We start from the raw sequence: 72089 nt of genomic DNA on the forward strand, positions 1-72089 counted from the left end.
CCTCCACTTTCCATTTTTCTTTGGAACCAGCACCAAAGGAGACACCCACTCATTGTCCAAGATAGGGTAGATGAATCCTGCATCCAGCAGCTTTTGCAACTCTTCTTTGACTATATCCTTGAGAGCTGGATTCATTCTCCTTTGGGGTTGTCGGACTGGTTTGCAACCTTCTTTGATATAAATGTGGTGAGTACACATCGAGGGGTGCACTCCCTTCATCTCTTTGTAATTCCAAGCAAAGGCATCCAAATGCTCTCTTAGCATATTACATAACTCTTCTTCCTAGTGTACAGAAAGAGAGGGGTTGATTTTCAGTGTTCTTTTAGGGCCGAATTCTATTGTCTTGACATGAGTAGGGTTTGAATCAACTAAGCATAGATCAATCTGATGGTTGTTCTTGGTTTCCTTCACTACTTCCTCTAGAGACAAGGTGTTGGGAGTTGGATTTTGGAGGATGTGTTCAATCAAATCATCTTCATCAGGTTGTCCTCCTCCCATGGCAGTTTCTAGGGTATAGGTTTGGGTGGATTAGACTTCATTTTCTTCTTCCTCTTCTAGTCATAAAGGTAAATCATGTTCTAAAGATGGATGAGCAGGAGGGTACATGATCAACCACTTGGATAGATGCCCATTTTTTATAGTCATGTTTCCAGCTCTGTAGCTGATGTAGGCATTGACAGTGGCCAACCAAGGCCTCCCAAGTATGAGAGGATAACCATTAAATTTGGTCTTAGGCTGGAGAACTAAGAAGTATGTAGGGTATTCCAAGGAGTCAATGGAGACCATCACATCCTCGATAATCCCCTTAGGGGCTACTGTGGATCGGTCTGCAAGCTGCAAGACTGTCGTGGTATTTCTTAATGAACCTTAGAGATTTAGCTTGAGCATGGTGTCCTTAGTCATTACATTAATGGTAGCCCCAAAATAAATTAAGGTATGTGTGACAATGGTGCCATTGATGTGTACATCTACTACAGGGCTTCTAGGGTCTAAATACTTTGGGAAAATTACCTGCCCCAACATTAAGCCGGACAACTTCCCAATGACATTAATGGTAGGGGTGTCTCTTTTTCACCTCCTTGGATGTTTGAAACACTTCTCTTTAATGAGTTTGCTGTAAATAGGTACATCCTTATTGGGTTGGAGAAGTGGGATTTTGACACATAGATTTTTCAATTCACCCAGAAGTTCATTCTATTCTAGGGTAGGCTAGACTGGATGAGTTAATATTTCAGGAAAGGGTGGTGGATTCACTCTAGGTATACTTTCCTCTCTTTCTCCCTCACTCTCCTTAGGTGGAGATGGAGGTTGGTTATCTGAGAGCACTCTCCTAGATCTAAGGTTGATCTCCTGAATTTCCACAACATAAGCAGGGTAGGTTGTATCTCCACTGTAGACTTGCTATGCCTATCTATTGTTCGGGTTCGGGTTTGGTTGGGCAAGTATCTAAGGCTGTTTAGGTGGAGCAGGGGGTAAAAGCTGTGGTTGAGTAGGAGGTGAAGGCAATAAAGTTGGAGCATTGTTGTATGGGGGCCTCTACCCTTGGGGTGGTGCATTCCATTGAGGTTGTGGAGCTGTATATGGCTGAAATGGCTAGTTGGTTGGTTGGGAATGGTACTGGGGTACAAAAGATCAGGGAGAAGGTGTAGACTAGGAGGGATGAGCAGGGGTCCCCCAAGAAGGAATGGATGTTTTTTGGGTAGGTTTGTAATATGCATAGGATGACCGTTACATGCGTTGTTGGTATGGTCAAGGCCCATGTGGCCTTCTTTGATTTATGTAGCAGAGTTGTTTAGTTACCCCTTCAGTTCCCTCATACACAGCTTCTAGTCTAGGTAGAGAAGGGCACTTGTTTGTGGAGTGGGTTTCTTCATAGACCGAGAAGATTTCTATCAGGTTTAATGGACATTCAATCCTAGGGTGCCTCCTTGTGCATCCTGGGCAGAAGATGGCTAATGCTCTCTCTACTTCCTCCCGCTTCCTCTTGATTTTCATAGTTTCCATCTGTAGGGCAAGGGTTTGAAACATTTCACTTTTAAAATCTGCCAACATGTTTCCAATTTCACTTTTTATAAATATGTTGGAAGAGGATGAGTTGGCCACTATTTGACTACCCCTGCCCTTTTTCCTAGCTGCCCTAGAATGGTTCTTAAAGATGGTCTTGATATATTCATAGGGTAGCTGGTAGATGTCCCCTCCTGATAGCAGGTTTAGGGTATCAAGGATATCTTCTATGATCCCCTTGAGTAGGAATAGATTAAGTGAATCAGGATCAAGTGTGCACCTAGCCCTTTTATAGCTAAGCTGGAATCTTTCCTCATAATCCTCTAAGGACTCATCATTCCCCAAGGTCATTCTAAAAATTTCCTCGTTAGTGTCTTTGGACCTACAGTAGTCCCTATACTTGTTGCTAAAAGCTTGTTGCATTTGATCCCAGGTGGTGATACTATCCCCAGGTAAACCCATGAACCAGCGCAGAGTTGCATCCTTGAGAGTGGATGTGAATAATTTCAACTTCTGATCATTAGCGGTGTAGTCATAAGTTCTGCATATGACAATAAATTCAAAAAAGAAAGTATCTGGATGTTCTGAGGTCAGACCATGGAAGTGAGGAAGAGCATAGGGGCTTATGTTCTTCATCTTGTCATCCCCATTGGTTTCTATTATGGGAAAATCACCCTCAATTCTTTCTCTATCTCCCCTTCCATTTCTATTTTTAGCCATTAGGTCAGTTGGAATGGGTTCTTATTCTTGTTCCCCTATAGGCTCTTCAAAAATCTCAGGTTGCTTGCCTAAGGGGACCTTTAATTGATAGCCACCGAAGAAGAGGGAAGGTTGGCTGTTGGAAGTGGTGGGGGTATTTGGTAAAATTTTCCTAAGTTATCCCTATTCCTACAAGACATGAAAGAAGTGTTTTGTTTTGTTCCTTTTCAAGCTTTAAGACGAATTGAAAAATAGAAAAGACAACTCAATTGAAACTAATTGTTGAATGAAATCACTTGCAGAATGGAAAGGAAAGAAAAACAACTTACAACTGTCTCTCAGAAATGAAACTAATAAATATCTTGTAGAAATGAAACTAATAGTAGAATGAAAGAGAAAAGAAATGGAAGAAAGAAAGCAGAAATCACTTCTACTCAGACACCTCCCTAGTAACGACATCAAAAAGTGATGAGCACCAGTATTGCAGCAAGAATGCTGCAACTCTTGGGGCTACCAACTTTACTTCATCAACCCAAGGTTCGTACAAACTTGGAGGTGACAGTGTTGTATACATAAAGAGATGCAATGGGTCCACTCTTTTGTCACTGCTAAGCTGGGCGATATACCACTAGGGTTTCTCAAACCATCCTTCTATTGATTTAGAAGAAGTTTGATTACCAATTGAGAAAGGATAATTATACCCTAATTGAGAGAATTGAAATGCTACCTACTGTGGTAAAGAAAGACTGAAATAGATGCTTAAAACACAAAAATAATCTGGTTATTTGTGAAGATACCTTGCTTCAGAAGAATTCTAAGTTAACACATGTGAAAACCTAACTAACCTAAGCATGAAATATGATCTAATCAAACACTTAACTACTGTGCATATGAATAAGCATAACAACCTTTTTCTTTTTGTCTTTTTGTAAAAACATGAATGCTAATTCTTCTTGATTTTATGGTAGGTGGGTTAGGTGTGGAGAGAGATGGTTGTGATGGGTCAGATGGCTTGGGAGGCAAGCAGGGGTCTTCTCCTATCTTTCGTGATGCATTTCTCACAAATTGGCCTCAAAATAGGCCACTACAGGTCGTCCTACAAGATGTCCTAATTCACCTACAGGATCCCCTGTATTCCTACAGGAACAGGCCGAAAGCATGAGGAGTGATTTGGGCAGTGGTATAAGGCTTAGGGAAGGTGAGTGATGGAAGGAATAAGGCAAGGAAGTGGTTAGGACTCCCTCAGAACTCAAACCAAAGTTTTTATGATGGTTGGATTTTCTCAACAAGTATGGAAAGTTGTCCTTATGAAATGATAAGTCAGATTATGGACTTAGTGGCTTTTGGCGATCATGGAGGGGTGAGTTTAGGCTGAGGTTGCTGATATGAGGTATTCATGTACTACTGAAACTCCTGCAATATACACATCATTGTTGGTATTTACCCATAAATCATGTCAAAACAAGGAAGGTTTCCAACAACATAAGAAAACAAAATTTCATCATTCATTTGCCTAGTTCATACATTGAAATACTTGCAGACTATTGTGAACACACCATGAAATCTAATACAAAGCCTAAGATATAAGAAATGACAACTGCAATCTATCTTTGAGAACTGAAAGATGCTGACCTAATTAACAGAAAAACCCAAAATTTCATAAGAAACCAGAATTCTGTCTTTTTGGGTTGAATGAGAGTTTTCCCTCATACCATGGTCCCTGAAGGGAGGAATGGGGCAAGATGCCCTTGTTATCAGCCTTTTTGGTATTTATTTATCTCTCTAAATCTACTGTTAAAGCTATGCACAAATGGAAGAAAACTAATCAAATTCAATAATACTTTTAATGTAACAATGCCAAAATCAATTCAACAAGTAATCTATGAAGTAACATAAGCATACAAGTACAGTAAGAGGAACATCCGCTGCTAGGGTGATTCATCGCTCTGAGTCAACTCAATGTTGGATCAAAGGAATGCTCATCTTCATTAACATATCAAAAAATACATAACAGTGTTTTGTCATAATCCTTCCACTTGAAAGTGCTTAGTTATCTTGCACAAAAAATATGAATCTTAATGAGGCTCTAGGCCTCCTTATTTATACAACTATAGTTGCAAACAACTTCCTTAAATATTGGGAGGCTTGGCTCCCAATCTCAAGATAGACTCATTCTTAACTATCACTCGCTCGACTGTCAATGATCCTCATGACTCGGTTGCTTGCAATTCCGAGTTAGTGTGATTTGATTGAGGGATGTTCGAATGAGTGAGGACCTAATGAGGAAGATCCATTTCCTATAATCTCTCATTCTTGTCTCATTCAAGTTCCTGCACCTTAATTAGCCATAATTTTCCACAATTTTCTCTCAAAAACCTGCAATCAATGCACATTAGACCACTAGACATAACATCTTACTTTTACTCATCTCATTAAGCAAAATATAATTAAAACATGTAAGGAATTATGAGAAGAGTTGATTTTAATAAGATTGGAGGTGTATTAAGGTCCATATATTTACCCAATGATGAGCCTCATTAGTTATTTTAGGATAGTTATTTGAGGGTTACTCTAAAATCGCACATTCAATCACTTCATTTGAAAATAAAGGAGTAAAGTTTGAATGGAATTTAAAATGTGAAGAGAGATTTCAGCACTTGAAGGATTTACATACTAGTGCATCTATCTTAAGGATCGTTGATCCAAATGAACAAATTGTGGTGTGTATAGATGTATGCAAGGAAGGACATGACATACTTCTTACAAAATATGGGAATGTTATTTTTTTTATCTATGCAGATAAAAAATCATCAAAAGAAACTGTGTGGGACATGAGTTAAAGCTTGTAGATATTACTTGTGCATTGAATATGTGGAGGCATTACCTCATAGGAAGAAAATTTGAGATGAAAATAGGTTGAAGTGGTCAAAAGTATTTTTTTGAAAAATGAAAATTAAATGTCAAACAAGTTGAACGGTCAGAATTTCTATATGATTTTGATGTAAAGCACATCAAAATCAAAGAGAACAAACTGGATGTTTCACTCAGTAGGAGGGTGCATGAGATGCATGCTATCGCGGTAAGCATGTATAGATAAAATATAAAAGATAAAATTTTAGAGGCTATAAAAGTGGATCAACATTATTTGCAAGTCAAAGAAAGTTTCTAGAAAGTTATTTTACACAAGTATAAATGTTATAGGATAAAAGAGGATGGGATTCTCTTCCATAGGGACAATGTGTATGCCCATGATTCTAATGATTTGAGAATTTCAATGTTAAAATAAATGCAAAATGTACCTTTTGTTGGGCACCTAGTGTAATAAAAAACTATTGTAGCTATAGGAGGCCAGTGTTGTTGGCCTAAAATGAAGAAATATGTGGTTGGTTACATAGTTGGGTGCACGAAATGTGAGAAGTGAATGGATAAGTTCAAAAATTCTATTGGATTCCTACAATCATTTCCCATTCCTAAATGGAAATGGGAGTTTTTTTACTATAGATTTCATCATTAAATTATCTAGAATAGTGAATTGGTGTGATTTAATCATGGAAATGATGAATAAGCTCATAAATGTTGCACATTTTGTTCCAAGGAAGTTGGCATGTAAGGAAACTAACATTGCAAATATTTACATGAAATAAATTTCTAGGATACATGGTGTGTTTGAGGAAATAGTTTCTAACATGGATCCCTATTTTTGTTCTATCTTTTGGAATGTTTAAAGGATTTCGGAAAATTTTGAATTTTAAGAAGCATATCAATGATTGTCATATGGGTAGATAGAGAAGACCAATCAAGTGATTGAAGATATCACGAGGATGTATGTTATTCATAAGCCTTCCAAGTGGGAAGAATATTTGTTGGTTTAATTTTCATATAATAACAAGTATCACGAATCTTTAAATATTATCCCATTCAAAACACTATATGGTTGAAAGTGTAACACAATAGTGAGTTGGGAAAACCTACTAGATAGATGAATTGTTGGGCTAGAGATGCTTAAGGAAATGGAAGAGTATTTCATAAAGATAAAGTAGAACTCAGATGCTACATAGGATAGGTAGAAAAGTATGCAAAATAGGATAGAGCATGAAATGGATTTTTAGTGGGTGACCATGTATTTTTGAAAAAATTAATGAAACTAGCATGCTACTATGGGTATTTTTAGATGCTAGAAAAAATTGGGCATATTGCATACATGTTAGTGTTACCAACATCTAAGTTTGTGCATAATGTATTTCATGTCCCTTTTCTTAAGAGGTATGTTCTCTATCATAGCCCCATAATTGATTGAGCTATGATTAAAGTGGTGCTGCTAAAATAGTTGTTACTAATGCAAAAGGTAGTCTCCATGAAAGGGAAAGTTACATAATAAACTAGCAATTTTGGAAACCCTTCTAGTGATATGTGGTACACTTTCTAACTTCTCACGATTGAGGAGAAATAATTTTTTAAATAAGTTATGTGTTTTACTTTTGTTGTTTTTGAAGGAGGTCAAGCCCTATGCCATAGGTCAAGTTCAATGTTTTTATCCTTGGTTATTACTGGATAAATCCATGCCCTAGTTTATCTAGGCCACAAGCCTATATGAAAACTTAAAGAGAAGTGATAATGATATCTAGGTTATCTTTGTGGAAAATTTCTCGTGTTTAAAGGTTTCCAATAGGCACGGCTATTTGATTGCAAAAGCATTGTGGTTACCCTGTTTTGTAGTAGGCCAAGTCTATAAAGGACTAGCTAGTAACCCCTATAAATATCGAACCCCAAGTGATCAAAACAATGACATTTCTATCACAAAAAAAATTAGAATTCATTATGGTTAAGATGGTTTAAAGAGAAAAATAGAAACGTATTATGAATGCATGTAGGGCATATTGAAAGGAGGAAACAAAATGAAATTTTATATTATTAGTAAATAGTGTCAAGATCTTGAGGTTAGAAACGAGGCCCATTCCTAGGTCACAAACAATAGTGTGTATTACTAAGAGGATAAGAGGCAATGCTTGTGAGAAGATTCAAGTGTTCTCAAGTACGAAATTTCTACAAAAGTCAGTAGATACAATGACCTAAGATGTGGAGTGAATCTTAAATGGATAGAGTCAATGACTAGGCCAAAGGAAAAAGATCAGGACAAGTGGATGTGATTAGGCTTGAAGGAGAAAATCTAAGAGTGGCATGGTTTGGTGACATCTATACTAAAGAAAATAAATTTGTGTGAACTAGGAAAATTTCGAAGAATATTTTTTATGTTGGTTCCTACAAATTTGATGAGTTGGTACTTAACCAAGGGATTGAAATATCTTGTAGGTTGGTGCCTACAAAAGTTATAAGTTGGTGCTTGCTTTGTACAAGGAGTTTACAAGATATCGGAGAAAAAAATTGTTTCTTATAATATATGTGTTTCATGATTTATGCCGATCAAATGTTTTTAAAAGATACAAATTGTTAATAGTAACAAAATATTGATTCAGCTCCCCTCTCAGTATTTCCAACAGGAGCATGATGGTGACTACTAGGTTTAGTTAGTGAAAATATTTGAAATGAAGATTAGGGTCCTCCAAATTCAAAGCAATGAATTTGTAAAGGTTAAATGGATTTGATACAATCATAAAGATGATACGTGGGAACATCAGAAAACCATGTTGGAGGAGTATTATTATGGTATAATCTACCTATGGATAAGTAGTCAAAATTACCATTGAATGGGTGCACTTCAATGATAGAGAGAGGGATAGAAATGTCTTACTTTCTCTTTAAATAACATGAATTTTTCCAAAGTTAATATGAGAAGGAAGAAGGGACATACCTGATTCTAGACGTTTTCCATCATACCCAGTAGCTCCTTCTTGACCTTTGTATGGATTGATTGATTGATCACCAACCTACACAATCATTTAATAAGAAATACCTTTCCCATTCTTCCATAAAAAAATAAAATAGAAAATTGCATGATTAAAATCTTAATATATTAATCTCAAGATAATTTATATCCCCAAAATACCATCAAAGATGTAAATTACATGCATAAAAATAAATCTTTGAGAAGGAAAAGAAGAATAGATCTATTATTGAAAGAGAGTTCCAAAATGATGATTACTTTGAGATTCACCATTTCACTCTTAGCCTCAAGACCCAAAGTCCTTCACCTTTGTCCTAATTACACCTTCATTGAATAAGAATGATATAAAACCATATCATAGTAATAAAACCAAGTAAATGACCAATTGTCCTCACCGAGGATTAGGTCAAAATAATGCTAATGCCTAACATTCAACAATGGTATCCATATTAAGACCAATGATACTTGATACAAATCACCAAAATAAGGGTAGTTCTAAATCCACCTTCTTCCCTTAGCTTTGGCTCTCATACTTATATATTCTTGAGGAGCTAATAATCTGCTAGAAGACATACACTAATATGAATATTTGATCCATGTATTTATTTCATACAAGAGTCCTACTTTTATAAACTAGTTTTCATTATATGTCATTATGAAGTCTTATATTTTTTAATCTTTGAGGGATAGTTACACACTTTATACTAAGAAAGTGGGACCAATTGCTCTAATTCCTAAGAAAAGTGCATCGAGTTTCTCCTTTTTAGGTGCCAAACAAACTAAGTAACACCACCCTCATTTTTTAGGCTTTTTTTTTTCTATTCATGTCTAGAAATCCTTACAAGCTTCTCACACTTTTATTTTTCACTTCAATTATTCTCATCTATCTCTAGTAGGATTGTCCTTCTAGCGCTCTATGAAAATGACTTTGTGCTCATAATAATAACTATCAAATAGAATAGCCAATATGGTACAAATGAGGACGTGGCCCTATGAGGTGGTGACGCATGGACAAGGACTCTTCCACGTGGCATGGTAGGATGTTTATGTGACACATGGAGGGCATTTTTCCAATTTGGCACTACTTTTTGTTCAACTCTCCAATTGAAATGAAATTTGTATTGTTGGAAATCTCTTGAAAAGTAGAAGACAATGGTGGTATCAACAATGAATTTAAAGGTGCTCAAAGAAAGCATAAATCTTCGAACCCCATTCCATAAATTAACCTTCAAGTCAGACATAAATACCCAACATCTTTATTCTAAGATTAAGATATAAAGTATATTATATCTAATAATTCTTTTGGAAATATATATCCTTCTTTATCCTCCTTATCATAAATAAAATCTATTACACCACTTATTTGTTATTTTTATTATATCACTTCCATTTAAATTCAACATGTAATTTGAACCTATTAACATTTTTCTCAACAACTTCACACCGCCTTCTCCATATTTGGCATCTAGTACTAATGGTCTACCTTAGTAATACCTCTACCCATCATGACATTAATGCTTTTGCCCACCATCCTACTATTGACACTGTAATCACTACTTCTCTCCATTTTCCTAAATAGTATTTGTTCTATCCTTAGTCACATTTAACATTGTCAATCACACAATCTTACATAAGTTCAACCTAAACTCCTCTTCAGTTATCCACTCATTAATATAGTCTTTGGTGACATGGAGGAAATCCAAAAATTCCCTCATACTTCAAAGATTCAAAGATCCATATTTTGTGGTTTATTGATCTCCCATTAATCTGATGTCCCGAAAGGTCTTGAGATGATCTCACATTAACCTATGAGACAATACTACCAATAATATGAAATCGAATCCAAGTGAAAACTCAAGTAATAAGGATAATGTTAGAATCAAAATCGCATGAGAATTATTTGAAAATTATTTTGAGCTTACTAAGCAGAGCCAATAAAGTGAAATCATGCATTACGTTTGTGGTCCCTACTTTTAACTTTAATTGGATTTTATTGGTTGTTATTCTGGTGAGAGTTAGCGGAGAAACTAGTTTTCATGCAAGGTCACAACTCTTCGTGTTGTGTAATTTAGCATAACATATGCGAGATAGAAATAAAAATACGTTATTAGTGACATGGAAATGGATGGAGAAAAGGGGCAAGTAAAGCTGCTAGGTGTGACTCTCAGTCCCGCACAGTTTTGCAATACATCGACAATCCCCCACGGTTTTGCAATACATCGAGGAGGCATGGGAAATAAGACACCAACTATTATGCCCCAATATCGATATGACCGAGCCATTTCTTGTTTCTGGGTTGCCTTTGTAGACGATAAGGTAATTTAATTCATTTGTTAGTAATCTTGTTTTTGGGTTGCCTTTGTAGATGATAAGGTAATTTAATTCATTTGTTAGTAATTCATATCTCATCGACCCTTTCCTTGTCTGGTATTTGTGTGTTCAAAAGTTCCAATTATGTTTTTTTCTATTCTGTAACCAATATGGTTTTAGTGTGTGCTCTTAGTGCTTTCCATCTATGTGAGCAGTTTTCTTTGGCCAATGCGAGTGACTATAGTAATAAATGGAAGATAACGTTACAATTTTTCTACAAACCAACTACAGCTTCACATAAAAAACCATATTTTGGGGGTGATGAGATTGGCTTGATTGACATCGCATTGGGTGTTTTTTTGGCGTTTGTAAAAGGTGTTGAGAAGGCCACTGATACCATTTTAATAAATCCAAAGAAAATTTCGTTGTTGAGTGTATGGATGGATCGATATTGTAAATCTGATGTAATGAAAGAAGTGATGCCAGATCCTAAACAATTTATATCCATTAGGAGAGCTATGATTTCACAAACTACCACTGATTAGGGAAAACCGTGCCTTATAAAATAAGGACACACACAAAGATTATATTTAAGATGAGTGTTATTCGTGATGGGCGCAAAATACAAATGAGAGACAAATTATCCTATAGACATATTAAAATTGAGAGACAACACAAGGTAGACAACATAGACAGAGAGAAAAATATGCAATGGAGAACAAAAATCACAAAATTTTATTACATTGTAGGCCTTGTTTTCCTTTCATTTTTAGGCAGAGGAAAATTACAAATTTATAGATGAGGAGAGAAGCTCTAGAATTCTCTGCATGTGAAATTCATGACTGCACAGTGATTTCCAGAAAATCAATGAGTGGTGGAGTTCGGTCGCCATCGGTTAGCAGAGTTGGTGACAATTAGCGTCTTTATTGTGGCTTCACATCTAACATTCTCCCACTTGAATCCCAATGAAGAATCCTAAATCAAGTCACACCAAGTCTTACCATGCCTCTGCATAACTCTATTGGGTGTCGGAGTTGTAATTCGACGAACTCCTTCAACACTTAATTTGTCAACCTGGGGCTATGTAAGCTTAGAGGCGTAGCACAAGAAATGCAAAATGATTTTAGTATTCACTTCTCTAAGATTTGCTTCTAATTTCTCTACTCGCACTTGCAAAATCAAAAGAATGGAAAACAACAACACCAAGCAAATCTGGTACTCGAATCAAATGAAAGAAATACTTGCCAAACTTTAAGAGAAAGGAATTGAAACAACTCTGCAACCAGCTTCAAAGAAATATGGAAATGAAATAGATGAGAAGATCCTCGTGATTGAGTCTCAAATTCTTTAAGAAACATAATGAATAATTATGAACCTAATTAAATCTGTCTCTATTACAAAGGTTTCATTCATGTACCGAAACAATGTTCCTGCACTTGGTGTTCTGACTTGGTACTAGAACCTCGAGTTCATGTACTAAAATGCTTTGTTCCTATACCAGAACATATATTCATGTACTCAGAACCAACTATTCCTCTAGTAAGGAATCGATGTTCCTGTACTGAGTTCTACTACTACTGTATCGAAGCATTTTTGTCTTCAATCACTTTTACCACACATAAAGTTTGTCAACATTAACCAACTGTAAACAAATTTGAGCAAAAATGAAATATTAACTCAATCATTCAAAAGAAAGAAAGATCCTTCAACAATCAAACATTCAAAATAGAAGTACTGTGAAGGCTGAAGAAAACCCTCAATTGGCAGAAAGACTTTTGCATGAAAATAGTAAATGTCTACTTAAAAGGAAAAGTGCTCCTCTCCTTTAGGTTTCTATTATAACATGAGTAGAGATTTCTTGGAACAAATATTTAAACCCAGAAAATGTTGTAAATAATTCCCAGCCATTTTATGAGTTCTTGTATTTCTTCAAGGAAAATATTACAGTTATCTTCGCACAAAGATTTACTTATGTTGTGATTAGAGTTATTGTTTAAACCAGAACACATTCGAATGAATCGAAAATAAGTCAACTGAAAGTAAATCGACTTGTAAATTATTTAACTGAAAGAAAATCGACTGTAAATGATTTAACTGGAAACAACTCATAACCCAATCTCAACTTGCAGAAATGTAAGGCAACACTTGTATCGAAAGACAATCATGCAATACTCAGAAAGGAAGACTAAGGAAATGCTATAAATGAGATTAGCCAACACACTTACATACCACAAGCCCTCAGATCTGAGATGCACACGCGTTTTCACACAGAAACCATCAATATGCAATTTAAATAAATAAAATAAACACTCTTATGCTCAAACCAGTATGATAAAATATAGCACACCAGCGAGATAGAGGGATAACGAGCTGGGTTGGCTGGGCCCTAGCCAAAACTCGTTTCCTTTTACAAAAAATTGAAGATCAACTGTGCAAAAGGATCATCACATAAGATAAGAACCATAAATAGATCGAACTGGCATTGCTCCTTATATTATTAAATTTTGCTGTAAACATACATCAAATCTTCATAGTTCCAGCCCAGAGATAGGCGATACAAAGTGGAGTCTACTCAGTAGCAAAGAATCCCCAGTGTATCGCTTCCTAGTTATAGCTTAAAAAACTTGTTTATACATAGACATTTGGCTTTCGGTCACAAGAGAAACTTAATCATGAATGTGCTAGTCAAAACTTGAGCTCCTCTTTTCGCGCTTTCCTCAACTCTCCGAGATTATTTCAGAGTATATAACTGATCAGGGTGAGTAATGTGCATCATTTGCTCAATAGATGCAATGTTTTGGTGGTGAGAAAGGTAAATTTGTCAGCTATCTTCAAGTGCAGGAATTGTGGACGGTACAAGAGCCCGACTCCACCAACCAACTTTTACTTCGATTAATAACTTTTACTTCATCATGCCTTTAAGGAAATGGAAAATAAATAAGTTACAAAGGAACATAAACTTATTTAACCTTTTAAATAAAAAATAAGCCTATATAACCCATATTTACGAAAGTCATGAAGAGTCCAGGAATATGTGTAAAATATTGAGTTCCAATTGTGAAACAGAGGGTTTAAAGGCTAGGATTAAGACAAGTTTAGGGTCAAAATTAGGACAATTATGGAGACCAACATCCCCCCAACCTCATCTTTTTGTGTGTCCTCACTCAACTTACTGACCTTCTGCAAAAAAAAAAAATGGAAATCTTCCTTCAGTTCTGGATTTGAATATTAATTCCTAGCTCTCCCACTCTCAATTTTCCATTGCGGCCTTTTCTCAAACATTTCAATGCTTTCTTCAAGCGAATGTTGCATTTAGATGCACAAAAATTCCATACCTTTACTTGACGTTTCCTTTTCTCCACTTCCTTTATCACTTTTGCATTGCTGTTCTTCATCATCGAATTTTTCTCCATCACACAACGATTTAATGTTTCAAGTTCATATATCTGTTGCTTTAAATCTTCAACTTGACTCTGCACATAAAAAATAGAGCCTCCTTCTTCGGCTTCCTCCTGTGCTGGCATATTTTCAACAAATGACTCATAAAAGGTATCAATATCATCAAAACCTTTTTCACAACCTTCTATTTCAAAATTATGAGGAACAACATCCTCATTCTTTCCCATCATTGCATCTTTTGTTGTCTTCGAGCTTACATCTTGTACACTAGCTACCTTTTTCTTTTTGACTTTTTAAAGAAGGGACGACAAAGGAATATCATCCTCTTCATCCACATATCCTGCACTGAAAACTGAATGATCCCAAGCTGCAATATATGCCAAAAGAGAGAGACTGTTATGTATTGGTGAATTCCATGGAGGATTTCCTACAGGAGAATCCCTGGAGGGAACTCGTTCTTTTGAATCATCAATTTCTATTGGAGTGGTCATTGTAACAGGGTCTACTCCCAAGGAAGCATATTGTCTTTTCAAAGATCCTCCGGTCAATCTTCTCGAAGGACCAGGGTTATCTTCTTTCCGATCCCTGTTCTGCTCCTTTTTAGCTGTCGACCTCTCAGGCTGAGACTTTTTAATATTCTTCTATTCACATTTTCCAGTCTTCATGGTTGGCAATTTCTTCTTCTGGTTATATTTAGACTTGGCAGCTCTACCCCTTCCTTTCCGAGGTTGTTTCACAATATCACCCTCCTAGAGAGTTTTCAAGAATGCTTCCCATGTAGTGCCCTCCTCCTCTAACACCTTCTCAACTAAGATTTTTACTAAGTCATAATGACATAATTTGAGACCTACTTGATTCCCTTGACTCTTCTGCACACTTCTAGACGTTTTCTCCAAACTTTTCAACAAAAAATGAGGAAAGTTGATTAGTTTACCTAATTCGAAGTGAAGTAGAAGGCGAATGTGGTAGAGGTAAGTCAGCGAGTACCTCCATTCAGATGTGAGGAACTTTTGCAAAATATATAGTAGGTGCTTCCACTTGTCCACCATGGCATTCCTTTGCAACCCAACCTTCCAGTCTACACCATGGTTTTCTTCAATTAGAAATCAGTTCCATACTCCTTTTCCAACCTCCTATTTCTTAAACCACTTCTCACTCGTGGCTGCTTACTCCATGGCCCGGGAGATGGACTGCTCGATGAATTGGAATTCCAGAGAGCCAATCTTGGTTGTCTTACCATTGAAAGTGCGTGAAAATTCTAGAGTGACAGCAAAATCAAACCCATCAAACTTCAGTAGAAAAGGAAGGAATCTTGTCTCATGCAACAAAGGTAAACTACTCTCATATTCAACTGTTCCCTCCAACTCCTTCAAGGGCCAAGGATCGATACGAGTCGATGCCATAACACTTCAAGGGTTACATTGACTCTTTCCTTTGCGAATTATGAAGACTACTAAACACATTACTTTGGGGGTCTGGCTTAGGAGGTTTTGAATTTACCCATTTTTGAATTGCATATACAACATCTTTTCCAGTTATCTTGACAATCCAGTAGTCGTACCTTATGAAAATTCGATTTGAAAAGGCTACAAATATGGGTATTATTTCGAGGCAAGTGGAGTAACAATGATAGATAAAGGCGATGGTTTATAGGAATTTTTTTTAAAATGATGCAAGGTTCTATATGATAATGGCCCAATCATCAAAAGTTAACAAAGCTCAAAAGGTTGGTACTTGTAATGAAGGCTTTCACCCAAGTCCTATTTTCATCACGACTATGATTGGGTTATATATTAGTGCTCAAATAAAAATAAGGATAACCAAGTCTATAATGTTCTTTGCACTTAAAATGTCATTCCTGTAAGCGATGATAAAAATAACAGTCTTATAGAAAGTACAATACACAAGCCTAAAATCATTGCATTTAAAACTTAGAGCCGGTGTATTAAAATTCATGATTTGACAGGGTTCCTGTACTTGGACAAAATTATTGTTGCTGAACCTGCCTTTCTTGTACTGAAACTTATATTCCTACACGAAGAAAATATTGCGGTTCCTGTATTGAAAAGTGTTTTTACAAATCTTTCGAGTAATACACAGGTTGGACTTTATTTTTTTGTAGAATTCAAAGGAGTCTCCTTTGCCAGTTTCTGGTGCCATTGTGTCTTTTCGATCTTATTAATAAATTCTTTGATTTCCCATCAGATCCTGCAATAAAATCATGAGGGAAAAAAGAAGTAGGATAGGGGTAAATTTATTTTTTAGAAAGGGAAGCATATTATCAGGGGCGCTTAAGAATGAGACCAGTCCACCAGGGGGACATACGAAAAAGGGATAGGGAAAAATTATTCAGGGAAATAGAGGGTAGAACGAAAATGGGAAGGGAAGATTTTTGAATAAAAGGAGGGAAGATTTTTGATAGGACAAAGGAAGAATTTAGAGGAAAATTACGAAAAAGGAAAAGGAAGAAAGGAAGAATTATCACGTCAAATTTTTCTGCCAAGTAGTTCTAAAATTAATTATATCGGAATTGTGTGTTACTTGCACAGAATCTGCCATGTCAACTGTTCTAAACTTGGATAAGGGCTCGGTCCTGCTAATCATCGTGCTGCACCAAAATTTTTACATAGAATTGCTTCTTTTTAATGACAATCATCATTTATAATAATAAAGCAACATTCCCTTTTTATTGGAGATTGATCTACCCGCCAGAACGCTGGTTTTTAGGCAAATCCTTCCATGACCATGTAAACAAGATGATTTTCATAATTAGAGGTAAGGAATTTTTCAATATGTTAGTTTTCTGGTTTTATTTTTATTTTTATTGGAAAAGAGATGATTAGATTCAGAGTAGGTTGGAATCACCACCTACCATCCTTAACTCCGGCTACTGCTGTACTTGTTGTAGAAAGTCTTCCTTGGTGAGGGGCTGAAAATATGCCTTAAGTCTACGCCCATTCACTAGAAATACTAATTCTTGTCCATCAATAGTTTGATTTCTACTGCACCATTCTCAAATACTTTAATTACTTCATATAGTCTCATCCAACATGTACAAAATTTCCCTTTAAAATGTTTAAATTTAGAGTCATAAAAGAGTATCCAATCACTTGGTTGGAACTGTCTTTTCTTGATCAACTTGTAATGCCATTTCCTTCGTTGCTATTTTATTAACACATTTTTTTGAACAACATCCCTCTTAAATTCATCAAGCTCCTTTAGCTTCCATAGACATTGTTGTTGTGATTCCGAGAGATCTAGTCCCAATTGGACTGTAGTTTTAAAGGTTTTTATCTAGAATTCAATCGGTAACATGACTTGTTTTCCATATACCAGCTCATACAGTGTGTGACCCATTCTATTCCTTCAGGTAGTTCTATAGGCCCATAGTGCTACAAGTAATTTGTTGGATCAATCCTTTTTGGGAAGACTACTGTTTTGGTAAGGATTGATTCGATTACTTTATTTGTAGATTCTACTTGACCGTTTGCTTGCAAGTGACATGGTGTTGATTTCCTGTGCCAAATTTTATATTGCCCCATAATACCTTGTTGTGATAAAACACAACCCCCCCATTATTGATTTGTTCACTTCAAATAATGGGGATCCTTTCTATAAAAATTTTGGCTAAACGCTTTTTAGGATTTTTACTAAGTTGATTATCCTACGCTTTTGTTGATTTTTCATTTTCTTTAGATGCTTGTTTTGATTGCTTTGTTAAAATTGATTTTTTATAAGCTTTTCATTGATGCTTGTTTTACCTTACTTGGTCAACTGGTTTATAAATGGCACTCCTTTGAAGTCTAATCATTTATGTAACCTAGGTTAAAATGCATAAAATGTACAATATTCTATTTTTGTAATTAAATTAGTTCAATAATGCATTTATTTTAAATATTAACCCCTAGTTAGTTATTACTAAAATTTTTCATTTTTTTTACTTGTACAACCAAATCATAAAGCATCGGGATTTCAGTCATTTATTCCAATTTTCTATTTTCGAATAAATTACTAATATCGAAAACTCAAAATGTCAAAGTAGCTGTAGTTTAATTTTTATTTTTATCAAAGCAGCGGTAGTTTAGATAAATACATTGTAAATAATTTCATAATTTAATTAAACATCCCTAAAATAAAACCAAAATAAAAATTGATATTTAATATTAAATCTTAAACTAATTAAACTATATATATATAAAATATTTTTTTTTATTACATTACACTAGAGATTTCTCATCGCATCGCAAGTTCTCAATCGCAACATTCTTAACAAACCCCGATAATTCCGATTTCGTGATCTTCCGATTGCGAGAGGTCAAAAGATGTTAAACGAAAGTCTTGTAAAACCTTGTAATTCGATGTTTTGAAAATTCATACACGTAGGAATGAATATGGTATGTTGTATTAGGTTAATATTAAAATAAATATTTAATATTTAATCTTAAATGAATTAAATGAATTAATATATAATATAATTAATTAAATTAAATTAAAATTAATTAGTTAGTTAGATTAATATTAATTAATAAATAGTTTATTAATTGATTAGTTTAATTTATAATTAACAGTTAAATTAGAATTAATTATCAAATAGTTAGAGTCTAATTTAGGATTAAATCTTTTAATTAAAATTCTGATTTTTTAGCCCAGTAACAGAATTTCCAGAATTATGCCAGATTTGACTTATCAACTTTGAAGACTCATAGATTGAGTTTTACTTGGCCAAATGAAGCCCATGATAGCTCATTGGAAAGATAAAATCAAGGAGAACATTTATGAGGAAGTTTCACTAACAAATTTGGTCAATTATTGGGTCGAAAATTAGACAGAATATCAAGCTCCGAATTTTTAAAACAAAATCAATTTTCTAAGTTTTATTTTCTGCATTTTCATTTGTCCAAGCCTCTTCTGAATACAGATCCATTCATCAATATATCTTTGATCAATTAAACCATCCCAGGCATCAATAGAAAACTTATATTTTATTTTCAATTAATTAATTAAATTGCATTTGATTGGAATTGTTTTAATGCCAGAAATAACATTTTGATTTTATGGTTGCATCTTAATTTATTTTGATTTCTTTTTGCAGAAAAAAAAGTAGAAGAGATATGAAAAGAAAGATTTCAATCAATGAGAATGCTCCAACAATTAAATATGAGAATTTTGAGCAAATAAAATTGATTAGGCAGATTTTGCTTCAACAAATTTTCCTCTCAAAAATACCTTTGGAAACGTTATAAATAACAGATTGCACAATGTAATAAAGGGCTTCTTTCCTCTGCAATTCTGGAATTCAAAAATCACTTATGTAATAGGGATTTAGAGTTGTAGGTGGGAGGATTAGAAATCTCAAATCTGGGGATTATTGAGTTTTTTCTTTTACATTTTGAGTTATGTATAATGAACGGAGTTTGCACTATTGTAGCTCTGGCTTTGAAAGCAGAAGCTCAGGCATCGTAAATGACTTTTAGAGACCGGAGTTGGAGAAATGGATTCAAGAAATTTGTATTTCGAATACTATTATTTTAAATGTTGGTTTCATTTTATGATGACATAATTGTGTCAATTTACTTACATATTTGTGCACTTTTGTTGGTATGGGTAATTTGTCTCTATTTTATGTTATTATTTATCTGTGCTCTCATGGGCTGAATTCTGATCTTTGAGTAACTATTTATTCAAAAACTTGTCTTTTAAAATTGATTTATTGAATAGTGATATGTTGCGATCTTCTTTCGCATATTATTATTTAATTATTCAAGTTACTGATTAAATGATCAATATCATTTTGTGAACTTCTTCCTGAGTGTTATTGATTGATTATTTCAGTTAAGAGGTCTCAATAGGATGTGTGCGGTATTCATAATGTCAGTTATATGAACTACTTCATCAGCTTGATATTCATTATAAGTCAGACATATTTAAATCCCAATACTTTAAATATCTTGCTCTTGGTTGGGTTAGATCTATATCTGCGTAATTGAGATAGGATTAAGATAGTTCCTTTTGCTTGCATCTTAGAATAAGTTTGCATTTAGACTAATTTCTACATTATTTTAAGTCATCTTCCCAAAGAGGCAAATTTTAATAGTGGATTGGCTGAGCCCTAAATTAGCTTAATGATCACTTTCTTCCCTGATCAGAAAGAGGGTTGATCTGATGTCTCTTTTCCATTGGTGAATGAAAGTTATATTTTAAAGCCATTGGAGATTGAGAGAAGGTAACTGAACCTAGTTGATCTAGTCGGAACCACCATTTCAAACGAAAAATGAGCTGCTTTAAGGTCCAGACTAGGGGTTCATCCCTCATGTTGTAGCAACGATTTTTGAGGCTTCAACATTTTGGCACTAGAAGGAGGGCTTGAAACTTTTTTTTTTATTGGAGTATTTTCAATTTTAACATTTTATTTAAATCACGCTGGCTCCTTTTAAACTTTCAATTTGAAGTTGTATCCATGGATGTGCTTCTTCTAATACTCCACCCGAAGTGGTAAGACTCTTGTCTTAGGTAAAGTTTAATGGTAAGAGGAATTCTTTTGCTTTTAATCATGTCTTTCAATTTATTCAAAATATTTCAAATCATGATTTTCAAGGAATTGATGAAGGCATTTTATGAAAATTTATTACTCTCACGATTGCGGCAAAAGCCAGAAATTGGTGTAGAACTCTTCTAGTTGCCTCAATTCACAACTGGGATCAATTTGTTACAATTTTCATTTGTAAAAATTGATAGTTATGATTATGAACATGTATGTGAGGAAATTGAATATCTACGAAGATTTGAAGATGAGTCTGTTAGAGATTTTAATATTTGGTTTCATCTGAATTGTTTAAAATTTAAAGTCGAAGATAAACCTACAGAAGAAGAATCACTAGATTGGTTTGAATATATTTGTTCTCTTACTCCCATTTCCAATCCATATGAAATTAGTTCAAGCTTTGTTTCATCCCCTTCCAACATAATGAGAATTCCAATATGGATGTGCAAATAAATTATGATGAAGTGGTCTCACAAAGCTTGGAAAATATTTCTATCCAAATACAAGAACATCAACAATTTTGGACAAAGAGCTGCCTTGAAATCTGAAAATTAATCTGTATTAAATTCAAAAAATCAGTCTGCAAATCATCAAGTACAAGCAACAATCAAAATAAATAATAACATGCAAACTGCTTTACAAATTTCTGAATTTTTCCATGATGAGCAAATGCCGAAATTAGAGCAGCAAAACAACCTTCTTCAAGAAAGCATGAGTACACAAATGAATGATCTAGAATCTGAAATTTATAGTGAACAGAATGCACAAGAGTTCTCAAACAGAGACATTTTTAAATGCATTATTTCATATTCACATTTTTCCCTTTATCCTGATATTTTTAATGATGGTAATTTTTTCCCTCTTGGTATAAATGATATTTCAGAAAATAAAATTTTTCCCCTCTTGGTATAAATGATATTTCAGAAAATAAAGAGGTTGATTTAAATGAATTACCAATAAGTTTTTATCAAGATAGATAAACAATTATTGATCATTCTTTTGCCATTAATGAATATGAAATTTTTATTCCTCCTTATTTTGATATATTGGATGAGATCAAAGGGAGTTCTAGAGAATATTGTGAAGTCATTTATGATAATTACTCTGACATTGAGGATATTGATTTCTATTCTTCTTAAGAAAATCTTCATGATAAAATTCAAATAACATCTGAGAATAAGGAACGTTTCAATTTAGAAATTATTTCAATCAATCCTCATTCTAGAGCAGAAAATTATCTTCATGATTTCACTATTCGAGAAAACATTCCAATTTATGATTCATAATATGATCAAGCTCTCATTCCTACTCATAATCATAATTTTCTTTCTAAATCACAAGTTGGAATTGGAAATTACTCAAATTCCATAATTCTGTTCAACCCTTGTGAAAAAGAAATTATTTAAAAACAATTCCCATTGTGCTGTAACATTAGTTGTACCAATAGTGATTTCATTTTATTTTTTCTTTTTCACTTATTTTGTTTAAATTTAGATTTATTTTCTGATATATATTTTTGGACACTTTACGCTGGCATATTGAGCACTTTAATATCAAACACTCAATTAATGCATTGACCTATTGGGAAAGTGAAGTTTCATATTATAACCATGAACATCAAAAGCTATTAATATTTCAATTTCAATCGATGTTCATCTCTTATCAAAAGTTTCTATCTTCTCAAAGACAGTGTCAACAAGAGAATGTATTTTTATAATCTCGCCAGCAATCCAATCCAATTAATAATTTTCTATTTTATTTGACAGATTTCCATCTATTTTTCATTAGCTTATTTGAAAAGTGTTTGGAAAATTTTCCTTCAAAGAAGATTGTTAATAGCTTAACATTTGTACATAACACTAACAATTTTTTCCAGGCCTTTGAATTTAAAAGCTCATATTCACAATTTGGCCTATCATCTCCTCTTTTGAACATTTTCCAATCCTTAATGGAAACCCATCCAGGTTCAGTTGGAAAAGACATTTCAAAATAAGGTGATTGTAAATAAGCTGCTAACAATAATTGTACATTCTAATTTCATATTTAACTTTCTTACTTTAATTATATTTGTATTTCTGTTATTAACATTTGAACTGTACATATATGCAGGAATTAAAATGAGAAAGTGGTTACATTGGAAATATGACTATACCTAGCCATTTTCCTACATATGGTTAGAATATGAGTAGAATTATTGTAGTTAATTTATTTTCAATAGTTCTGCAAATATAAATAAAGCAAGCAATCAACCCTTATGATATCATATACATGTTTAGGAAGATATTTTCCTCTCGTTAGAAAATTTTTAATTCTTGCTTTCCATTTTTAAATCAAAATTTCTTGCAGCAATACTTCTACCCATAACTACATCTCTGCCTATTCCGAATAATGTATTGATTGAATTTAATTGAGTTTTCATTTGGCACCCATCACCTCAAAGCCAATTTTATTCATTTCGAGATGTCCTTGCAAGATTTTCTTATTTGTTAAACGTTTTGAGGATATAAAGCTTTATGATTTCATTATCCCATGAAATATATGACTGCCTATTATAAGCTTAATTCCAATTCAATCATTATTAGTCAGTCTAATCTTTCACTATAATCACATGAAATTCATATTATCTTCCTTGAAATTTGTTAAAATGACCTTAAGGGTGTCCGTTTTGCTATATGCACACATTCAAATTTGTGTTGATATTCTTCCACAATAGTGGCTTTATCCCATTTTGACTTTAGTTTATTATTTGATGCTGCAATACACATCATATTTATTTACTAAAGACATTATTGAATAGTCACTATAACAATACAGATTTTTCTCAAGTTAATTTGGAACGAAGCAGAGGTAATAAATTACTGTTGCAATTCAAAGGGAAGCATATTTTCATTTTCATTTCTGGTGAATTTTATGAATTTCAGATTTCCTGAACATGAATAAATAGATTTTATTTAAGCTGATTTCCGACTCTAATTTAGAATAAATAATGAGATGATTTTGAGCAAAGTCATAATTTTGCTAAATTCAAGGAAGAATTTGAAGATCCGTGAAGTAAAATTTACAGACAATTTCCTTCCTGGTATGTATTTACAAGTTCATTTTCATTTAGTTTCTATTTTCCTTAGTTTATTTATTTATTTATTTTTTTTATTTGCAGGTTATCATTTGTTTTCGAAACTTGAAGTAAGCAGCAAACCCATTTCAAATTTGCAACAAGTGGAGGGAAATTTTATTTGTTGTTCATCAGAAATTGAGAATTATTTAACTTTTCTTTCATTCATTAGAAATCCCAATAGAAATTTAAAACAGTATCGCAAGATTTATATCAGAAACATTTCAACTTGATATTGCTGATACTAGAGTGAATATATATTCGCAATATTCCCATCCCACTCATCTTCGTCAATTATTTCATTCCGATATCACATCATCCATATCACAACCATTTCTATCGTAATATTTCATTGGAAGTAGTTCTTAGCATGTTCTAATAACAAATTGTAGATGCAAGACCTCTTATGTGTTACCTCACTCATTTTCTCATAAAATGCCATATCGCATTTCGCATATCAGAGGTTTTCAGTTGAATATACTTCCATTATCTTGAATCACCGATCTTAGATAAAATGAATTTACCAAAATTGTGATGTCCACATAATTCGGGACCCGATATGAAATTTAAATCAAGTTCATAAGAAATATCGCATCCATTCAATCGCAATAATGGTAGGGGCATAATTTTAAAAGTACCAGTTGTCTCGGATCTGATATGATATTAAATTCTCATAATAAATTTATCGAGTCCGTTCTTCATCGCACATAGGCGTATCAAAAAAGTTACATCATGTACTTAAATTTACCGATCGCCGATTTCTTTTGAGATCCAAAGCCGGTCCCACATAAGAGCCCTGTCATCCATTGCATTCTCGCTATCACAAGAATCATATTGGCATTTCCAACATGACTATTTTCCAATAATATGATATGCCGATATTGCAATCGCTTCATCACATTTTTATTGATGTTCATATCACAATTCCGAATTTGTGATGTGCGATGTGCGAAGTACAAAGCACAACATGACTATCCCCGGATCCTTGATATAACATTTCTTCAATAGTGTGATCACTCCATCTCATCGCATGTTCTCATATCGCAAATTTGCCATTGCAATTTTCCGATGTGATTGACTCCAATGCATGCCTCTATGCCATTAACATTTAATTAGTGTATGGCATATCAACAAAGGTGAAATTTTGCAGATTGAACTTTAAGTAGTGAAGGAACATGCAATGCGAATCATCCGATAAGGCATTATGTTGTATGAAATACTTTAAAAGCAATCTTGGGTAACCACTATGGTACTAAAGCAATTGATGACAAATTTGCAGCATATTTAAATCATTTCGATTTCTCATATATTTCAGTTTTAAATATATAATTCCATAATTAATATGAAATTCAAAAACCTCTCTATCTTCACATTTAAATTTCATTATCTTGGATTTGGTCTTAATTCTGGACAATTTATAAAAATCATGGAGTTTATATGAAACTTATAATATTTTGAGAACATTCATCACTGCAAATTCTCATTCTCATTTCTGATGCATTTGTTTTAATTTCAATTCCCTTGAACACAAAGCATTCCCTTTTTACATTTAACTATTTGCTTTAGTTTAAATAAAATAAATAATGATTTTGGGTTATAGGATTTTGGTTAGTTTGACTTCTTCATGTTTTTAATGTTAAATAAAATAAGAAGTCAGTGAGTATTGGAGAAACTGATACCTCTTAGGTAAGATCAAAAGCAATTATCCAATGGTAAGATTCATATACCCACTTTCATTAATTTCTATTTCGTTACTTTAGTTTTTACGCTGATATAATAATTCTTTTTTTCTGCTTTTCATAAAAGCTTTCAATCCTCCGCCAGATCATATTTTGAAGCCTTATACTCTTCTCCTGGTTTTATTTCAAGCAGCAATAATCCTCGTTGAAACAGTTACACTAGGAAGTTTCTGAACCTTTTGTTTCTTTAAGCATTCATTTCATTAGAAAATGATTAAGATGATGCTTTGAAACAACAAGATTGACATCAGACATAAATTTTTCATTGTGGCTGAATTTTATCATCACTGCTATTTAAAGCCCAAAACATTTACAACCCTGCAAAATATAATTTTTCTGAATGTTGACATAAGAAGGAATGATTACATGATTATTTTTCTTTACTTTATTTTGTTGAGACATTGGTATAAACATTCTTGTTGGAGTTTATCTTTCAAAACTTGGATTATCTTTTCCACTTTTAAAATTTCTTCATTTTTATTTTTGTTCGCTGATTTCTTTTCTCACTTTAACTTAAGAATTCTTTTCCTTTGGTTTTCAGTTTTAATTTTTGTGACTCTGCCATGATTTATATGGAAGACCTTTTTGTTACTTAACAATGGTTGGCATACAAAAGGAAAAATTGTTAATAGTCATCTGTTAGCTTTTTCTTAAAATCTCTTAATAAAGTTTGTTTTTCTCATTATAAAGGTACACATACTTAAAGAAGAGATTACCAATCAAAAGAAGTTGACAAAGTATCATAAAATCTGAAAAATTTCTTTCTTTATCAAAATTGTAATCATTTTGAGATTTCAATATTTTATTTAGATCTTTTAAAATTCTATTATTATTCAAGAAAAGTTATTTTTAACCAAGTAAATACACTTTATAGCAAAGCACCTTTAACTCTGAAATTGTCATTCTTAACTTTTAAGGAGTCAATGGTTCTCCTTGTCCAAAAAAGTCTTATTTTTCTACAGTGTAATCCAAAAAAAATATTTAAACTTAAAAGATAAGAGGTCTCATCATGATCTTTCTTACCATGATCATAGGGGAAAATTAAGTTGACGTTACCAACACTGCTAAAAAATCAGGGTAATCGCTTATAATTGCTAACAATTATAAGACAAGGGGTCTTATCATGAGCCAGCTTGTTCAATCCAATTATAACCAGTGAATGGTATTGTCAACTATCTGGCTACCAAACCAGGACAATGGCTTTTAAAAACTAAAACACTAAAAACAAATACAAAGAAAGTAAACATATATAAATGGATTTATTTCTAGGTCAATAATTCTTAAATAGACGGGATTCTAAATCATTGATGATTAAAAGGTAACCCTGTCGAGACTATAGATGTTTGCTGGCAGCAGTGGCTCTACTTGTGACAAATGAGTATATTTTAAAAGCTAAGCTGTAAAGTGACCCCTTGCTTTATCTCTACAACTAATTCAGGACTGATATAGAGTTTTGAAATATTTTAATTTATGAAGAATTTTAAGAAAAATTACAATAAAATGATTTTTGCTTTTATTCAGACTAATGAACATGTCAAACATTTCAAAAATAATTCTCTCTTCTTTAATTATTTTTATTTTTATTTTAGGAAAATCTCATGCATATCAAATAGAGATAACTGGTTCTTCTCCCTTTTGTCGCCATTGTTGTGGTAAAACACAACTCCCCTATTATTGATTTCTTCACTTCAAATAATGGGGACCCTTTCTATAAAATTTTTGGTTAAACGTCTTTTAGGATTTTTACTAAGTTGATTATCCTACGCTTTTGTTAATTTTTCATTTTCTTTAGATTCTTGCTTTGATTGCTTTGTTAAAATCGATTTTTTATAAGCTTTTCATTGATGCTTGTTTTAACTTACTTGGTCAACTGGTTTATAAATGACACTTCTTTGAAGTCTAATCATTTCTGTAGCTTGGGTTAAAATGCGTAAAATGTACAATATTCCATTTTTGTAATTAAATTAGTTCAATAATGCATTTATTTTAAATATTAACCCCTAGTTAGTTATTACTAACATTTTTCAATTTTTTTTTACTTGTACAGCCAAATCATAAAGCATTGGGATTTCAGTGATTTATTCCAATTTTCTATTTTCAAATAAATTACTAATCTCGAAAACTCAAAATGTTAAAGTGGCTGTAGTTTAATTTTTATTTTTATCAAAGCAGTTGTAGTTTAGATAAATACATTGTAGATAATTTCATAATTTAATTAAACATCATTAAAATAAAACCAAAATAAAAATTGATATTTAATATTAAATCTTAAATTAATTATTATATAAAATATAATTAATTTAATTAAATTAAAATTTAATATAAAAATATATATAAAATAAAAACTTTTATTACATCGCATCAAAGATTTCTCATTGCATCGCAAGTTTTCAATCGCAACATTGTTAACAAACCCCGATAATTCCATTTTCGCGATCTTCCGATTGCGAGAGGTCAAAAGATGTGAAACCAAAGTCTTGTAAAACCTTGTAATTCGATGTTTTGAAAAATTCACACGTAGGAATGAATATGGTATGTTGTATTAGGTTAATATTAAAATAACTAGCATTTGCACCAGATGTTGCAAAGGAAACGCCGTAAGGCATAAAGTGCGGAAATCCATTATCCATGTAGTGTGTGCATTATTCAACAAGGTGGATCTCTCTAAATTTGTTGCAAACATTTATGTTGTTGCATTGCTAATTTATTAGAATCTACTACTACCTCCTCTTCTTGGAATATTAAATTTCTTATTACAATCCCTCTGATTATTGGCATCACAATTTTTTCCACTTTAGTGGCTTTACCTTCAACCTAAAGAAACATGAATTTGAGTCACTCAATTAAAAAGAAATTACTAAATTACTATTTATCAGGGTTTGCATAAAAACAATATATATCTCATATTTACAACCCTTTAAGTCTTGTATTTATAACTCATATTTATAACCCTTTAAAATGAAACTAACTATCTATATTTTTATTAATAATAAAAAGAATCTTCTTTATAAAACGAACACTCACATGCTACTCCTATATATTTATCTTATATTTAATATTCAGTGTCCATCAATTGAATGACAAGTTGAAAGCTCAACTTAATTGCACCTTTCTGAACTCCTTTGTGGGAATTCATGTCCCATTAATTTAATGGAAAATTGAAGTTTCAAATATAGTACACATTTTATACCAGATTCAGAGAGTTCATGAACAAACTTTCAAGGTTTTGATGGATCTGGAGAGTTCATGAACAAACTTTCAAGGTTTCGATGGATCTGGGTCGTTTGTATTTTCTCTGATGTTCTAGGTCGTTTGTATTTTCTCTGATGTTGACTATATTACAAAAGCCAAAATCTCTTGGATTGTGGTGAAACCATGGCTAAACCATAATCCAAGTGGAACCATGAACAATCCAGAATTAGTGAGTATATTACGAAACCCAAAATGGTGTAACCTTGGCTAAACCATAAATCCAATTGGAACCATGAACAGTCAAGGATTATCGTCGCCAAAAACATAAAAAGGTACATTGTTTATATTAGTATACGTCCAATAGAACTTGTTGTACCATATTGTGGATTCCTGTGGCCAACCAATGAGAACCAAATACTATGCTACCTTTGTGGGTGGAATCTAATTCGCTGTATCTAACCCCGGCCAATGTGCCGTATGCCCCAATGAATATCTAATAAACTATATAATCCAAGAATTCTGTAACACAACATATACTGATAAGGAGGTCTCCTTCCACAGGCTCTAGCATTTACAACGTGGAGTTGCAGCCCCTTGGTGATTCATCTTGTTCCACTTGGTGATTCATCTCGTTCCACCCCTTGTACTCTCTAAGAATGACCATTTTTCTTGTAAATTCGGCACAACACCCAATCATCAAGCTGGAGAACAGAGGTACCATCAAAATCAACAATACCAATTTTAGTTGAATGAATCAATTCCTATTCATAAAGAATCAAAACACAAGAACTGTGAAAGGAAAATCATTCATATTGATCAATATTCACCGGTATATGAACAATAATACCATCAAATATTATCACAGAACAGTCAAATTAGAAGATTTCAACAATATTCTGGAGCCCAGAGACAAGAATTCAACTAATAGCTATACTTACTCTCAAAGAACCCATTCTTGTTAGGTATGTAATGGGCATCCTCCACTGCGCAGTCAAAATGCCAAGATAGTCGTTAGCTTATGCCGTTAGCAATAGCCAGTTTTCTAGGCATAACAAGGAGTACTTTATCAAGCTTCTACAATATACAAACCTGGGTTTTTTACACCAAAATCCAACCTCCCTTACATTACAAATATATATTCTAATGAAAGAATATATAGGAAAAACATAATCCTCAAGCTGTTACAAGATTTTAGAAATAAAATCCTAACAGTAAACTAAAAATAAAATAAATTTTAAGTTGCTACAAGGAATACGGAAATGATAGAAAATCCTCTGCCATCAAATTGGAAATTGATTCTTTGACTGTTGATATCCTGCTTGCAAATTTGAATCCGTTGTAAATATTCCTGAAAATCTATCGACCTCCCTTTAAACAGGGTCAACTATGCCACCTGTTATCCAATGGTCCTTTTATCCAATTTTGAAAGAGAAATTTTTGTCATCTGTTGAAGTATGGTTTACAAAACCTTTTGTTTCATATAACTTATTTGAAAAATATACTCTACTTTATCCATGGGTTAATTACTCATGTAAAAATATAATTAGTGGTAAAATTCGTAGGATAAATTAATTACTCTTTTCCTAGACATCTGGCAAAACTACAAAAAAAAGTGCCTAGCTATCAAAAACCATGGTTTTCATCTCTTTGATATCCTAATGCCATAAAACAATGATATAGGAGTCCATCAATAATTGGAAATCCATTGTGTTTGGTGTTTCTCAATATTTGTACGTTATTTTCCTACCCTCTCTTTTCCAACAAGAGTTACAAATGTACCTATGACAACATCACTGGCAGTCAATTCCCTCATATATGGCTCTGCATGTGCTTCAAGGAAAATAAGCTCCTTCATGTGAACAACTTGGTCATAGACACCACTGAAGCCATCTCTATTATCAACATTTTGCTGCTCTGTTTTGAATCCATGACCAAATTGCAGAGGTAGCATCTTCTCGTGCCTAAGAAACTGCATAGATTGAGATTGATGGAAGCCATCATTAGCTTACATACCGGATGTAAAAATGTCGATTCCGCCTAGATTTGGTACCAAACTGTCCTGAATTGAAGATCTAGTCAAAGCTGGAAACCCTAAACCAAGAGAATTGTTCTGTGTCCAATTGCAGCTGCGATGGCTGCTGCGGTGAGATGAGAAATTTGAGAGTCCCATGGACTCAAACCTTCAATCCATCGGCCGGATCGGAATTTTCTTCATCGTATCTCAAACCCTGGCTTTGTGCTTTTTCCTGCCACTGCGTTGATAAATCCCGTGCAGCAAAGGCATTTGCCCCGACCCTCCTCTGCAGCAAACTGGCTATTTGTGTGTGCACGACAGACCAAGTGGGTAGACATACGAGCAGATAATTGGACGACAGATAATTGTTGAATCGTCTAACAATAGATCTGACGGTTAACATTAAGACAGAAAGGCGTTTAGGGGAGCTCATTTCAGAGGGAAACGCCTTACGGCGTAAATATCTCGATTGTGAACTAGTTTTCTTCCAGATCTGTCAAACAAGTTATGCCCAAATGGAGAAACAGAAAATCCTCTCATCTATTGATTGCTCAAAGTTAGTAATGACAAACTGAATACATATAACAGAGATGGTGTTTAGTGACTAGCCAACAAAATGGGCACATGAAATGATAATAGAAAACGTGAGACATGCTAACCATAAGTAGCTCAAGTTTGTCACACTTTCCTTTCCCGGAACAGAACCATTCCTAAATAATTAAGTTCTGTGAGTATCTCAATGCCATATATGTTAATGTTTTTTTTTCCATTGGCAAGTCATAAAATGCCAGTAACTACCTAAATAAATCACAACTAATATGGCATCAGTTCAAGGATTTCCACACATCTTCACCTGTGAAAAACCAATATATTGTAAGGACAACATTGGTTGGGTCTAGTACTTCTCGGAATGTAGGTTGTAACTAATGATTCCTGGGGAGTAAGTGCCCTAAATCATACAACAAATGGCTAAAGGGGATGCAGAAAACATAGGGCTCTGTCAACTCACAGAGTCTAACCTTCCTGCAGTTCCATAGCCTATGGGAGAAAGAACTGTGCTAAAGAAGCAACATTTACGTTTCATATATCTGCTGAAGAGTGGTTTAATTGTACAGATCTATTACTTATACAAATACAAGTATCACAAATTTCTCTTCTGATCAACAGCACAGGGCAATGATTTACTGAAGAACCCCTTCCTTTTTAATTATTTTTTTATTTTTATTTTTTTGGATTTTTTGGTGGGAATAGCATTTCCCCCTAATTCCCCAAGTTTACTGGCTGTTTCCTTTCTAGGAATGTTTTTAGATAGAAACAATCGGGGGAACACGTTGTCTCTAGACTCTGATAATTCAACTTTATAGTATTCTACTTAGGGCTTGTGACTGAGGAAAGATGCATTTGTCCATTTTAAATTTCTCACACAACATGGGACCCAAGATCAAATCTTATGTTAGTGATCACGCCAAGTAGATGCAATGCAAAATAGTTTAATTTGGTTATTTATGAAGGCATAGTATGAATTAAGAATCACAAAAGTACCAGTTAACCAATGGCAACAATATAACAGCTGAATTGACTCCCAACCAATTTCACATCATCTTGTAGATCATTAAAAAACACACATCAAAGCATTAACGCAAATAACGTTTCAGAGAATATATTGCCAAGGGTCCAAATAGAAACTCATTGGAGATATCAGGGGAAATATTGAAAATTATCTGAAAATATCAGCAAGAATAAACTTGGAACTGAGGAATTCTTAATATATCATTGACAACCTGAAAATCTTGGGAGAAACTGGAAATATCAGGAGAAATATATAGTGAGTCCTGAGCAACAACAAGGTCTCTACTCTGTTTTTTCTCTTTACCAATCAGAGATATTTGCACCACTGCATTGAAGAAGCCACAATAAAATTATATATATTGCCAAATCAATTAATAACCTGTTTTCCTTCCAGATTTGAAAGCCAAGTTATGTCCAGATGGAGAGATATGATAAGATAATTTTATTGATGTCCAACAAATAACAACAAATAGGTCAATGGGACTGCTAAATACATCCGTGAGAATACAAAGTACAAGCACTAAAGGAGCTCCTGGAAAATCATGATAAAAGCATATCTATAATATGCTGAGAATCCAAAACCTAAATCCTGACTCCTAACAGCATGGAGAAGTGAAACAAAGCAATGATGCACATACATGCAAATGCAGCAGAGAAAATTTTCACATCTATTCATCTACCATAATCAACAAAGAGAACTTGATGCAGCATCCGTGCAAGGACTCCCACGTTTGTATTGGTGTGTTCTCATGCTTCCTGTCACCTGAATTGTAACTGATGAGTGCTAAGGAGGATGTGCACTAGATCACACAAATGCCTAGATGGGACCAAACACTGCAGTTACCAGGCTCAGCTCACAAAAAACTTGGCAGAGGCAAAAAAGTGAGTTCAAATCAGGTAAGCTAAAACTTGAGGAGAGATGAGCAGAAATCAGGGAAAAACAGAGAAGAAAATGAAGCAAAGAAACTCAGTCTCTCAGATATATAAAAGAAGGTGGCGAGTTTTCTGACAGGTCCACAGGTCAAAAATTGTTGACCCATGAACAACCCACTAAGTACTCATAGGTCGAGTTATTCATAGCAAGTTAAACTTGTTGACATCAAGTTTGACTCACCATCAATTTGAATCCATGTGTTTCAGCAGGCAACCCGACTTTCACCCCCATGGGTGGGTCAAACCCAGCAGGTCTGGAAACCCTAACACCCACAATTTGGGACCCTATCACCTAATAGGAGCCAAACCTTCCTATGGTTCCACGCCTTAGGGAAAAGGAACACTGCTAAGGAAGAAGCATTTATGTATGTTTCAGATATCTGTTATAGTGTTGCACTACTTGGACTCGGCAAAAAAACAACAAGGGTTTGAAATCATTAACTGGGTAAAAGCTCAGCAAAAAGTCACTGTGCAATGAAAACGAGAAAATGCCCCTCGAATGATAGTAGAAAACCGAGAATCAAATTAGACAATTCATAAGCGTCTATATATCTTGCCGTCCTAGAAATTTTAGCCTGTTCTTTCTCCATGCGTAGGCCTTTAACCAGCCCTCCCGCAGCGCTTTAGTCTTCAAACTGTATGTCTGATTAGCCAACGTATTAAAGCCGAAGAGTTAAATCAGGACTGGAGATATCCTTGCAAGACAGCGGTGCCATATCAGCGACATAGTTTTGTAATGTAATGCCATTAGAATTGTCGTGAGCCGACAGGTTTTGTTTTGGTTGGAAAATATGACCAGCTTCTCCTTTCTGACTTCTGAAACTACCCGGCCAGCTAAAATTGGCGCCCTCCTCTAAAAAAACAGGAGGGCCTCCCAACACCCTCCCGCCAACAGCTAAACCAAAGTAATTATTATCAAACCTGGCTACCCCTCTACTAATAGCTCTGCTAGAAAGCTCATCTGCGGCATGTTTCCCACTAATCTGATTTTCCATGAACCTAACCATTGACCAACCATGATGCCCCTGCGGCAGATTATCACCTTCAGGGAAAGGTTTGTGAATCAAAGAATGTGCTTTTATCCCTAAAAACCGACTGGGCGTCCAACTTGTTTCCGAGGAACCGTGGAGTGGAAGTGATGCCATGCTTGAATATCTTTGTGCAAAAGACCCCATTCTCTGTGCCCTTCTAGCCAAAGTTCTCTCACGCTTATGGGCATTTTGATGACCTCCTAATGCTTGAGAACTGTAGAATTTTCTTTGACAGAAATTACAGGGGAAAACCCGAGGATCAGATCCTTGAGCAGGGGAAGAGGTTTCAGAATAAGTAGGAGGATCCAAGTCATTACTGTTTTCTCTTGTACTTACTACAGACTCACCCCATTCTGACCCCTTTTTAACATGGTCTGAAGTTTCTGCTGCTATGCAACTGCTTTCTTTATTGACTTTGTCAGAATGGAGTCCAAATTGGTTTTTGAGGTCACAGGTCTGCAGATCATTCAAATCACCGCCGCCTAGGCTTAATTCTAAAGATATTTTTGAATTTTTTTCCAAGTTCTCCGAAGAAGAACAAACTTTTTGTTTGGCCTTGCATAAATTATTCTGTGTATCAAAGAACATATGAGGTGTATTGACAGAGGATCCTTCAATAGAATCTTTCAGCTACCATAAAACGACATGAATCTGAAAGAGCTCAATAAACCAAAATCTTCTCCACTCCAGAAACTCGCTTGTTCTTCTGCGGAAACCCTAAAAAATCCAAAATACATAAAACAAACCATAAAAAGCCTTGAAGGAATAGAGCTGGAATACCTGTTCTGCCATGGCTGCAGGAATTCAAGACTTCTAACTTCGCATTTCAAGGCCTCGGCCGCTCCCGCTCCTACCTGAGAAGTTACAACATTTTCGATGGAAAGATGCCGATTTCATTTTTCTCGCCAGCGTTATGAGGGAGGATTTCTTCTGCTTCATCACAGTCTTTTTTTTGCGCATGAGGCGGAGGTTCAGAGCTCGAGTCCAGGCAGAGCCCTTGTTGGCAGTGCGAAACGAATGGCTCACTGGCGGTGCGTCCGTCTAGCTTCCTCATTAACCGTTCAGTTTTGGATCAGTGTTGGATCAACGATCACAATTCATTCAATCGTCTAACACCACAAATCCACGGTCAACAATAGGACAGGGCGGCGGCTGGGGCAATTCATTTCAAAGGGAAACGCCTTACGGCATAAATATTTAATATTTAATCTTAAATTAATTAATATATAATATAATTAATTAAATTAAATTAAATTAGTTAGTTAGTTAGATTAATATTAATTAATTAATAGTTTATTAATTGATTAGTTTAATTTATAATTAACAATTAAATTAGAATTAATTATCAGATAATTAGAGTCTAATTTAGGATTAAATCTTTTAATTAAAATTCTGAATTTTTTAGCCCAGAAACAGAATTTCCAGAATTATGCTAGATTTGACTTATCAACTTTGAAGGCTCATAGATTGACTTTTACTTGGCCAAATGAAGCTCAGGATGGCTCATTGGAAAGATAAAATCAAGGAGAACATTTTTGAGGAAGTTTCACTAACATATTTGGTCATTTATTGAGTCGAAAACTAGGCAGAAGATCAAGCTACGAATTTTTAAAACAAAATCAATTTTCTAAGTTTTATTTTCTGCATTTTCATTTATCCAAACCTCTTCTAAACACAGATCCATTCGTCAATGATATCTTTGGCCAATTAAACTATCCCAAACATCAATAGAAAACTTATATTTTATTTTCAATTAATTAATTAAATTGCATTTGATTGGATTTGTTTTAATGCCAGAAATGACATTTTGATTTTATGGTTGCATCTTAATTTATTTTGATTTCATTTTGCAGAAAAAACAGTAGAAGAGATATGAAGAGAAGGATCTCAATCAATGAGAATGCTCCAACAATTAAAAATGAGAATTTTGAGCAAATAAAATTAATTGATCAGATTTTGCTTCAACAAAATTTCATCTCAAAAATACCTTTGGAAATGTTATAAATAACAGATTGCACAATGTAATAAAGGGATTCTCTCCTCTGCAATTCTGGAATTCAAAAAGCACTTATGTAATAGGGATTTAGAGTTGTAGGTGGGAGGAGTGGAAATCTCAGATTTGCGGATTATTGAGGTTTTTCTTTTACATTCTGAGTTATGTATAATGAATGGAGTTTGCACTATTGTAGCTCTGGTTTTGAAAGTAGAAGCTCAGGCATTGTAAATGACTATTAGAGATCAGAGCTGGAGAAATGGATTCAATAAATTGGTATTTCGAATACTATTATTTAAATGCTGGTTTCATTTTATGATGATAGAATTGTGCCAATTTACTTACATATTTGTGCCCTTTTCTCGGTATGGGTAATTTGTCTCTATTTTATGTTATTATTTATCTCTGCTCTCATGCGATGAATTTTGATTTCTGAGTATCTATTTACTCAGAAATTTGTCTTTTAAAATTGATTTATTGAATAGTGATATGTTGCGAACTTCTTCCGCATATTATTATTTAATTATTCAAGTTACTGATTAAATGATCAATATCATTTTGTGAACTTCTTCCTGAGTGTTGTTGATTGATTATTTCAATTAAGAGGTCTCAATAGGATGTGTGCGGTATTCATAATGTCAGTTAATTGAACTACTTCATTAGCTTGATATTCATTATAAGCTAGACATATTTAAATCCCAATACTTTAAATATCTTGCTCTTGGTTGGGTTAGATCTATATCTGCCTAATTGAGATAGGATTAAGATAGTTCCTTTTGCTTGCATCTTAGAATAAGTTTGCATTTAGATTAATTTCTACATTCTTTTAAGTCCTCTTCCCAAAGAGGCAAACTTTAGTAGTGGATTGGCTGAGCCCTAAATCAGCTTAAGGATCACTTTCTTCCCTGATCAGTAAGAGGGTTGATCTGATGTCTCTTGTCCATTGGTGATTGAAAGTCATATTTTAAAGCCATTGGAGATTGAGAGAAGGTAACTGGATCTAGTTGAACCAGTTGGAACCACTATTCCAAACGGAAAAGGAGCTGCTTTAAGGTCCGGACTAGGTGGTCATACCCCATGTTGTAGCAACGATTTTCGAGGATTCAACATACATGTAACCATATTAGAAATAAATTGCAGTCCATTGTCAGTAACAATCTCTCAAGGAACACCAAATCTAGTAAAATTATCATTAAACAAAAATCAACAACAACCTTTTTTAGTAGCAAAAGAAACAACGTTATCCTCTACCCATTTAGTTACAAAATCAGTACAAACCAAGATATGTCTTTTTTTAAATGATATTGGAGCTATAGGTCCTACATAATTGATAGTCCAGTTTTTAAAGGGTTGAATCATAACTTGAGGACACAAAGGCATTTCATTGGCTTCTCTAGGTTGGCACATTCGCTCACATCTATCACAACATTTGACATATTGTTTGGCGTATTTAAACAAAGAAGGCCAAAAATAGCAAGCTCGTAAAATTTTATATGCAGTTCTCCTATCAGCAAAATGGCCCCCACAAGGCTCATCATGGGAAGATTTAAATATTTCAAACACTTCTTGTTCTCTCACACATCTACGGATAATAAGGTTGGGTCCTATGTAAAAGAGATCTCCTTGGATCCAAGAATATGAAGCACTTTTTTGGATAATATTCTACCTCTCTCGGGTGGATAAGTGAGGTGTTGTTTTTCTTGTCACTACATAGTTAACTATATCAGCGAACCATAGGGAATTCGTTGATACCACAAAAATATGCTTGTCAGGAAAAGAATCATCTATAGGAATTACCTCACTAGGATTATTTAATCTCGAAAGCTAATCAACTACAACATTAGATTTTCCTGGTCTATCAATAATAATAATAATTTCCTGCAATAAAAGTAACCACTGAGTCACTCTACCACTAGTCAAATATTTATTCATCAAATACCTTATGGCAGAATGATCTGTATGTACAAATACTTCATAACCTGTAATATAGTGTCTGAACTTATTAATAACAAATATCACAACTAAAATCTCTTTCTCAGTTACTATATAATTCAATTCGGTAGGTGACAAGTTTTTACTGATGAAGTAAATAATATAGGATTGTTGGTTCTCTTCCTGTCCTAAGGTTGCGCCAATAGTAGTATCTGAGGCATCCGAAGAAATATGAAATGGGAGGGACCAATTATGCCCTCGCGGAACTGGTGCCTGTACTAGTTTTTTCCATTAGTGTCTCAAAATATTGTTGGCAAGTCGTATTCCAAGAGAACTCACTATCCTTAGCTAACAATCGGAAAAGTGGGGTAGTTATCCTAGAAAAATGCTCAATGAATCATCTGTAATAGCCCGCATGTCCTAGAAATCCTCTCACTTCCCTTTGTGTTTTTTGTGTAGGAAGACGTAAAATAACTTCTAATTTGGCTCGGTTTACCTGGATACCTTTTCATAAATAAGATGGCCAAGAACCACCCCTTCTTTGCACAACAATCTGCACTTCTTATCACTCAAAGAGAGGTAGGCTTCTTGGCAACAAAAAAACATTTTTTCTAAATTTTTGAGGGCTTCTTGGAATGAATCACCAAATACTGAAAAATCGTCCATATAAATTTCTACACACTCAAGGTCAGAAAAAATAGCCAAAACTACCCTTTGATGGGTAGCTAGTGCATCACACAACCTGAAGGGAAGCACTCGATAGGAAAATGTCCCCCAAGGGCATGTGAAGGTATTCTTATCTTGATCCTCAAGTGTGATTTATATTTGGTTATAACTGATAAAGCCATCGAAAAATGAAAATTACTTTTTGCCGACAAGGGTATCTAACACCTCATCAATAAAGAGAAGGGCCAAATAGTCCTTTGAGAGTGGCTTTATTTAATTCTCTGTAATCGATGCAAATAAGGCACCTCCCATGTTTATTTGGGACTATCACCAACAGGGAGACCCATTGGTTGTAAGATATAGGATAAATGAAATTAACACTTAAGAATTTTTTTAATTCTTCTTTCACAACTTTTCTTAGTGTGGGATTCATACACCTTTGGGGTTATCGAACAGGTTGGGCTCCCTCTTGAATATAAATATGATGAGTACAAGTTTAAGGAGGGATGCCTTTCATGTCCTCATAACTCCATGTAAAGGCACCAAGATGGTCTTTAAGTGCTTTACTAGCATACTTTTGTATGTTCCAATTTCTTTTTCCGCTGCTATCAATTCTTGCTGTCGATTTCAATCACCCAGCCAGGCATGTTCACGCATTCTTGTTCCAAGCACATCATTTCCATTAGATTCAAATAAATTGAAATAATCTCAAATAATACCTCATTTGTAGTTCGTCAATAAGGTACACATGCAATCCAGTTTACTTCCTGTCACAACAAATTAAACTAGCATCTTTGACCAAATCATCATGTATAAACATATCACATCAGGTTAGCTCAAAAAACAACTATTGTAGATCAAAATCATAAATCAAAATCATAGATCACACGTAATCATGATAAACCAGAATCATAAATCACATGCATAATAAAACTAAAGTAAATTACTGAAACTTATCCTTTAAAGTAGCCTTAGATTCTACCTTTGTCTTCATTCTGGACACATTCTGGATCGATTTCCAGAGCTGACAATCACATAGTGCCTTCTCCTCAACCATGTGCATGTACACATAGTGTGCATCACACACATACAATCACATACTACATGAAACACCATGCAATACATGCACCTGCACCTGACATACAACACAACTCATACATCTATACCCGATGTACAATGCCACACAATACATGTACCTACACCTGGCGTACAACACAACATGTATGACATGCACACAATACCACATATACACCAATACCATATGTACCACATGTACACATCACCACCTATACACTGCAACCACCTGCACAACGTGTGCACAACATCACATGTACACGACACTACCTATACACAACGCCACATGCATGACATGTACACAACATCACTTGCAGATAACGCCACTTGTACAACATGTATACAATACGACTTGTACAATCATACACACAACACCATACGTACATAACGCCACATGTACAATAGGCATGCGACACCACCTATACATAGCACTGCATATCCAACATGCACATAGTGTCATTTGTACACAACACTGCATATCCAATCATGCACACAACACCATATGCAATATTCACACAACATTATCTGTACCATCCTCTACATAACATTGCATAAACAACATGTACACACACTATATATACACAACACCGCATGTGCACACATCATATATGCAACGTTTACAACATATACAACATCTGCACAACATTAGTACCACACATCCAAAACCACATTGTCCTTACCAAGAAACCTTGCTTCTAGTGTTTTATCCATGCTTATCCTAGCATGCCACAGACCACACTACTTTTACTTTGCTAATATATCCCTCGGTATAAGCTGTCCATAATAGAATCATAGGCATAATATAAGCATACAATATAAATTCATATTCACATGATACTGACCTCATATATTTGTTATGACTACTCTTGCCACTTGATTCCTCATAGCCAGGAACTTCTGCATGCCATTCACCTGCGTAAGCAATCATTCCTCCATAAAGACAATTCTTGATAACCCTATTAGACAGTGGCATAGATACATACATACATACATATATAATCATTAGCATAGAACAATCATCATTCTGTCAGACAATGACATACACCACATGCATAAAATTGAGAACTATCCTTACCAACATAGCCAAGGCATCCGACACCTTAGATCCATTTACTTTAACTTTTCTAGTTACCTTTCTCATGAATTTACTGCCACTGTCTATTTATCACGATGGACCCAGCAAGTCCAACCGACTGTCATAGTCTTACCTTCTATTGTCACCTTCTCAAAAGAGAGTTCCAGTTGTTCAAAGGGAGAAAAAGAACAAAGATGTTTGAAGTCATCTTCCAATCCACAAAATATTTCAAAGCTAAATTGGTCCCTCTCCATTGGATAGTGCTTGGGAATAAGCTTTTCGATAGTATATGGAACTCCTCAAATGGACCCCAGAATTAGAGGATATGGCCTATTGAAGTTCGAATGTTTCATTGCCTTTGAAATAAAGGATAAGAGCTTATCAAAGGTCTGGGAGCATATCGTAAATCACATATTAGAGGTCCCTAGAAGAAATGAGGCAAGTGGAGCAAAGAGAAAACTAGAGATCAACGATCATCAATATTGAAAATCGGAGGTTCCAGTGATCCCGCATATAGGCGATCGCCAATGTTAGAGGTCCTGGGTATGGTTTATATCATCGATATCGGTGAGGTTAGAGAAAACTTGCGATGGAGAGATTGCCGATATCACAAATCTCATATCAGAAGGCTCTAGGGATTCGCACATCGACAATCAGAAAATCAACGTGCCGACAGGGTAATAAATCTAAAAAATGTTGCAAAATGGAAAAGTTCCGATATAATGTAAAATTACCAGGAAGGCCGAGAACATTTTAACAAAGGATTTTAGCCAAAAACTGAGTATCAGTGGGCCTTTTCTCTATCCTCCACGGGGGCATGTGGCATAACACTATTAGATCTGATAAAGACACGTGGGAGCTGACGTCATCACCACGTGACAGTACAGAGGACACGTTGCATGATGATCTGGTATTTTTAGAGGTCCTATGGGGGTATATCTGGGTGACACATGTCACCACTAAGAAAGAGACACGTGGCAGTGATGATGTCATCAATTGAAAATCAGTGATCAAGGGTAGAAGCACATTATGCATCATGAGGAATTCACCGATTATGAACCTCCGATTGCAGGGCTAACTAATGGTCATGGGAAGAGTGAAGAACCAAGAGCTCTGCAGTACAAGAGATCGCAGATATCGACGATCGCAAGTGTGAAAGGGAGAAAAACAATGGCGATGTTATGCAATCACCGATTGCGATATCTTGGGTGGGCCCAATTGGAGTTCGACAGTCGCAAGCTATAAAGGGCACATAATCTCCCTTATCCTTTATTTAAGTAGGCCAGAACACATCGCACATCGGATATCACAATGTTGGGGAGGAGGCACCGAAGGCAAGCATTAGAAATCCCCGATATGCAGGATTATATGTAACAAAAGAAAAAGACCCAAGAGGGGAGTCCAAATGCCTTAGCGCCTGAGGACTAAGTGCTTGGTCATAGCCCTCAGTCACATGAAGCAAAAAGGGGCTAAAGTTGATCAGAATGCCCTGTCCTGTAAGGACTTTTAATGGGAAATCCCAATGTGATAGCTTTGCGACAAGGTAATGCAGGACTTTAAAGGTGTGGTGGGTCAGTAGCTGAGGCATTTAAGAAAGGAGATACAACATTCAAAATTGACATGGGATGATCCAGTAAGGCCCCTTGTGACATGAAACTAGGGTCGACACTGATAGAGTAAATGAAGACATGGAATCTCGAGAGGACTTGATGATACAACATGGTGCTTCATGCAGAGGGAAGACGAAGTACCACCCAGGTGACCTCTACTTCTGTACTATGGCATGAAACTAATAGTTGACCACTCCCATCTTTGAAGAACAACTTATTCGAGCCATAAAGGAAAAAGCAACCCCATGGATGGACATGGATATATTTTGTTGGTGTTTCCATTTGGTTGTTGACTCGTTTTGTTATCCCATAATGTGTTGCCATTTAATGAAGCAATTAATCTTTTATAGTCATTTGTGGGCCATTGAGCCATCCCAGGCCGAGACAATAAGTCGATCTAACAGCTGAGGCTCGGCTGAGATATTTTGTTGTAATTACTGTTCAATGCTCCCCTCTCTAGATAAATAGTGGGAAGTAATACTTCTTAGAGATTTAGAATCCTAAGGAAAAAACTACATGTTATTTTCAAGACTGTATGAATTTATGATATGTGTATTTCAGAATATTAAGGAAATGGCAATGATTCCTCCTTTGAGCACTACAATAAGTTATTCCCCTATTTAAAATTCCATTATGTTCATGTTTCCTTTCTGATTTCAGGTAATCGTAGGTGCTAGAAATGTTTCATATGTTCTTACATATTCATTTGTATTTACTTGTTAATGCATGTGCCTATATGGATCTTTGAGATTATATCTTTAAAATTGTGCTCCATGAATGATCGCACCCAATCCTCTTTCATCCATTATGTCTACCTGTAACTCAGATAAACGTAGAATTCTTGATGCTGCAAGCTCTATGTGATGATTGTAGAATTTTTGACCTTTCAATCTCTCTGTCATGAGTTATTCTATCTCCATATCTTCTCTCATTGCTCTTTCAAATCTTATTAAAGTGTAGGTCCTTGAACTACTCGACGTCCACTAGTTTATACATATATTTTTGTGAGTTGTATATGTGAAGAAGTAGCAGAAATACATGGGATATGTCTTTAGATGAATGAACCAAGCCATGCTGTTTATTATATATATGAAGACATATGTACAAAAATATATGTGATGTCTCCAGATTCCTGAAAATCGTATGAGACAAAAAAAATATAGATGTTCCAGGCATTGGTCTTGTAAGTAATCTGAGGTTGTATCTGGAAGCGATAACATCTTTTGGTGTCGTTGCCGGGGAACTTATTGAAGGATTTTTCCCCTAGGATACGAAAAATAAATTACTCTTTATGTAGGTGAGAAAAGAAGTTCAGATTGAGTCCTCATCACCTTGGCGAATTCAAAAATCCCATTATCATTTATCATCCTGGCTTTTAGAAAGCCTCACACTCGCTCAGACACCTCTCAACAGAAAACCGCATCTGTATCTGACCCAAAGAAATTAATTTTCAGGAGAGTTTGGAAGGAGAAAAACCCTACTACCTTTGCTACTGTCTCATCATTATTTGAAACTTCCTCATCCATCTCCCAATGCCCTCTCATTCACTGCTCAGAATTTGCTCCTAAGATCCTTACATACCCTGCTCTTACTTTAGCCACTCCAACCACTGTGGTTTTGGCCCAAGTTCCTCCGGTAAATATAACCCCCCATCCATTAATTCAGATGGATGTTCTAGGTTCTTTACTGAATAAATATGCCTCTTTTGATTTACCTCAACCCTTAAGTCCTATGCTTCAGGACTACCTAAAGATTTTTCCTAAGCTCAATGGGGAGGATGAAAACATTGCACAGAGACACATTGAAACCTTCTGTGCTTTTGTTGAGAATCTAAATGTAGAACAACTGGATGTGGTCCTGAGACTCTTTGTATAATCTTTTGATGGAGAAGCCAGAAAATGGTTTAAAGCCCTACCTAATGCCTCCATCACTACCTGGGAGGAACTTGAAAACTTTTTCACACAAAAGTGGGGTGAAAGGAGAAATCATGAGTATGTCCTCATAGAGTTCAATGCTATAAAGAAGAAGCCAGAAGAGGATATTTCAGAATTCATAAAAAGGTTCAATAAGCAGTATAATAACCTACCTAGTGAGATAAAGCCTCCTCAAGTTGTTGCTCATGTAGTATTTGTGGGAGCCTTTGAATCCAACTTTGGTTTTACCCTAAGAGAAAGGAATTCTCACACTTTGGATGAATTCCAAGTTGATGCTCTTGAGGTAGAAGAAAATTTCACCTTGGCAAGGAAGTCAAGAGGTAAGGATGAAATTACCAAGAAAAGGGGGAAAGAAGAAACATCCTCCTCTGCTCAAGCTAAAGAATCACCAGATTCGAAGTGGGAAGAAATGGATAAACTCATCAGGAGTTTATCACATAAGGTGGTGAAACTTGAGTTGGAGAACAAGAGTCTCCTAAAACATAATGATCAAGGTAACAACCGAGGTTCTAACCCATAGTACAGAAGGCCACCATTATAGATACTTCAAAGGGAAAGAAAATATCAAATTGATCAAATCCCTCATCCTCTATATTTAGAAGATGTTCCTGATGAACAATCATTGGATACACATGAGATGCAGGGAAACTTGTATTCCTCTTTCTCTGAAGAAGAACATGAAAATATGGCTCATTAAGAGACAAGTCATGATAGAGCAGAAACAAAAAATGAGGAGGACATAGGTGATTATTGTAAACATTTTTCGGATTTCATGCAAGCACAACTACACTGATGGTATGATCTAAGATCTTCAAGAAAGAGGTCGAGGGAACTAAAACAATAAGAGGGAAATGCTCCCCAAGATATTCCCCCAGTGCCAGATAAAGGGAAAGGTAAGCTGAATCTTGACTCAGCCAAGGTAAAAGTCTCCTCAAATAAGGAATGCAATAGCTCAGAGGTACACACAGAAGAGACGACACATGTTCTAATAAAAACTACCAGTGATAAGGAAAGAGAAGCAGAGCTAGGAGGTGTATAAAAACACAAACCTGCATTCAATCTTCAGAAGGAACTCGAAAAGGAAAAGATTCTTGTTCCTCTAATTGAACTTCTAAAGAAGCCCACTTATAAAGCCTAAGTATCTCAGTTCATGCTTCCATCCACCTCAGTACCGACCCATGACTGTTTAAACCTTCAAGAAGAAATACCAATGGTTTTTTTTGGGCCTCACATTGAAGAACTTGATCCTTCCACTACACCCTTCTATGTGACCCTATTAATTCATGACCTCTTATTGCATAATTGCATGTTGGACTCCGGAGCGTCACATAACCTCATGCCCTTAGCTGTGATGGAACAACTTGGCTTGCAGATCACTAGGCCCTACAAGGACCTATACTCCTTTGACTCTAAGAGGGTCAAATGCTTAGGAATGATAAAAGATTCGGTGGTAAACCTAGCTCAAATCCCTGTGAAGAGCGTAGTGATGGACATAGTAGTGGCAAATATTCCCTCTTGATTTGGCATGATCCTATCTAGGTCTTGGGGTTCCAAGATGGGAAGATCTATCAAATTAGATCTAACTTATGCCACTATTCCCACTTTTGGAGGTGAAGAAAGGAGGTTGTACAGAGAGTCCATATTTGTAAAAATTGTGACAAAATTCCCCAATGTATGGAAAAGAAAGCGACCTCTCCTACTTGTTCCTAGAAGAAGATAAGACCATATTAGAAGAAACACCAACACACCTAACAATGTAGTTAGAACACTTGCACACACATGAAAACAAAGTGTGGAAATTATACTTTGATGGAGCGAATTCCAAAGAGGGAAATGGAGCAGGAGTATTGTTGGTATCTCCTGAGGGCAGCGTGATACCCCTCTCATTCAAGCTAGATTTTGAGGTAACCAACAATGTCACAGAGTATGAAGCATTTCTCCTTTGGCTACAAACAACAAGGAATATGAATATTTAATGCTTCACTGTGCATGGAGTCTCCGAGATGATTGTAAAGGAGATCAGAAATTAGTGTTAGGCTAAACACCCAAGATTGAGGATTTACCAGAATGAAGTATAGGATTTGATTGATAACTTCTTCGTGGCCTTTAATATCCAATTTATACCTAGAGAAGAAAGTATAATGACAGATTTGCTTGCTGTAGCAGCAAGCAATTTCAAACCCCCTCAAAATCCGCTTCTTCGGTATGAGGTGGAGGTTAGATATATACCCTATATACCTGATAATATCAAGCACTGGTAGGTATTCAAGGATGATGAGTAGATCAAAAAATTTATAGAAGTAGTTGGGGAGTTCACTAACTCAACCATTGATCAAGGAGAGGAAAAAGAGGTAGATCAAGAACCCAGTTCGTGGGAAGACACAGTGGTTGGAAATAAAATTCTACAACTAAAAGGGAATGCCATTCCTAGCGGGCTAGGCCCATTGGAAATATTATTTAACAAGGATGATATAGCCTCCAAAGAAATGTCTCCGGAGATGGACGAACAAGTAGAAGATTGCAATATCGAATCAGAGGATGAACCCCAGATGGTTAGACTATCAAAAGGAATCACCTCAAAATATAAATAAAGGTATTTAAATATCTTAAAAATCTACAAGGATGTTTTCGCTTGGTCGTATGAGGACTTAAAAGAATTTGATACTAACATCATACAACATAAGATTCCTTTAAAGAGTGGAATAAAACCATGCAAGCAGAAGCTCAGGTAGATTAATCCACTCTTACGCCCCTCCATTGAAAAAGAAGTGAGGAAACTTCTACACGCTAAAATCATAGTGCCTTTAAAGTTCTCGGAGTGGGTGGCCAACTTATTCCTAGTCCGAAAAAATAGTGGAGAAATAAGGCTATGTGTATATTTTCAGAAACTTAATAGGGCATCGTTGAAGGAAAACTGCCTGATGCCTAAGATGGATTACATATTACAGAAGGTGGTTGGGTCAGTTAGAATGTCCATGATAGATGTGTTCTATGGTTACAACCAAGTGGCAATCCACCCTGATGATCAGAATAAGACTACTTTCACCACCCCTTGGGGAACTTTCATATATGCTCGCATGCCTTTCGGTCTTATTAATGCAGGGGCCACATTTGAGAGAGCTATGGATATAGATTTTGTAGGGGAGCAAGACAAGTTTGTAGTGGTATATTTAGATGATATCAAAGTCTTCTGTAAGACTGATGAAGAACACATCCTCCACTTGAAGCTCACCTTTGAGAAATGCAGGAGGTTCCCAAGAAATCTCAGTTTGCCCTAAGTGAGGGGAAGCTACTAGGACACATAGTAGCACAAGAAGGAGTAACAATCAATCCTAAGCGAGTCGAAGCTATCAGTAATATTCCTTTACGTAGAAATAAGAAAGAGGTCCAAGCCTTTTTGGGGAGAATCAATTTCTTGAGGATGTTCATACCCAGCTACGTAGAAATATTGAAGCGTATTACAGATATGCTAAAAAAGGAAAATGAAGTCAAGTGGACCCCTAGTCCTCGAGATTCTTTTACTAGAATTAAAGATGCTTTGGCTGAAGCACCAGTACTAGTCATCCCTGACTACTCAACGCCTTTCTATATCTTTTGTTTTGCTTCTCCGCATATTATTGCCGTAGTTCTACTACAAAAGAATAAATATGTTTAAGAACATCCCATCGCCTTCTTCAACCAAGTCCTGAGGGATGCTGAGATGAAATATAACATCTTGGAGAAACAAGCCTATGCACTAGTCAAGGATTTAAAGGCATTTCGAGTGTATGTGCTACAATCAGAAATCATAGCATTTGTCCCAATGACAGCAATCAAGGACATTCTTGTGCAAGGAGACAGTGAAGGAAAAATGGGTAGGTGGATGGAAAAGAAACATGAATATGAGTTAGACATAAAGCCTACTAAGCTCATAAAATACCAGGGGTTGGCCAAATTTTATCAGAATCTAATTGCCAAGATTTGGGGATAAACCTGATAATAGAGGAAGGAAAACAGAAGTTCAGAAGAACATAATTAAAACATCAGAGAAAAAGATCTATGCTAAATATGAGGGATCACCCTAGTATAAGAATATCATCCATTATCTATTATTCCTAAGGTGCCCACTAGGGATGGATAAATATAAGTATAGAACTATATGACTGCAAGCTCAAATTATATCATATCCAATGGGCAACTCTACTGGAAGGACCCAGTGGGAGTTTTTTTGTTATGTTTGGTAGAAGGTGAAACTCATAAAGTGATTGAGGAATTTCATGGAGGATTTTGTGGAGGTCATTACAACTGGAAGACCAGAGCTCACAAAATCCTCAAGTAAGGATTCTACTGGCTCACATTGTTTTGAAATGTTCATACCCAAGTCAGGTCATGTCAAAAGTTTCAAATCTTTGTCGAGAGACAAAAACTTTCTCCTCTTCCCCTGATCCAAGTTCATGTGGAAGAACCCTTCACACAATGGGGAATAAACTTCATAGGAGAGATAAAACCACCTTTCAGTGGCCAACATAAGTGGACACTAATGGCCACTGATTATTTCACCAAGTGGGTAGTGGCCATCCCAACGAGAAACACTACTGACTCAGTGGTAATTAAGTTTATGGAGGAAAACATATTATTGCGTTTTGGTTGTCCTATCAAAATTATCACTGACAATGCTTAAGTTTTCAAATCCGAAAAATTCACCAGCTTCTGTCAGAAGTTCAATATCATCATCAGCCACTCCACTACCTACTATCCTCAAGGTAATGACTTACCTGAGTCCTCAAACAAAACTGTGGTGAGAGTGGTAAAGAAAACCATCATCAAGAATTAGAACAATTGGGACACCCAATTGAAGTTTTCCATCTGTGCTAACCAAGTGACTCGTAACGTTGCAATGGAAAATGGCCTTTCGAGCTAGTGTATGGTAAGGCTGTAGTCTTCCCAATCCAATCAGCAATGCCAGTGGCAAAGTTACTACAAGAAGTTGAGGAGGAGCCAAGTTCTTTGACACGAAGGATAAACCAACTATTCGAGCTCCATGAAAACAAGGAATAGGTAGGAGAAAAGTTGTCAAATTACCAACATAAAATGAAATCCCTGTTTGAAAAGAAGGCCAAGGGTCGACCTCTTCAATAAGGAGATTTAGTTCTCCGATGGGACGTATGACGGGAAGAAGAAGGTAAACATGGAAAATTTGATTCAATTTGGTTCGGCCCTTTCAAAATTTTAGAAGATAACGGAAATAATACGTACCTGCTCAAAAATTTGGATGGTGAATTGTTGGAGCTGCCAATAAATGGTCAGTCCTCAAACTTTATTTCCAGAATTAGAGGTACTTGTTTTGCACCCATTGTAAATACCTGTGTGTATATTGTAATTATTATATGAAATTTCTAGTTTCAGTTGAAAATTCCACTTTCACAAAATTATCATTTGTTTAAAAAAGACTCCATGCCCAAAAGAGGAGTTCACAGTCTGTAGGTTCTCGATGCATTGGAACCAATGACCCATCCCTAGGTGGAGCCAATGTTGTCACCTTCTGAAAAGAGAGTTCCATCTGTACAAAGGGGGCAAAAGAAAAGAGATGTTTGAGGAAATCTTCCAAGCCACAAAATATTTCAAATCTAAACAGATCCCTCTCCATTGGATAGTGCTCGGAATAAGCATTCTGACGGTATATGTAACTCCTCAAATGGACCCCAGAATCAGAAGATATGGCATATTGAAGTTCGAACATTTTGTTGCCTTTGAAATAAAGGAGAAGAGCTTATCAAAGGTCTGTGAGAATATCACAAATCGCATATCAGAGGTCTTTGACAGCAATGAGGCAATCATAGCAAAGAGAAAACCAACAGTCAACGATCACTGATATTAGAGATCGGAGGTTCCAGTGATCCCGCATATCAGCGATCACCAATGTTAGAGGTCCAGGGTATGATGTATATCAGCAATCAGTGATCACCGATATCGGTGATGTCAGAGAAAACTTACGATGGAGCAATCACCGATATCACAAATGTTATATTAGAAGGGTCCAGGGCTTCACACATCAGCAATCAACGAACCGACGTGCCCACGGGGTAACAACTCTAAAAAATGTTGCGAAATGGAAAAGTTCCAATATAGTGTAAAATCACCAGGAGGGCCGAAATTTTTTTAACAAAGGATTTTAGCGAAAAACAAAGTATCAATGGGAATTTTCTCTCTCCTCCACGAGGGCACATGGCAGAACAGTATTAGATCTGATAAAGATAGAGAGAAGCTGACGTGATCATGACATGGCAGTACAGAGGACATGTGGCATGTTGATGTGGAATTTTCAGAGGTCCTATGGGGCCATATCTGGGTGACACGTGTCACCACTCAGAAAGAGACATGTGGGAGTCATGATGTCATCAATTGACAATTGCTGATCAAGGGTAGCAGCCCATTACTCATCATGAGGAATTCATTGATTGCAAACCTCTAATTGGGGGGCTCCAATAGTGGGGCTAGCCGATGGTCACGGGAAGAGCGAAGAACCAAGACCTCAACAGTATAGAAGATCCCGCATATTAGTGATCGCAAGTGTCAAAGGGAGAAAAACAATGGCGATGTTATTAAATCACCGATTGCGATATCTCGGGTGGGCCCAATCGGCATTCGACAGTTGCAAGCTATAAAGGGCTTAGAATCTCCCTTATCCTTTTTTCAAGTAGGTCAGAATGCATCGCACATTGAAGATCTCAATGTTGGGAAGGAGGCACCAAAGGAGAGAATTAGAAATACTCAATATGCAGGATTCTATGTAACAAAGGAAAAATATCCCCAGAGGGGAGTCCAAAGGTGCTAGTGCCCGAGGACTAAATGCCTGTTCATAGCCCCTGGTCATATGAAGAAAAAGGGGCTAAAGTGGATCAGAATTACCCCTCTTGTAAGGAATTTTAATGGGAAATCCTGATGCGATAGCTCCATGACGAGTTAATGCAGGAATTTAAAGGTGTGGTGGGTCAGCAGCTGAGGAATTTAAGAAAGGAGATGCAACATTCAAAATCAGCATGGGCTGACCCAGTAAGGCCCTTGTGACATGAAACCAAGGTGGACACTGATACAGTAAATGAAGACATGGAAGCTCGGGAAGACTTGATGATCCAGCATGGTGCTCCATGTAGAGGGAAGACGAAGTACCGCCTAGGCGACCTCTGCTTCTATATTATGGCATGAAACTGATAGTTGACCACTCCCAACTTTGAAGAATGAATTATTCAAGTAGTAAAGGAAAAAGCGACCCCATGGATGAGCATGGAGATATTTTGTTGGAGTTTTCATTTGATTGTTGAATCATTTTGTTATCCTGTAATGTGTAGCCATTTAATGAAGCAATTAATATTTTGTAGTCATTTTTGGGCCACCGAGCCATTTGAGGCCGAGACAGTTAGTCGATCTAACATTTGAGGCTCAATTGAGATATTTTTTCTAATTTCTATAAAATTCCCCCCTCCAGATAAATAGTGGGAAGCAACACTTCACAAAGGCTTAGAATCCTAAGGAAGCAACTACATCTTATTTTCAAGACTCTATGACTTTCTGATATGCGTCTTTCAAAATATTAAGGAAATGGTGGTGATTCCTCCTTCGAGCACTACAATATGTTATTCCTCTCTTTAAAATTCCATTATGTTCATGTTTCCTATCTGATTTCAAGTTATCGTAGCTGCTAGAAATGCTTTATACGTTCTTACAGATTCATTTGTATTGACTTGTTAATGCACGTGTCTGTATGGATCTTTGAGATTATATCTTTAAAATTTCACTCCATGAATGATCACACCCAATCCTCTTTCATCCATTATGTCTACCTGTAACTTAGATAAGCGTAGAATTCTTGATTCTTCAAGCTCTATGTGATGAGTGTGAATTCTTGACGTTTCAAGATCTATGTGTTGAGTTATTCTATCTCCTTATCTTCTCTCATTTTTTTGCCAAAGATTATTAAACTATAGGTCCTTAAACTACTCGGCCTCCACTAGTTTATACATATATTTCTGTGAGTTGTATATGTGAAGAAGTACCATAAATACATGGAATATGCCTTTATATGAATGAAGCAACCCACGATGTTTATTATATATATGAAGACATATGTACAAAAATATATGTGATGTCTCCAACTTCCTGAGAATCATATGAGACACACAAAATCTAGATGTTCCAGGCACTGGTCTTGTAAGCAATTTGAGGCTATCTCTGGAAGCAACAACACCTTCCACTGCACTTACTCATGCACCAAACTTCATTCGTGTATTACATTACCTGTTGGGTGCCATACAATTCTCCCCGAGCATCATTAACTTTCCTCTTTCCCAACCAATTCCCAAGACTCAAAACAATAAAAGGGAATAATGGAAACAACAACAAGAATACCACAAAAACCAAAAGCAATATGACACCGCAACAAAGTGCCATAGCTATGCACCAAACATAATCAGAATCGTAAATCAAGAACAAAAATCACAAAAGACCGAAACACAGGACTATCAATAGAGACCCTCACTCAAACCCCATGGTTCCTGTTGTCACCTTCTAAAAATAGAGTTTGAGTTGTACAAAGAGGTTGCTATGATTTGAAAATTGGAGATTGAAGGAGGAAGAATAGGTCTAGCTTTAATTGTTTCAGAGAAATTTCTATATTCTCTAAAAGCCAGTTCTTTCACAAAACCCATTTTTCCTTTGGTTTTTTAAACTCTAGTCGGAAGCCCTTTGTATACCCAACTCTAACCGTGTTTCCCATTCCCCTTTGAAATGTTTTAAAAATACTAATAAATCATGCCCAAACCTTTTTTAAGCGTCAGGACCCAAAAACCATAATCTCTATTGGCCTCGTGCCTTTTTGTGATACATATATGCCCGTCACCACTCTTTCTTGCCGATTACGATGGAATCCCTCCTCTGCCGATATCACATATCATAATGTTTTCCACCAATTTCCATATCCGCCTATCAACACTCCTCACCGATTGCGATAATTCTTCCCCCCTTGATTGCGATATCGAAATTGGGGATCGCACAAGTCAAAGTCCCTCCTTCACCGAAGTCCTTTCTAGCTTGCGATTGCGATGTGTGAGAACCCTCCTGGATGTGATATTTTATGTATCATGCCTTATTGAAGTTTCACCTTCGGAAAATCGGTGAGCACTATGAAATGTGGTAAAAGGGCCCTCTCCTGTAGCGCGATTACGATATCCGGATCAATGGCCCAGGTCAACGATCATTAAGACGTCTATTTTTCTTCCACTCAGTGGGATGGAAAGGGTATTTTTTGGCATATATCAAGCAACATGGCCACCAAATAAGGCAAACAAAGGTAATACAAGGTAATGGTTGATTCTGATATCTTGAATGGGCCCAATCTCGCATATCGAAGATCAAAATTGTCAAGGGGAGTTAGTCCCGTCTCGTAAGGACCTTTGATGGAAAACCCCGATGCGATAGATCTATGATGAAGTAACACAAAGCTTTAAAGGCATGGTGGGTCGACAACTAAGGCATTTAAGAAAGGAGGTGCAACATTCAAAATCGACAAGGGTTGACCTAGAAAGGTATCTTATGACATGAAACCAGGGTCGACGAATACAGACTAAATGAAGACATGAAAAGTCAGGAGGACTTGATGATCCATCATGGTTCTCCATGCAGAGGGAAGAGAAGTACCGCCTAGGTGACATTTGCTTATATACTATGGCATTAAATAGATAGTTGACTGCTCCCAGTTTTAAAGAACGAACAATCCGAGTAGTAAAGGCAGAAGCGATGGGAACTGGCTGAGTGACATAGGTGAATAGACCGTGAAAAAGAAACAACTTGAAGCAAAGGTGATCACAGGGATGGACATGGAGATATTTTGTTGGTGTGTTCATCCGATCGATTGAATTTTTTTGTTTTCCTGTGATGTGTCACCATTTATTGAAGCAATTAATTTTTGTAGTCATTTTTGGGCCACAGATCCATCCTAGGACGAGACAGCTAGTTGATTTGACACCTGAGGCTCGGATAAGATATTTTGTTGTAATCATTGTTTAATGCTCCCCTCTCCAGATAAATAGGGGGAAGCAACACATCACAAAGGTTCATAATTATAAAGAAATAACTACATGCTATTTTCAAGACTGTATGATTTTATGATATGCGTCTTTCAAAATATTAAGAAATGGTGGCGATTCCTCCTTCGAGTACTACAATATGTTATCCATTTGTTAAATTCCATTATGTTCATGTTTCCTCTCTAAATTCTTGTAATCGTAGCTACTAGAAAGGCTTCATATTTTCTTACAGATTCATTTGTATTGATTCTTTAATGCATGTGCATGTATGGATATTTGATATTACATATTTAAAATTGCGCTCGATGAATCATCACTTCCATACTCTTTCATCCATTAAGTCTACCTTTAGCTCAAAAGTGTAGAATTCTATAGGCTTCAAGCTCTATGCGATAAGTGTAGAATTCTTGACACTTCAAGCTGTATGTAATGAGTTACTCTATTTCCTTATCCTCTCTCATTGCTCTGCCAAAGCTTATGTTGTAGCGGCTACAACCACCCTCCAAAATTTTGCCTCGGCTTCATTTTGGAGCCTCCCAAACTTCACAACAGCATGTCTTGCTTCATCAAGTACACAAGATTCAATGTTTTTCTTGCAAAAAGGCAGCTTGTTGATCACAACTCGATGCATTCTGCTCGTAGGCTGATCACCCGAACTTCGTCCAGTTGCAAGCTGAGCAGCTCCCCTAAGAAATTGTGAAATTTGGAGGGAAACCAACCTTCCCTCTAGAAATTGCGCAATCTTGACTAAAAGCCTACTGGGCTCCAGAATTGCACAATTCTGGCAGTCAACACTCACAATGAAAATTGCGTAATTTTCCCTGGCACGGTTGCTCCGCCTAGAATTGCGCAAATCTGGGTAGTAGTTAGCTGCTCTGCCCAAAAATTGCCTAAATCCCCTAGGAAACTAGTTCAGCTCCCAGCCAAAAATGCTCATTTTCTCCCAACAGTCAAGCAATCTCTTGCATGTGCAGCTGAGTTGATTGGTTCCCTCTAGGACTGAGCAAAAATGACTTGCATGCATGGGCTGCTTCTCCCAAGGCATCATGCAAAGGCATCCCTTGTTTCAGGGATCTATTTTTAGCAGTTGGAGGTTACATGAAAGGATCATTTCAGAAACCTCCCACCAAGTGTCGCTTTCCCTAGATTTGTGGCATGCGCGTCACAACCTCAATGTTATAAAAACTCATCAACTGGATGCTTCAGAGCTCATTCCTCACATCAACCTTGCAGCTTTAACATCCCACATCACATCTAGGAGTTGTTAGCACACTCAGCTCAGCTGTTTTGGGGTAAGCCCGCTTTCAATGACTTGTGTTGCATTTCTAGTGCTTTTTGTATTTCTCTTCGTATGAACGTTGTTTGCTTGATTTCAGTGAGCGCTTACTATCGTTTTGATACATTCTAGCTTGTACTAGCACCATTTCAATTTTCGTCAACATATCATTTCTGTCACATGCATGAAACTGTTTTTCAGGAATGGTCACCGATTCGACGACACGCCTCACCCACATGCATGTTGTTTCGTTTTCTGAATCTGTCATTCACCATTTGTATGCACAATTATTCACTCATGATTAGACTTAGTCTCACCATGCATTTGTATTCACATTCACTTTCAATGGCCCATCGGTGAGTCTGGCCAACCTTGGCCCGGATTTTACCTTCACTGAGACAACATTGCGCAATCTGGGGAAGGAAGGCTTTGTCTTCCTCTCCAGAAATGCGTATTTCTGCCCAACCATTGTCCTCTAGGACTATTTTGGGCATTTCTGAGGGACAATGACTACTGGCCTAGAAAATTGCGCAATGCAGCCACTCAGCCTGCAACCATTACCAATTAAGATTGCGCATTGTGTAATTCCAGCAATCAACAGCCAGATTGGATTATGCATTGCATAGTTCCATTAGTCAGTGAGCCTCCCAGTGGCCTAGACTATGCCTTGCGTAGTCTTGACACTCAATCTCCTGACCTCCCAGCCAAAATTGCGTGACCTTCATGATTAGTCACACAGGTATGTTGCAAATCAGTTCTCAAGTTTAGTTTGGTTTTCGACTAAGAGATTAATTTCCATAAGTGTTGCCATGTCTCCAGGTATCACAGGTGTTCATCTCCCTCTCAACAACACAATTACAATGGTTTCCAAGAGAGTAAAGTCGAAGACACTGTTTAGACCACACTTGGGGATGTAGTCGATCAAGTGTTTATGAGTTTGCCTACTTACGAAGACATCAAGTTGTTCATAGGAAAGGACATCAAGATATGAAAACATCAGCATCACAGCGAGCAACATCATGAATGGTAGTTGAAGGAAGCATACCAGATGTAGTGAACACAAGAGGAAGGTTATAGAGTTCAGGCTTCTGTGATCCATATCAAGTTTGTGAGAGATTTTTCGGCGTAAATCACATGGAAAACCATTTGTCGACGTGTTTCGAACCAACTAGTGTGGTTCATCGTCGAGAGGAAGGTTGTTGACAACAAAAATGTGGAACAAAGTTGCAAGATCAAGCAGATCCATTGGTGATGAAAGAAACTTTGGAGAATCAGACTATGAGGTGACGACGCGACATGAAGATCATGCGAATATAGAGAATGGAACAGAGAAGGAGTTGCATGTGCTGAAGCAACAACTCAAGAGAGAACATGAAGCTTCATAGACAAGTGAATGAGTGCAGCAGGAACAATAATAGCAGGGGGTGCAACATACATTCATGGATGAAACTGCGCCTGTACAAGTTAAAGATCCATCCCAATAGCTGGCACAGAGCAGACATGGTGAGCAGTGTTGTTGGTCACATGCAAGGGATTCAGAAATATGCATGTCATTGTGCACATGCATGCGATCCAACCCATTCAGCACACTCACCAAGGCGAATACAATAAGCAAGTCCAACTGGAGCTAAACATGTACATCGACAAGTTAATGCGTATGACCAGCAACACACACTTGAAGATCAACAAAGGCACTATGCATCGATGTGCTTCTGGTTCAGCTGCACCCAAGAAGACCATGTGCATGTTAACAAACGAGTTGGAGGAAGGATCCATACCAGTGCACCAGATGCAACAGAGGCAAGAGTTTGCTTCGGCGAGATGTAACCATGGGGTGCATGCACACCATCATAGATGACCAAGTTTGGCAACATCTCACCACCTTCACCATCACAAGCATGTCAAAGAATTGGCCTCATCTCAATGGACCGAGTGTCAGTGATGTCTTGCATGGCTTGCTCAAGCCATTTTGTCTCCCATGAGCACATGTACATTGTAATGTAATGCCGTGTAAAGTGGAAGTTCAAGTGTCAATAGTTGGATGTAACAATCATATAGTAGATGAAGAGTCACGAGAGTAGATGACTTGTAACAAAGGGGAATGTCAAGGGTCACCCCACCCTTTTCTATAAATAGAACCTCAAACTCATTGTAAAGGCTTTTGGTCAGCCAAGCTTCTGATAAGACTATCTTGGAGAGAGCTTGGACAATATTGTAACGCGCCTTGGCTTCTCCACTACACGGAGCTAGTGCATCTCTTTGGAGGAGCAGGTGGATGTGGCTGTAACATTCCACTATTGGAGCTAGTGGTTGGACATGGATGTATTGTATGACTGGAACTTACACTTTTTTATATAATAAGAGCCAACACGTTTTATGCATATGTTGTATTATATTCCGACTATCTTGTTTACTCTAAATGGCATATGTATTTGATTTCTTACACATGAATGTATGGACTATTCTGTATGAGTATGTACGAATCTTTTTGAAATATGTTGTTGGTTTAACCATCACTTTCGACTGCCAGCTAACTTGCTTTCTAGCCTATGATGCATCTTCGCTCGTGTGTTCCCTTCCCATTCGAGTACTATTATAGGTTGCCAAGGGGCCCACTCATCTGAACCCCCATGTGTTAGAACCTCTCATGCACCTTCCTTGACTCACTATAGTTGTCACACTCTTGCGACCAACAAAGTTATCTTACTTGCCTCTGTGCAAAATTGCGGTCAAGGCATTACCATACGACCCACTACTGGGAGTTTGAGGTCTAATTGGGACTTCTTACTGGGCAGATCCCCTTGACATGTTGGTGGGTCTAGCACCGTTAACAACTTATTAAATTGTAGGTCCTTTAACTACTCAGTCTCCACTAGTTTATCATATATTTCTATGAGTTGTACATGTGAAGAAGTACCAAAAATGCATGGCTTACACCTTTAGATGAATGAACCAACCCAATTTGTTTATTATATATATATATATATATATACAAAAATATATGTGAAGTCTCCAACTTCCTGGGAATCATATGAGACGTGCAAAATCTAGATGTTCCAGGCACTGGTCTTGTAAGCAATCTGAGGCTATCTCAGGAAGCGACAACATCTTCTGGCATTGTTGTCGGGCAATGTATTGAAGTATTTTTCCCCTGGGATATGACAAGTTAAGCACACTTTGTGTAGGTGAGAAAAGACATACTGATTTCATCCTCATCACCTTGTTGACTTCACAAATCCCATTATCATTTATCATCTTGGATTTTAGAAAGCCTCACACTTGCTCAGATACCTCTCAATAGAAAACCCCATTTGTATTTGACCCAGAGAAATTAATTTTTAGGGGAGTTTGGAAGGAGAAAACCCCTACTACCTATGCTACTATATCATCATTATTTGAAGCTTCCTCATCCATCTCCCAACCCACTATCATTCACTTCTTAGAATTTTCTCCTAAGATCCTTACATACCCTTCTCTCAGTCTACCCACTCCAACCACTGTGGTTTTGGCCCAACTTCCTCTGACAAATCTGTTATCGGGAAATCTAGTGTCCACTCGAAGTTGCTAGTCCCACTAAGACTGGTAGCTATCTTAGAAACAAACAAACTAAAACTACTTTCGCTTTCCTTTATGAGAAGTAGATAAGAGGGGAACAAAGGGCACCAACCTCAGTCTTGCGCTTGGTTCCTTGCTTGGTTCCTCTCCCTTCTGATAGATCCTTGCCGCTTTTCTTTCGTTTACCCAGCTTCAAAGAGCACCTGTGGAATCAAAGCAACATAATACTATCAAAGAACAGAGATCTACAATCATAAACAATATAGGACCAGATATATATTGACCACACAAATGCATATATCATCAGACATACAAGAATGTGGAGGAAAACTTGAATAGCTTTATTAATATCAAGAATAGCAAAGAGGATTACAACCAATTGTTCTGACCCAGCGTCATCCTCCTAGAATGAAAGCCCTTCTTCACCTCATGAAAAGCTTAGATCACCCAACACTATGATATTCCACCAAGAAACCAACAACACTTCCTTACAAGATACAAAATTCCAGCCTCTGGATCTCTGGGATGAGGGATCCATATATAGATGATTGCAGGGGGGTGAGTCAGCTTCTGGGATTTTGATTAGTGTCCTCTCTCTGATAGTTCTTGATTCCACTTGGAGATTGATGATCTCTTACTCATCCCTGGGCGAATTCAGAGAGGCAAGTGTCACAGGAGAAGTTTCTGGAAGATTCCATGACGATCCACCTTGCAAACTGTCTCTGCCATTTGTCTACTCTCGCCCATCGCACCCTACAGAAGGGCTTTCCAGTATGCATCACACCCTTTTCACTGAGCAGGTGAGATGCATCGCACCCTCTGCACTGGGCAGTCTGTATGGTCCAGCTTTGACTAGTTTTCTGTGGAGAACTTCTGGGAGATGATGTAATCAGCTGACCTTGTTCCTTTAGGGTGTGAAGCAACACTTTTAGGGACTTAGGAGCCCTTGGTTTATGGACATGTATTATTGGGGTTGCAGTGCCCAAAAATTTCTATAACAGTTGCCTCCTAAAGCATGAGGTCATTAATCTTTTGATGTCGGGTGAAATGCTTTATCATGAGGATCCGAAGTTTTTACGAGCTGGAAGGCGACCTGTAATAAGATACAATACAATACATTATCTTCATAATATTTTTCATGATCTAGCTGAGGCGGGCATTCCCATGCTCAACTTTATAAATTCATTTTCATGTACATAAGACAGACAACCGTCTGTGTGGGAGATTGATGATTCTGATAGAGCCATCATCCTTTGATTCAGATGATCATCTGTGCAACAATGGTGTACATTTGATGTCTTTATTTTCCTGAATATATCGCAGCCCGAATGGATGAAACTAGATCCGGGGTCTTCAAACTCGTCCAATCTTCACTCAGAGTACAAGTCGATCCATGTGAAAGATGTTCTGGAGTCGAACATGGAAAGACATCGCCTGATTACCAGCCAATGATGTAAGCTGTTAACAAGCGTCGAGAGGAATCACCGATAATGATGATGACCCTCAAGGTACTATAGTACAATTCGCATGGTGTGAAAAGGGACTTGGCGTCGAACACCACGCAAAATCTTTCGGTCGAAGGCCATTGATGTAAACCTGTCGCCGGAAGTGAGAAACTTGCCATTGAGGCATGCAAGCTTCAAAGTACTGAAAAGGTTGTTCCTAAGTCGACTTCTTGGATAATGAGCTGATGTCGACAAGAAGCGACCCGTCGTAGGAAGGCCTTAATGAATCCCACATCTACGACATGGAACAGAGTAAATGATTTTTGGAGGTGAAAACGATCTGATGATACAGGGTTCAAGGTGGCGGTCATGAAAGAATGGAGCGTGAATGTATTGCAGCGGATGAGACACAGGTGAATTCTCTGAGCGACTTCTCTTGAACATATCGGCGACAATGACATGGATTGGTAGCGTTAATCCCAAATATGGATGGTGTGACGGACCAATGGTGATATGACTGGTGAACGGAATAACCCAACCTGAATCGGACGTGGAGTGAAAGTGTCATGTTCAAGAGTGACTTGCTACCAATAAAGTTTCTTCAAGTTTTATTCCCAATTTTTCCCCAGTCATTGCTGACCAGTACCTCTTTATTTTTATCAAGCTTGAGGAGGATAACATATGCTTGTTCTATAATTTTCCCTTCGGGCAAACCCGTCGCTATGTTTTAACGAGCCTAGCGACAGTGAAACTCGTTCTTGCCTACATGGACAAGTTTGTCGCTATTTGGTTTTAACGAGTTTAACGACAAAGATAACTCGGTCCTTTTCAATTTTAGAGGATCTGAAAGGGATGTAAAGAAAACTCCAATAATCCCTTTTCGTCATATAATCCCTTAAGTCTAAAAAAGTATAAAATAATACGAAAGGGATGAATTTTCGGTAATTTTAATGAGCCGAACAAAACAAGCGCTCGATCTTTTTGTGTAATAATCCCTCAGGTCCAAAAAGATTAAAATCTAGAGGAGGGATAGCACTCCCGGTAGCTTTAACGAGCTGGAGAGGCCAACTGCTCGGAAATATTTTCACATTTTACGAGTCAGATGAAAAGAGCTTAAAGGAGACTCGTCTTTTGAGGAACGAGTGATAATTTCAGGTAGCATCTGATTCCAGGTAAGGTTTGGAATTTTCCAATCACGGCAGTGTCACAAGGATGGCTCATAGGATCACTCTTTACAGCTGTTCCTCAAAAGGGGTAAACAATCAAATGGAGGTGAATGATCGGCTAAAACAAAGTGGAGGTGATGATGAGAACACGACCAGGGCTCAAAAGTTGATGATAATGCATTCACAATGGTTATTTACTGGAAATTGGTTCATTTTTTAATGAGCTTAAACTCGGGGAAACATTTGTTCATTGCTTAGGTTTAATTTTTAACGAGCTTGAACTTCACATAAAAACTGCTCGTGATAATGGTCATAGATTATTTGATTTCACCGCTAACCACTTTGTTCCTTCAAAGGTTGTACTGCCTGTTCAATTGCTTCATCAAACCAATTAGAAATGAACAATACATGCTTGAAAAATGAGGTAAAACACTAATATTTTACTAGAATTACGTGAAAAGTAATTTAAAAGTGGTTTTTACCCCTCATTTTACCATTTCATTTGAACTTTGGTTTGTTGGAGCTCTGGAGGTGCTTTTTCCCCTTGATTTTCATTAGCTGATTTCGGGAGATTCTGTGGATGATTCTCAGCACCGTCTGGACCAGGTAGGAGCTAAACCCGAGCTCTTCAATTGCATTCCTTCCTTTTTGAATTCTGAGCATGTTTCCCTATTTTTTTGAGTCCCTGGGGTTTGAAAAATTCGCCCTGGCTCCATTGCACCCTTTCTATATCAAAAGGTGCGATGCATACTGGCTTGGCCATTGGCAAGTCAGTATGCATCTCACCTAGTACACTGTTGGGGTATGATGGGCGTGAGAAAGGAAACTTTTGCACTATTTTCTCATGGAATTTTTGCTTGTTTTTTGCCAAATCAGGACCCTGACTCTTCTCTTGCTTGTTTTGCAGAGATTCATTGGAGAAAAATGGTTGTTACATGGCGAGAACACGAGCATGAAGAAGAGGACATGGTTGCTTTACATGATCCGGGTACGGTAACTGCACTGCGGAACTGTGGCCTGCTCAAGTTTTTCCGCATCTCTAGCATGAGGCAACAAATCAACTTGTTGCAATATTTTCTCGATGCATGGGATCCTACCAACCAGGTGTTTCAGATCAGAGGCAAATCTATCCCCTTGACTGTCGTGGACATCTATTTTTTGACCAGTTTATCGAGGCGTGGTGCCCCTCTTTCATTATCAGGTTCCGCCCGTGGGGGCGAATCCGTGAGAGATTATATTCGTCAGTATTGCAGAGAGGGATCTCAGCCGAGTAGGGACGGCAAGATCAACATCCGAGATGTCACTGACCGGTCCTTGAGGACCATTCTGTTCACTTTTGCTAGACTGGCTGGTAGTGCGGCTCTTCACATGGCTAACAGGTCCTATATGCAGTACGCCTTGGAATGCCTTGAACCAAAGGTGTTCAACTGGTGTGACGCAGTACTCCTTGTGATGAAAGAACAACTGACCAAGGTAAAAAGTGGAAAATCCAAGAACTTCGGCTATGGTTCTATTTTGACCACTTTCACCTTGGAAAAGATCCCACTGATGCAGCCACAGTACATTTCACTTAGTTTACCTCCACCGACTGAGCCACGGATGCAGAGATGGGTCGACCTCATGGCCCAACATGCTGGTTAGTCCCAGGTTTCCTTCTTTGATACCTTCTTCGAGTGGTTCAACCATCAGGAGATGGTTTTTTCCGAGTGTCCATATGCTGGTATGGATTTCTGGGGTGACCCGGATTTGGTGTTGCCGGCTGGTGAGCAGTGGGGTGCTATCGGTAAATTCTCTGACCATATCTCTGTTTATCATTTATTTTTATAATGTTCTTGTGCTTTCTTCTATCAGGACTAATCAAAACTCATGTGCTCATGCAGATATTGGACCAGTTCGGCCAGCAGTATGTCTGAGAGCACCAGCTGCCGTTCCAGCAGGAGAGGCTGTGGGGAGGGCTATCCTTCGCGACCTTGATGTGGCCGAGACTCTTTCAGCATTGCAGGATCAGGTCGAGGGTCTCACTCTTGGTATTCTGGATGTGAGGACCAACGAGCTACCTCTGAGGTTGCAGCGACATACTACTGGCGTGCCGAGTCGATGGACTAGGCTTTTACGCATGATTGCACAAGCGGTGACTTGTTATCACCAGCATCATTAGACTAGGGTGCCCCCTAGCATTTTGAGTTTTGGGTCATTTGATCGATTTTGTCTTGGTTACAGAACATTATGTATAAACCATAAACAGTTATATATATATTTTTGATTTTCGGAGCTTTATTTTGGTTAAGTTACGTGATCTTGATGCAAATATTGATGAAATGCTTCTTTTATAAATGTTGCAAATGTCTATCTAACACATAATTTGCCAATGAGTCTGTTAATGTGTTTAAGTTTCTAGAAATATGCTGATATTGAATAGAATCAAACTGCCTTTCCAAAATCTTGACCCTTAGGAACATGCGATAGATAGCTGGATTCCGCACGGAGTAGATGCCAGTGAGTTGTAAGATGATGAGTTGTGAGTCTAGCCTGACGACGAGTCAGCGTATTCCACATGTGATGGCATCAGAGAGGAGCTCTATCAACGCGATGTATTTAGCAATATTGTTCATTGATCGACCAATACATACCCCTCTAAAACTCACTAACTCGCCGCTTGGATCGAAGATAGCCCAGGCCGCAGAAGATAAGTTCCGTGAACTACGACTCGCCCCATCGGCATATCCAACAAATGATTCCAATAGGTCCGACATCTGCAACAAATGTGAAAGTGGATCACTTAACCAAAACTATTACCCTTAGCGAAAACAAAAATGTAACAAAAGCATAGGGGTTACTATCTTGAGTCAAGCATAGTAACGTTTGAGGTACAACCCGTTGCGGGGTTGCGCTAGTGGAATCCCATCATAATCCACTAACTCGTAGGCTCCTTTTGCTAATACACACTTAACAATATAGGGGCCCATCCATAAAGACTTGAACTTACCTGCTCCCAATTTATCGGATTCCTGGTCGTAAAGTAAGACCAGGTCACCTTCTGAGAAGACACGGGGTTTGACATTCTTGTCGAACTGCGCCTTGACTCATTTCTTATGGGCTTCGTTAGCCAAAGCGGCATCACGATGGGTTTCATCCAATTGGATTAGTTCCAAGAAATGAGCCTCCTCTTCTGAAGTTCCGGGGAGAAGGTCGACTACGAGTTTGAGGGACGAGATTTCACACTGAACTGGTAAGATTGCTTCCAGGCCATACACCAGTTGAAAGGGTGTAAACCCGGTTGCATTCCTCACTGATGTCCGGTATGCCCACAAGGCTGAGTACAGGATCAGGTGCCAACTCCTTTTGTGGACTCCAATCATCCTTTGCAGCATCCGCTTCAGGACCTTGTTGATTGCCTCAACTTGTCCGTTGGCCTGTGGATAATATGGAGTAGAGCTGTCGTGGGACAGCCCTAATTTGGCAGCCAACTCAACCATCATGTGATTGCGAAAATGCGATCCATGATCTGTGACTATGGCCTGTGGAACGCCGAATCTGGAGACTACATGATTGAAAAAGAAGAGGGCAGCCATTTCGCCGCTGTTGTTTAATGTAGGCATCACCTCGACCCATTTGGTAAAATAGTCTACTGCGACTATGATATACCCATGCCCCCAGCCAAGGTGGGGTTACATGTCATGAAATCTATGCCCCATTTGGCAAATGGCCCAACAACAACTACTGGTTGCAGAGGTGTGGGTGGTATTCTGGTTTTTCGATCAAAGATTTGACATGCATGGCAACTTCTGACTGTGGTTATGCAATCTTTGAACATTGTTGGCCAGAAGTATCCTGCTCGTAAAATCTTTTGCGCTGTAGCGTAACCAGATTGATGCCCCCCACACGCACCTGAATGGCAATCATTCAGGACTTTTTTGGCCTCCTTGTGGGTGAGGCACCTCCTCAGAACTGTATCGACACCACGACGGTAAAGTGTATCACCGACGATCATGTAGTCTTTTGCTTGGTATTGAATGCGTCGTTGTTCCGAGCGGGAGGTATTAGACCTATATGTTTGGGTTTGGAGATAGATTATTATGTCTCCATACCACGGATTGCTTGAAGATATCAGAAACAAAGATTCGTCCACGATTGCTTCTTCTGATGTTGCATCGTTGGACGACGATGGGAGATCGCATAGTAACTCCGCGAAAACCAGGGATTTCTTCGATTTGGATTTTATAAATTCCAGATCAAACTCTTGTAGAATTGCTATCCATTTTGAATATTTTCCCCCCAGCAACTGTCGCGACAATATATAAGTCATGGGGTTGCAATCTGACAAAATGGTAGTTTTTCGAAAGAGGACATAGTGTCGAAATCTCTGTATCGCTTGAATAGCTACAAGAGCTAGCTTTTCAACGTAGGAGTACTTGCTTTCTGTATCATTTAAGTTTCTACTCAAATAATATATAGGATGTTCAATTCCATTGTCTTCTTGAACTAAAACCATTGCGATGGTCATATCCGCTGCAGCCAGATACATGTTAAAGTCTTTTTGATAATCAGGAGCGTACATTAATGATGCTTTATTTAGGGATTCCTTTAAAGCATCAAAGGAAGCTTGTTGACCTGATCCTAGACGAAGGGTACTTCTTTTTTCAATAGACGAGTATAACCTTTAGCAAGTTCGGCGTAATTTGGAATGAACCTCCTCAGAAAGTTTGCTTTCCCTTGGAGTTTCTGAATCTGAAGCAGATTTGAAGGTGGAGGCAAATCAATGATTGCTTGAACCTTACATGGGTCGAGACGAATCCCGTCCTTTGAGACCACAAAGCCAAGTAAATGACCAGAACTTACACAGAACACACATTTGTGTGGATTGAGTCGTATCTTGTAGTGTCGGCAATGTAGAAATATCGCTCTCAAATGCTGCGGATGATCGGTCCGCTTTCGCGAATGAGTCGGAAGATCGTCGAGATATGGTTGAACGATTTTTTTGATGTCATGGAAGGCATAATTCATTTCCCTCTGAAATGTTGCCCCTGCGTTCTTTAATCCAAAGGGTAGTTTGCGATATGCAAATGTGCCCCACGAGAAAATAAATGCAGTCTTTGACTGGTCCTGTGGGTGGATATTTATTTGATTATACCCGGAAAATCCATCCATAAATGAAAATATTTCACCTCCGGCGCATTCATCAATTATCTGGTCAATGAAGGGTGTAGGGTAGTTGTCTTTCATACAAGCTTGGTTTACATCCCTATAATCGATGCACACTCTAATCGTTCCTTGTTTTTTCATTACAGGAACAATATTCGATACCCAATCGGTTAGAGGAACCGGGTAAATAAAACCAGCATGGAGAAGTTTTTCAACTTCTGCCTTGATGGCAGCGGCTTTCTTGGGGTGCACCTGTCATAGCCGTTGTCGTACCGGTTTGACATCTGGATACATCTTAATTTCGTGTTCAACTATGCTCGAGTCAATGCCTGGAATTTCATCATACGACCAAGCAAAGACATCTCTGAACTCGTGAAAAAGAGCGTAATATACTTCCAGTTCTGAAGGAGAACAAGATTTGCCGACATGAATATTCTCTACAACATCTGTTTTGGTTGAGATATTTATGGCGATAGTCTCTTCAATATTGGACAAGTTTCATTCGGAATCCACCGTGTTTACAGTATTTGATAGAAAATCAAAAACTGAGGGATGATGAAGGTCATTGGAACTATATTCCTTGTAATCTAGAAGATGGGAACGATGGTGGTAATCTTCCCATGGTGCCTCATCAATTATCATTGACTGAACTATTCCTTCGTCTGTAGAATGTACATGCCACCAAGGATCTGAAGAGGTGCCAAATTCCTTAGAAATTTCTATCCAAACACTTGATGAGTGTTGATTTGGGTCTGCCCCTAGGCCAAGAAAATTGATTGCTACAATATTTCTAAAATGGCGATGATCCATGTTGTCAAAATGTTTAGGAATCTTCTAGAAGATATCATATTGCAGGTTCCCACCTTGGCCACTTCCGCTAGATTGTTTGGAGGCAGTAGGGAAAAAGTACCCATCAATGTAGGGTCTTTTAGTAGGCCTACTCCGATATTTTGAAGCGCCTGAGAGCTTCCGTGGATCATCGGAATGCTTCCCGTAACTTGTGAACTGTTGGGGAGAAATGTTTGTTGGTCGACGATTGTAATTCCTCCTTGGAAGGGAAATGCAATCTTCTTGAAGTAGGTCGACACAACGACAGCCATAGCATATATCCAGGGCCTTCCTAGTAGGATGTTGTAATCGAGGTTTCCGTCGATAACTTCAACATCAATTTCTACTGTTTTTCCCCCCAGTTCAACTTTCAAGTTACTTAAAATCCCATATGGGGTGTATGTTCGTCCATCAAATGCTTTTAATGTCGTCAAAGATCGCGACAAGGGTGGAGATCCTAAAGTTTTCCAGCAACTCATCGACATAATACATGTAGATGTCCCCTCATCAATAATGGTTCGATGAACAGTTTTGTTGAGGGCTTTCACTTGAATAAGGAAAGCTAGTTGAGCTGGTAACTGAGGGTCATATCCTTTGTGATTAAAGGAGACAAGATTGGAATCCGTTGGGTCAATCCCACCTATTGCTGATAATAAAGCCTGCTTTTGGGAGGGGCAATTTTGTAGTACCTCAAGTGTCGACATAGCGGATGGCGATTGGGCCAAATCTTCCACTATATTATAATGTTGTGCTGCTCTGGCACGAGGATTAAATGTCGATTTGTGTACTACTCCCTTTGGCGGCTTTATCGTTAGTTCAGGAATGATGGGTGGCACAACTTCGGTCGAAGTTGTTGTCGAACTACTAGGTTGATCATTAGCCTTGTTGTCCGACAGCTGTGGATTCCCGTAATCTTTATTCCTTGTCGATATCAAAGCATCATTTTGTGGCTTCGAAACCGACAACATTAGCACCTTGGACGGGGAAGCATTGTCACTAGCAACCAGATTTGTTCCTGGATTTGGAAACGGATCAGTCAATACCGCCGAGGTTTTTGAATTCTTGAAGAATTTTCTAAGCTCAGCTTTATATGGACACTCTCTTGTCCAATGATCCTCATCACATATAAGGCATGGACGATTTGGTTTCCTATCTCCAGAAGGGTTTGCAGAAGATTTTTCAGGGGACGACTCCTCCTATTTCTTCTTCTTCCCTTTCTTTTTCTTCTTGCCTCCTGGTTGCTTGGTTTCTTTGCCTTTGTCAGTCGACATGGCATTTACTTCTGAGGCGAGAAGTTCTTCATTTGCATTTTGACCTGAAACCGTACGGGCCTTCTTCAACTTAGCCTTTACAGTTTTCGTGCTGGTCGTTCCTATCACGCCGTCCCCGACATGAGAGTCTTTGTTTGATTTAGGAGAGGGAGGAACAGAAAATTCCGGTCTAGGAGCATCAGGGATTTTATCGTAGAGCATGCCAGACTGAGTATAGATCAAATCTAAATATTGCACACGAGCAATGACTTGCTCTTCAGTGACGACTCCTCCCTTTGCCACATCTTCTGTAATAGAAGGTAACAATGACTTAATAAACCACTCAGCCAACAGCTGATCAGGAACATATGTTTTTACCATTCTACGACGACGTCACCACTCATGAATATGGTCGGATTTGTGAGTGGCCCTCGTTTGCTTGAAATTGGTAAGAAGCTTTGTTCCCGTTTCGTACCTTATGGGTAACTGAAAATGGGTTAAAAAGGTTGTGGCTAGGGTACTGAAGTTATCAAACGAAGCTCTAGGCAATTCGATATACCATTTTGCTGCTGGACCAGTTAACGTTCGTTGAAAAAGGCGAAGCCTAATCGAATCATCATTTAGAGTGTTAGATGAACACCACAGATGAAAGGTCATCACATGATTCGACGGGTCTTCACCCAGATTTCCATTAAATTTAGGAATATCTGACGAAAGTTTATGAGGAATCGCTGGCCACCAAGGGGCGTAAGCGATTGGATCGTTTGTTAGCCAATTTAGATCTGGTAACTCTAAAGTTGCCACGAAGGGCAACTGTTGATTCAGGTTCGGCGAAGCATACCCAGGATAAGATGGGATTGCCTGAGCAGTGGGTCTTTGCATACCAGCATAGTGCATTTGATGCTGATAACTTTGGTAAGGTTGATGGGCATAACCATTATAAAATGGTTGATGTTGACCGTTTTGAATATACGGCTGCCCATTACTTGCAAAGACTTGGTGCTCAGATCCTTGGTAAACTTGTTGGAATTGTGGTTGTTGATATTGCACCAGCCATGGTTGTGAGACCATGTGCTGTTGTCCAATACTGGCTGTTTGACCAAGATGAGGGGTAATGGTACCCGTTTGAGCCTAGGTCACTCCAGTTAAGGAGCCACTAATCGATGATTGTGGTGGTGTCGTAGGGACAAGGGGCTGTTGGATTGCGACCTGAGAGACTTGAGGTTGGCATACAATAGGTAACGCTTGTACTTGCGACACCGTCACAATAGCCGGTGTAGTGGGGATATTTGACATAGGCAGATTTTGTTGCATTGAGTATACAACTCTTGGTTGTTGAGGCAGTATTGGCATCCAACCACTGGATGTAATTCCAGCATAACCTGAATTTTGTTGCGAACTCTTGTATGTTTGTTCTCCTGGAGGAGACAATGAAAGGGTATATTGCCCCCCATACGACGATAATCTAGTGCTTAAGGGAATGATTTTCCTTTGAGGACCGGACTACCCAAATTGACATTGCGAAGGATCAATTTGCTGAGACTCAACATAAGAGATTCCAGATATTATTCCAGACGAACAAATGGGAACAGACCATACCATCGAAACAGCCCCTGGATGGATTCCATCCAGTGATTGAGAGCTAGTTGCAACAGATGGTACGCCGACGAACATTGTTGGAGTGGTAGCAGGAAGTTCTGCCGCTGCTGTGTCAGATGACACAGTCCTAGATGTCGACGGTTGTTCAGACATATCTAGTCTATCCAAAAGATTTCCTAGCGATTCTACAGGAACTTCTGATAACGGTAGACTAATTTCTGACGAAGAAGGATATAGGGTGATCCCAACTCCAAAATGCGATGGAGTACTAGATGGGGGATCCTCCACAATCTCTTCTATAACAATCAACGGGGTGGAAGAGGTAGACCGTCAGGTCCGTAAAATATTTCCGGTGCCGAAGAAGGTATAGATTTTGCAGCGACAGATGTTTGGGGAATAACACCTTCTGAATCAGCTGTAGATGGAGCCGGTTCAGGTATAGAAGTGTTTACCCTCACACTAGGATCAGTTCTATTGTCCTCTAGTGGCTGCGGAACTTCTTCTGTAAAGGTAGGGATACCAGAAATGTTTGGAGTAACCGGAGTCTCCGAGGGTGTCGGAACACTTGTTCCAACCAGACCAGGGGACTTTGAACCGGTTAAATGAGTTCGCTTTGTCCGGAATAGTTTTGATTCTGGGGAAAAATACGGTTGACTCGTAAGTCTCCGCGAACGACGGGGTTTCAATTGACTTTCTTCCATGATTGCAGATTACTCGATCAACTAAAAATAAAGGGGAAAATGATTCCGAATTAAATGAATTTTAGACGCTTTGACACAACTTGTTTTTTCAATTTTTAAGAGTCGAGAAAAAACAAAAGATGACTCTAGTCGCCTTCGATTTTTAATGAGCCTGAAGTGACAAGTGCTCAGATGGACCTTTTCCTTTAAGGAGTCTGAAAAGGAATGAAAGAGACTACTCTGGAAATCTAGACAGAGGGATTACCAAACCAATCGCAAAACTGCAGAATACTTTTTACGGTACGGCAGTCAATCTTCCCGAATGCTGTGTTCAGTGCATTGCGATCGATAGGGCGGCAGACACGGCTTCCTATGGATAAAGGATATAGCCTATTGTGGTCTCCCAATATATACTCGA

Source organism: Pinus tabuliformis, chromosome 1_2, assembly GCF_031772625.1.
Source record: "Pinus tabuliformis cultivar Carrire ecotype Pingquan chromosome 1_2, CPIR1, whole genome shotgun sequence".
NCBI lineage: Eukaryota > Viridiplantae > Streptophyta > Pinopsida > Pinales > Pinaceae > Pinus > Pinus tabuliformis.